Source organism: Nuphar pumila, chromosome 7, assembly GCF_984573655.1.
Source record: "Nuphar pumila chromosome 7, dmNupPumi1.hap1.1, whole genome shotgun sequence".
In the NCBI taxonomy this organism is placed as follows: Eukaryota; Viridiplantae; Streptophyta; class Magnoliopsida; order Nymphaeales; family Nymphaeaceae; genus Nuphar; species Nuphar pumila.
The window spans coordinates 94,804,534-94,876,622 of record NC_143255.1 but is presented as its reverse complement, the minus strand read 5'-3'; the positions used below and the strand labels follow the sequence as shown (position 1 = coordinate 94,876,622).

The 72,089-nt window shown below is 37.6% G+C and overlaps 2 protein-coding genes across 2 annotated transcripts; both read left to right on the top strand.

The window, feature by feature from the left end:
• Positions 1-54,893: 54,893 nt before the first annotated feature.
• LOC149832525 (uncharacterized) lies at positions 54,894-56,212 on the top strand. The gene is made up of 2 exons (XM_090012494.1): positions 54,894-55,198; positions 56,021-56,212. Exons 1-2 carry the CDS (start codon positions 54,977-54,979, stop codon positions 56,105-56,107), a joined length of 309 nt encoding a protein of 102 aa, XP_089868620.1. The 5' UTR covers positions 54,894-54,976; the 3' UTR covers positions 56,108-56,212.
• A 4,087-nt stretch (positions 56,213-60,299) lies between these two features.
• On the top strand, positions 60,300-63,746 carry LOC149832524 (putative cytokinin riboside 5'-monophosphate phosphoribohydrolase LOGL10). Its single transcript, XM_090012493.1, has 7 exons — positions 60,300-60,626; positions 60,754-60,851; positions 60,950-60,980; positions 61,069-61,168; positions 61,316-61,386; positions 61,487-61,630; positions 63,377-63,746. Exons 1-7 carry the CDS (start codon positions 60,507-60,509, stop codon positions 63,464-63,466), a joined length of 654 nt encoding a protein of 217 aa, XP_089868619.1. The 5' UTR covers positions 60,300-60,506; the 3' UTR covers positions 63,467-63,746.
• Positions 63,747-72,089: the final 8,343 nt, after the last annotated feature.

Genomic DNA, 72,089 nt, shown 5'->3' with positions numbered 1-72,089 from the left:
TATCATCAGTAGACTAAAAAAACTTTCAGTCGACTGCTGCTAAATTTTCTGAAAACACACGTTCTATCCGGTTGACTGATAAAACCTTCAGTCGACTGCTGCTAAAGTTTTCAGAAAACAAATATTTTGTCTGATCGACTGATAAAACCTTCAGTTGACTGTTTCTAAAGTTTCTGAAAACACACACTCTGTCCGGTCGACTGATAAAACCTTCAGTCGACTAATTCAGAAAATTAACGTTTTTGCTTTGGAAAATTGGCGTGAAAAAGTTGGTCGACTGGTGAGTCTGTTGGTCGACTAATAAACATGAAAAATTAAGTAAAGAGTTTTCTAAAATGATTTTCATGAAGGGTTCTTTTAGAAAAGTTTTTCTAAAGACTTTTTAGGTGAAATGCAATCCAAATATGCACTCTAAGTAAGGCTCTTATAAGAATCTAAGACATTTAATGAATTTTACATTTCCACACTAGTCTTCAAAGATTCTTTATCGAATTCTTCAATTTTGGTCATCTTTCTTCATTGCCTTAGATGAAATGCAGTTGATTCACTTGTTCATCATCAAAACCTTGTACTCGAAGTATCATATACAACTTCATTGTCGTAACAAGAATTTCTCTCAAGAAAATGTAAAAAAGATTTCAAAAAAAAGAATGCTAGCTTAAACCATCTTTCTGAAAAATCTTGTAAAGGAACCTTCTTTTCAAAAAAATTTTAAAACCTGAAGGACCTATTTTGAAATTAGTCTAACGGTCTTTCGTTATAAAACCCAGCCGCAAGGGTCCTCGATTCTTCATCGCTTTCACCTCTCCACCCTTTTGCTCTCTGATCCGTCTTCACCTCCCCATTTGCGTTGGATCGCCTCTTCACCTCTCCATCTGAGTTTCTCCATTGCCTTCTCTCCCTCTGGTTCTCTTCTCTTAGACCACTTCTTCACCCCAGCACCCTTCTCCTTCTCGAACGATCGCCTTCACCCTTTTGCGCATCCGATCTTCTTTCCTTTGCTCTTCTTCTTCTTCTTCTTATTTCCTCTGGTTCTCCCCAATTGACAGAAGGAGTATCACCCTACAGCATCATATCGAAGCAGTACTCCTTCCTTCCCAATCGAAACTCGGCCACAATAAGTACTCTTTCTCTCTGCTATTTCTGCTTTTCCCTTGATTTTTCTTGTTCTTGCCCAAATTAGAGCACCCATGTAGCATCAATTTTTGCATATAGCAAATATCAATCTACGTAAATATGCAATATCAAAAGGAACGACCGTGTTCCCACATTTTTTCTGTTTTGCGATTTATGCTTGTTTTGTTTATGCTATCGGATTCAATAATCCTATGTAGTTTATCTGAATCCCAATCTGATTCTCAACTTTGTGTCTATATCTTGATTTCCCTTTTAAATTTAGATTTCTTGTTTGTATGGTGCTCTCTCCTTTCGATGTCAGATTTCTTGTTTTTATGTGATTTTTCATCTGATTGTCTGTTTGTATCTGATCTCTTGCTCGGATGGCAGCCGATTATCTTCTTGATTGTATTTTAATCATGTTGTTTACCACCATCGCTTTATTCCATTCATCCTTGTCCATTGTCTTAATTCAGCACCGATGTTCTTATTTATTTTCTTCAACGTATCGTCCATTAGATCAAATTCGGATCATTTGCATTTTGGGTTGTAACCCACCATTAGCATCTGCATTTCGTTGATATCCTCTACATCCATAACGTCGAACCTATAAAGCATTAAGCATAAGCTTTCGTCTATGCCCTCTATTCCCTCATTAGCACATAGCGTTGGCACATTTTATACCTGATTCCTCAATTGTTTTGGATATTTCACTTGTTTTTAACATTTGATCTCCATTTAATGTTATTTCAACACTTCTTTCATCTTCCGACTCATTTTGTTTTTGTTGGGTTTCATATATTGCTTTTCTTTTGCATCTATCAAATGTCATCTATCTTTTAGTTCACAGGATAAGGAATCAATTGATTTCAAATAGAAGTCCCTCCCAGTATGGCATCGTTTGTAATATCAGCGGCAATGGTGAGATTATGCATAATGGTTTAAGCCTCTCTGCAAGAAATATTGACCCAGACATATCTGCATAATTCACGATTGCTTTATCCTTCTCAAGCAAATGAATCCCCCCTCACCTATGTCCAGTTATACTAAGGTAGTTAATGGCTCTAATGATCAAAGAATGTGTGATAATGAAAATCTGTGTATTAGACTTGCACCACAGAAACATAGATGCATCCCCTGTGTCTTCATCATGTTAATCCTCCCGGTGTCCTCACTCATGTCCCCAGATTCAGGTATGTGTTCGTTGTGCATCCCTACTCTCCTTGTAACAAATGCTATACAACCTTGCATTTCAATTTTGGACCAAGAATTGGATTAAGCAAACATGGTCTTGCTTCTTATCTTTTGAGGAGTTGATGGAATAGAATGAGCATAAGTATTTCACTTTTGGGTATTATAGAATGTCCAAACTGCATCTGGTATGCTTTCAACCTGAGACACAATGAAGATGTCAAAAAATTTGTGTTTAGTGATATGTTAAATGCTTAGGTTTATCTAAGGCACTGCACCTTGACGAACAGTATGAGACATTTATACAATGAATAATTATGTGAAAGAAATGTGAGATGTTGTTGACAATTGAGTTCTTCTGCCTGTGTCGTTACTCTTGAGTGATAATTTTCCATTTTTCTATTAGGCTTGTTGGAGGTTCATCACCCATAGTCATTAAAAGGAAATTGGAAATAATCCAAACTTTAGATCAGTTTGGTAGGAGGTTTATTTTTTTGGGGGGGGGAGAAAGATATCCACTAGTTTGGAGCAAAATAATGCTAATTTGACAATGACAAGAGAAATAAAAAAAATGGATTCTATAATTCATCGGACTTGTATCAGCAACCCTCAATGTATTGCTGCTATGGTAGCCAAGAGATATTGATTCTATATGTTGTATAACTGTATCATTATGTTCTCCATTTCAATTGTTGTTCTTGTTCTTTTATGAACGAGATGGGTTTTTGTGTTTTCCTACACCTGGTTTTCGTCTTTTGATATTCTGTAGGGAAATATGGCTGAAGGATCTTCCCCATTCAACATAGCTGTCTGGTTTGATTTGTGCAAGTGCCTCACATTTGTTTCTTTACTTTCTTTTTTTTTACTCCTTCATTTTGAATGAAATGTGAAACCAGATTTGCGAAAGCTTAAATATATGGTCTTGTTACTGTTATGTAACTTTATAAAATTGATGTGAATGAAATTGCCCTTAGTAAAAAGATGGACACACACAACGTGCAGCTGGGTTATATCTATTTTTCTTTTTAGTTTCAAGGTTGTGTATTGTAGTTTTATTTGTACAATGGACTAATGGAGTATGTCAAGAACTGATGTTATGAACCTTAGCAGTCAGTAAATTACTAGTTGTTTAATTGGTCTTTTTTTCCTAGTTTACTACACATTGATTTTACACCACTTGCAGTATCACATCACCAGCCACCCCCTATCGCTAAACATTGCATCTTCAGTACATCTCCCACTTACTGTACACAAATCCATCATCCCCGTAGCTTCACTTACCATAACACCATTCCCATTTACCTTCCTGCACTTCCTTCACCAACACCTACAACCCCTTTTCTGCCACTGCTACAACACGCCTATTAATTCCCCCAACATCTCCACCTCATTTAGCATATTACCACCATACTTGTACACCTTGTACAATATCTCCACCAAACTCCCACCTGCTACAGTCCCATTTGCAGCAACACCACTGCACTTACAGCCATATACACGTTGTCACCATTACCTGTTACACACCATTTACTCCTTGTAACAGATTAATACCTACACTACAACATATCATCTGCTTCACCCTTTCTAGTCCCACCTCCTTCACAAAAGCATATGCTTTCCACTCCACCACCAGTATGCTATCTCCACCTCAACTCCCAACCATCTGCTACTTCTGTGGCTGCACCTCTGTAGCCTCTACCTACAACATTCACCTTCATCCACACGCTATTCACCATTTCCAGCTTCACTCACCATCCCGGCTACATCGTCGCTGTCAACACTCTTCAACACAACCCTCACTTGCACATCCATACACCACTGCATTTTCCATGTTGCAGCAAACCCTTCACTCACAGCCACGTCACTTATAGCAGATGTTGTGTCCACTTGCTTGTTACGTAGCACCCTTTACCCTGTTGCATTACCCACCTGTACACTACCTGCATCTGCTGAAGTCTCCTTCACAGCACCTCTTGCAACGTCCTTTATCAACCAACTTACCTGTTACACCATACCAACCTCCAGCTGCCACCTTCCACTTCTTAACCTCACCATCTCACAACACTTTCCCATTTCACATACCCTTTTACACAATGTTGCACTTATCACCCACTACACCACCTTGCAGCACTCATAGCAGTGTATGATCCACCTGCTGCCATTCACAACACTCCAATATACAACAACACTTAACTTTTCCACCCAGCAGTGACTTGCTACTTACCCATATGTCCTAACACCTTATCCACATGCTTTCTATACCCCTACATCCAGCATTCTTGCATTGTATATACCCATACATGCATTCTTCTTTCAGCATAAGATAGGTATTTCATCTTTGCATTTTTTCATATAGATATATGTCCTTGATTACAGTGTAATAGTGCTTCATTTCCACACCTTGTATATCTGTAGATGCATTCTCTCATCAACCTGATACATTGAAATTTCATTAGCTTAAACCATAGGCATGAGCATTCCATCATTTGCATCTTAAATTCAATATGATATTTCTTTCTATATTGTGCTAAACTTAGTTTTTACAGGGGATATGTGGAAAATGTTACTTTCCTTCTTAGATCTGGGATTTTAATTTCAATTTCAAGATTGTAATAGCTAGATATTAATGAGAATTTTACTTTTCAACATAGAATAGAATGTATGAGCATATAAATTCTCATAATTTCCTATTTCATCACATTTTTTACTTTTATTTCAAAATCCACAATGGTGAAACACGAATAGCATGCACACCTTTCTAATAAAAGGTAAATAATTCTAAGTAAATGATTCACACTTATGGCCAAGTCAAAATGTGAACAATACTTAGAATTTTTATCTTTTATGGAATAACACTTGGTCTTCACTTGGATCTCTTTTGAAAATCATCATATTTTTCTGAAATTTTCTTCCTTTATCAGAATTTGATGTGTGAATTAACTTAAAATATATTCATGGTCATAGTCAGGATATATTAAAGGTTAATTCCATTTTAAATCCTATAAAGGCACTAAATTTATTTTATTCTTTATTAGAGTTCAAATATAGATTATATTATAATACATCTGTAACCATAGTCATGAATGTATCATAATACTAATCTTATTTCAATTCTCCTAAAGAATAAAATATGCTTCTAAATTCCAATTTTCAAATCCTTTTTCAAAGCATTCATCATTTAGGATAGAATTACATCCTTTTTCCAATTATTTCAAATTATCTTCAAAAATCCAAGTGATTTTGAAATAAATTTTCAAAAATACAGTTTTCATTTCTAAATTCATTTTCACTTTTCATTTGTAAATTTAGATTTATCCTTTTTATTCTCAATTCTAAATCCTCATTTCTGAATTTCATATTTTTCCAAATTTCATTCTTTATTTCTACTTCCATTTTCAAAATCCATCTCAAATTCTTAATTTTAATTCAATTTCGAATTAAAGCTTTGAAATTCCTTTCCAAATCAAATTTGGAAATTTACCTTGAAATTCAATCCTATTTTCAAAATTCCATTCTGATTCCAAATTTCAAGTTTGAATTCAAGTTTTATTCTCCATTTCCATTTTAAAACTCTAAAATCTCCAAGTCCTTTTCTAAATTTTGAATTCACTTTGAAATTCAAAATCAAAGTTTTGAGATTAACTCTGAATCTCAAATTTGATTTTCTCTAATTCAGTCCTAATTTCAAAACTTATTTCAAAATTACTTGGAAAATTCCCAAAAATTCTAAAGAACTTTCTAAAAAAGCATGCATCTTTGCATTTTCATTGCACGAGCATGATTCAATGTGCATTTAGGATTTTAGAATAATTACTTAGACAAATTTAGGCAAAGCAAAAGGCATTTATTCAATCCTTGGTTCAATTACCTCTGATAAAGGTGCCAGGAATAGTTGAACCTTGTACCGATAAGCGAATCTCGTCTCTTCATATTTTTCTGTAATATTTTAAAATGGAGGCGAGTAAATTTTCAAAATCTTTTTCAAATAAAGGTCAAGTGAGACTTTGCAAAAGAGTTTCTTTTCTTTCTTTCTTTCTCTTCTCTCTTCTTTCTTTTCTTTTTTCCCCCTTCAAAAAGGGAAAAATAGCAGAAAGGAAAAAGGAAAAGGAAAAATTTTGCAATGATCACAGGAGTTGGCGACCGAGATGGGACTCGTCTTCGTCTGGTGGAATTAAATGCCTTTGCTTTGCTTTGATTTTTTCTAAATCTTTATTCTACAAATGTCAGCTTCATTTTCATGCAAACCTTTGGAGCCTAGACTCTGTCTCAGCTGACATAATGCATATAGGATTTAAGTATGGTTTGGTAGGACCATATTAAGGAGAATTTCTTCATGATCACTTAGACTTAGGTCTGAAATGCAACACTCCTTAATCTAGGGATTGAATGTAAACATTGTATGCAAGTGTATGCTTCTTTATGGTTTTCAAAACTCTATTTCTTTAGGACTTGCATTAGAGCCATCTGATTTCTTGCATGGTTGAGCATAATTTCAAAAACATCCCTACCTATATTGTCCCGGTCTTCATGTTACTGGGTTGTCTCACTGAACCATAGTTCGAGAGAGAGCCTCGCAACTGGACCACTTATTTGGGTAGTCGACCAGACAAAATGTATATTTTCAGAAACATTTAGCAACAGTCGACTGAAAGGTTTTTCAGTCTACTGATGATATTATCAGTCGACTAACTTTTTCTTTAGTCGACTAAGTTTCAAAACTTCAGATTTTCAAACGGCTATGATAAAAACATTAGTCGACCGATGATAACTGTCAGTCTGCTAATATTTGATTTCAGTTGACTAACAATTGTTTCAGTCGACTAATTTTATAATTTTTTCTGTAATTTTTAAAAGGTGTGTCTTTTCATTTTTCAAACAAATTGACCATTCAAAAGTGACTGTTTTGACACCCTTTCATACCCTCAATGTATGAAATCTTTCAACTATAAATATGAGTGCATTCCACACACAAAAACATCAAATCCAATCAAATTACATTGAATTACAAAGATCAAAATCTTTGCTTTTCACTCCTACCCATTCAATTATTCGTTTTTTCACTCACTTGATATTTTTACTCTAAATTTTCAATCAAATTATTTTGAGAGCTAGTGAATTCGTGAGTTGAGTAATTCAACAACCTCAAAAGCCAATTGCATTCCATTTGCAATCATAAGAAGGGCTCGTAGGTTGATTATAAGTATGTTTACTTATATTTTTCTGTAAAAGGAAAAGACTCCTTGGTTTAAAGGAGTTGTTTGCTTTCAGTAGGGTTGTTACCAAAAGTGGGATCGAATTTAATCTGTATGTTCTTGTGGTTACACAAGGTTGATAGTGGAAATCTCAAGCGGGTTTTGCTTGGGGACTGGATGTAGGTCTGGAAGACCGAACCAGGATAAACTCTTGTATTCTTTGTGTGATTGCTTTGCGAATTTTAAAATCCTTCAAAATTGTAAAGACGATATTTAAAAGCACTATTTGTCCCCCCTCTAGTGCTCATTGTCTCGATCCTATAGCACTTTCATTTGGTATTAGAGCAATATATTGCAAATATTGCTTTCCATATCTAAAATAGAACCAAAGAATATCAATGAGGCTTGTGATGATAAATTTTGGCTTTTTGCCATATCTGAAGAACTAGGCATTTGCTTATTATTAAACTTATAATTTTTTGAAATTTTTGTTTTACTTGAAATTTTTTAAGACTCACATTTTTCTTGAACTTTGTTTACTGCTACTGCTTTGATAAAACAACATTACTTTTTATGAACTTTGATAATTTCTGGGTTGTAATATTTTGAACCTAAATTTGCATTTTGCTTATGCTATGACTGCACTTACTCATTTTGATTATGACAAAGGGGGAGAAAAAGACAAACATGAAAATTGCATCATGTGAAAGCATTGAAAAAGTTTTAGACATGCATGAAGTAATGATGGAAATGCAAAACAATCAATATATGATATATATGCTTTGATTGTGCTAACTTCTTATGTTTTGCAGCATATTGATAGGGGGAGTAAAATCTCCATCTATGAATTTAAATGCTCCATCTTTGACTAGTTTGTCACCATCAAAAAGGGGGAGATTGTTACAACAATGAAGTCGTACATGATATTTCAAGTACAAGGTTTTGATAATGAACAAGTGAATCAACTGCATTTCAGCTAAGGCAATGAAGAAATATGACAAGAATTAAAGAATTCGATAAAGAATCTTTGAAGACTAGTGTGAAAATGTAAAATTCATTAAATGTCTTAGATTCTTGTAAAAGCCTTACTTAGAGTTCATATTTTGATTGCATTTCACCTAAAAAGTCTTTATAAAAACTTTTCTAAAAGAACTCTTCATGAAAATCATTTTAGAAAACTCTTTACTTAATTTTTCGTGTTTATTAGTCGACCAACAGACTTACCAGTCGACCAACTTTTTCGCGCCAATTTTCCAAAGCAAAAACGTTAATTTTTTTAATTAGTCGACTGAAGGTTTTATCAGTCGACCTGACAGAATGTGTGTTTTCAGAAACTTTAGCAGCAGTCGACTGAAGGTTTTATCAGTCGATCGGACAGAATGTCTATTTTCTGGAAAATTTAGCAGCAGACGACTAAAGGTTTTATCAGTCGACCAGACAAAATGTGTGTTTTCAGAAAATTTAGCAGTAGTCGACTGAAAGATTTTTCAGTCTACTAATGATATTATCAGTCGACTAAGTTTTTCTTTAGTCGACTAAGTTTCAAAACTTCATATTTTTAAACGGCTATGATAAACACATTAGTCGACCAACGATAACTGTCAACCTGCTAATATTTGATTTCAGTTGACTAACTATTGTTCTAGTCGACTAATTTTGTCATTTTTCTATAACTTTTAAAATGCGTGTCTTTTCATTTTTCAAACGTTTTGATTGTTCAAAATAGACTGTTTTGACACCCTTTCATACCCTCAACGTATGGAATCATTGAACTATAAATATGAGTGCATTTCACACTCAAAAACATCGAATCCAATCAAATTATATTGAATTACAAAGATCAAAATCTTTGCTTTTCACTTCTACTCATTCAAGTATTCATTTTCATACTCACTTGATATTTTCACTCCAGATTTTGAGTCAAATTCTTTTGAGAGATAGTGAATTTGTGAGTTGAGTAATTCAATAATCTCAAAATCCAATTGCATTCCATTTGCATTCATAAGAAGGGCTCGTATGTTGATTGTAAGTTGATTATTTTATTTTTCTGTAAAAGGAAAGGACTCCTTGGTTTAAAGGAGTTGTTTGCTTTTGATAGGTTTGTTATTGAAGTGGGACCGGATTTGGTTTGTATGTTCTTGTGTTTACACAAGGTTGATAGTGGAAATCTCAAGCGGGTTTTGCTTGGGGACTGGATGTAGGTCTAGAAGACCGAACCAGGATAAATTCTTGTATTCTTTGTGTGATTGCTTTGCGAATTTTAAAATCCTTCAAAATTCTAAAGATGATATTTAAAAGCACTATTCATCTCCCCTCTAGTGCTCATTGTCTCGATCCTATAGCACTTTCATTTGGTATCAGAGCAATATATTGCAAATATTGCTTTCCATATCTAAAATAGAACCAAAGAATATCAATGAGGCTTGTGATGATAAATTTTGGCTTTTGGCCATGTCTGAAGAACTAGGCATTTGCTTATTATTAAACTTATAATTTTTTGAAATTTTTGTTTTACTTGAAATTTTTTAAGACTAACATTTTTCTTGAACTTTGTTTACTGCTATTGCTTTGATAAAACAACATTACTTTTTATGAACTTTGATAATTTCTGGGTTGTAATATTTTGAACCTGAATTTGTATTTTGCTTATGCTATGACTGCACTAACTCATTTTGATTATGACAAAGGGGGAGAAAAAGACAAACATGAAAATTGCATCATGTGAAAGCATTGAAAAAGTTTTAGACATGCATGAAGTAATGATGGAAATGCAAAACAATCAATATGTGATATATATGCTTTGATTATGCTAACTTCTTATGTTTTGCAGCATATTGATAGGGGGAGTAAAATCTCCATCTATGCATCTAAATGCTCCATCTTTGACTAGTTTGTCATCATCAAAAAGGGGGAGATTGTTACAACAATGAAGTCGTACAAGATATTTCAAGTACAAGGTTTTGATAATGAACAAGTGAATCAACTGCATTTCAGCTAAGGCAATGAAGAAATATGACAAGAATTAAAGAATTCGATAAAGAATCTTCGAAGACTAGTGTGGAAATGTAAAATTCATTAAATGTCTTAGATTCTTGTAAAAGCCTTACTTAGAGTTCATATTTTGATTGCATTTCACCTAAAAAGTCTTTAGAAGAACTTTTCTAAAAGAACCTTTCATAAAAATCATTTTAGAAAACTCTTTACTTAATTTTTCATATTTATTAGTCGACCAATAGACTCACCAGCCGACCAACTTTTTCACCCCAATTTTTCAAAGCAAAAACATTAATTTTCTGAATTAGTCGACTGAAGGTTTTATCAGTCGACCAGACAGAATGTGTGTTTTCATAAACTTTAGCAGCAATCGACTGAAGGTTTTATCCGTCGACCAGACGAAATGTTTGTTTTCTGGAAACTTTAGCAGCAGTCGGCTGAAGGTTTTATCAGTCGACCGGACAGAACATGTGTTTTCAGAAAATTTAGCAGTAGTCGACTGGAAGATTTTTCAGTCTACTGATGATATTATCAGTCGACTAACTTTTTTTTTAGTCCACTAAGCTTCAAAACTTCAGATTTTTAAATGGCTATGATAAACACATTAGTCAACCGACGATAACTGTCAGTCTGTTAATATTTGATTTCAGTTGACTAACTATTGTTCCAGTTGACTAATTTTGTCATTTTTCTATAACTTTTAAAAGGCGTGTCTTTTCATTTTTCAAACATTTTGATCATTCAAAATGAATTATTTTGACACCCTTTCATACCCTCAACGTATGGAATCATTCAACTATAAATATGAGTGCATTCCACACTCAAAACATCGAATCCAATCGAATTATATTGAATTACAAAGATCAAAATCTTTGTTTTTCAATCCTACTTATTCAAGTATTCGTTTTCTTACTCACTTGATATTTTCACTCCAGATTTTCAGTCAAATTCTTTTGAGAGATAGTGAATTCATGAGTTGAGTATTTCAACAACCTTAAAAGCCAATTGCATTCCATTTGCATTCATAAGAAGGGATCGTAGGTTGATTGTAAGTTGATTATTTTATTTTTCTGTAAAAGGAAATGACTCCTTGGTTTAAAGGAGTTGTTTGCTTTCAGTAGGGTTGTTACTGAAAGTGAGACCAGATTTGGTTTGTATGATCTTGTAGTTACACAAGGTTGATAGTGGAAATCTCAAGCAGGTTTTGCTTGGGAACTGGATGTAGGTCTAGAAGACTGAACCAGGATAAATTCTTATGTTCTTTGTGTGATTGGTTTGCAAATCTCAAAATTCTTCAAAATTCCAAAGACGTTATTTACAAGCACTATTCACCCCCCCCCCTCTAGTGCTTGTTGCATCGATCCTATAGCACTTTCAATTCTAAAAAATTGTGAGAGAGATACACGGGAAAACCCGAGGGTTTCAAAAGATGGGATCCAGATGAGGTTTTTGAGAGGCTTTTGTAAAATATTTATTTTATAATATTTATGATTTTCTGAAATGTGGTTTTTGGGAAAAATACTTGGTTAATCTCAAGAAATGGGTTTCAGAAATGGGTCTGGATCCACGATTTTGAGAAAATATTCGAATTTTAGACCTCGAATTATGATGAATTCATATAAGATATCTGAGAAAATATAAAGAATTGATTTTTTTGATTTTTTGAAAAGTGGAAGAGCCGGCTTCAGAATTGGATCCAGATATCCGATTCGGATATGAAATTGGGTCAGATGTGGAAATTGAATCTAGATTCCAGTAAATCCGAGAAATAAATGAAATTTTGATTAGATATTGACCCAATTTATTCAAAGAAAGGGACTAGGGGCAAAAAGGGAATTTCTAAATTTTTTGGAAATTTTGGGGTGTTCACACTATGTCAAAATGCAAAACAATAAAACTAGTAGAAACACGACCTACACTCGATCTTAGGTGCTGGTCTAAGCACAACTTCTATGCCAAGGCTGACAAAAACCAGAAGCTACAAAGAAAATGAAGAACACAGTGACTACCATGGGTTTTAGCTAGAAGTAGGGAAAGAAGACAAACCTTGTGTGAGGCTGTCTCACGAATGGAGGGGTTGATGGTGAGCAGATTAAGCCAAAGAAATTGTGCCCAGCGGTCTTCAATGATGTTGCTACTATGCTCTAATGTTGCAACTTGCTACTATAGCATGGTTGAAGTGCATCGAGCGATGGAATGGGAACCGAGTCGAGATCGGGTGGAGAAGAGGACCGGGGAGGTAGAGCCGATCTTCCTTAGAGGAGCAAATGACACGCCATCCAAGAATGGTGCCTTCCACCTCTGCTACACCTACAAAAGACAACAAGGAAGCATCATCCAACAGCAAGGAGGAGAAGAAATGGAAGAAGAAGAAGAAAAATGGTGGGGAGAGAGGAGATAAAATGGAAAATGCAAGGAAACCAAGCAAAAACCAAAAGGAATAAGAAGATGGAATAGGTTGGCTGAAGAGGGCGGCATGAAGGAATGAGAATCAGAACATTATGTGCAAATTCCTAGGCAAAAATGATTGCCTAGGTTTTTGTGCTGATTTTTATAGTTAAAGCTACTTTTTGGAAATTCCAAAAAGGAAATTAAAATAAAAAATATTGTTAGGCGCCTATTTGAGAGAGGAGTTTTTTGCAATTACTTTTTGAAATGGGTTTGGATCATATTTGGGTTGGATTATGGTGTTTATGCATTGATCCAAGGCCCAAAATGGCCATTTAGATCAGATCTTGACCCAATTTGCCTCGAGGTTCAAACCAATGCACTAAAAATGCAATAACTTTCTCGATTTAACTCTGATTCAAGCAAAATTTGGACCATAGCTCATTTGTGCTCAAATGCATCTAAGTGTGGGTTCTAAACCTATAAATGATGCTTTAATGCATGAATAATTGATTAGAATGATGCATGTTTCATGCTTCATCACACACACACACACACACACACATATATATATATATATATATATATGATGTCATTCAATCACAAGAACTATGATGCATGCACTGATAACTTAATATTTTCATGTGCAAAACCATCACATTATATTTACACTCATCATAAGGATATTTAGAATGATGAAATCACATTCATCAACACGATACATTCATTTGAAGCATGGTTTTATGATACAATTTCACATAGAAGGCATAATCAAATTGAAAATAACTTCATGCAAGCATGGATACAATCACATCAAACATGGCAATACAATCATTCATTCATACCACAACAATGTCAAACATGTACCTATAACAAACACACTCCAATATCCCACTAACTACTACCATGACTAGCATGAAATCCGAACTCCAAAAATAAGGGCACTTCTATTTTCATATATTCAAATCATGCTCAGCATGATCTTCAAACTCCAGCAAAGCAGTCTTAGATATCCACAACTAAGTGAGTATGTGAACAGAAAAGTGTTGCATCCAAGAAATTAAATAACATGTGATACGCCTACATCACTTACTCACCATGGGTATTTACCCCAATTGCATGCTTTTGCCTTTGTATTTTTCTTTTTTTTTTTGGCATGGCATTTTTAGCCACATGCGATGCTTAGCACTAAGCATCGTGCAATTAACTCAGCTACACACCTGCAAAGCACAAATATATAAATAGAGGATTGGCCTATGGTGCCTTTTTTATGGGTGTGCCATCAGCTGAAATGTTGGCTCACGATACAATGCAGTGAGGCAAGCGGTGGATTACCATAGTCGTACACTCTATGTGTGGTTGATTGTCGCAACTCGCATGAAGCGTCAGAAGTTTGTTGGAACTCTAAAGGCAATTTCTCGTCTCAGCTTAGCGACCCTAGGTCAGGTGAGGCCACCCGCTGAGTTTAAGATATCAATAAGCGGAGGAAAAGAAACTTACAAGGATTCCCCTAGTAACGGCGAGCGAACCGGGAATAGCCTAGCTTGAGAATCAGTAGACCGAATTGTAGTCTGTAGAAGCATCTTCACTGATGGACTGGACCCAAGTCCCATGGAAGGGGGTGCCGGAGAGGGTGAGAGCCCAGTCGTATCCGAACCCTATCGCACCATGAGGCGCTATCAACGAGTTGGGTTGTTTGGGGGTCCTTGGGTCATCGGCACACGACAACGTCGGTGCTCGGGGGTTGACGGTGGCGGCACACGATGACGAGAGATGGAGTGAGGGAAGGAGGAGGTGAAGGAGAGGGCGGCGGGCGACGATCGACGGGCGATGGGCGATGGCCGACGGGCAATAGGCGGTGGGCAACAGGCGGCAGACTACGGACGATAGGCGAAGGGCGATAGGCGACAGAATGAAACAGAAAGGGAAAAGAAAGGGGTTCTGATTAGGGTTTTACGAGAAATTTAGTGATAAAAAAATTATGTCACAAACGCCATCATAAATTTGTGATGGGGTAGCAACGAAAAAATGGTGTCACTCATCTGTTGTGAAGTTACGGTGGAGTGTGAGACAAAATTTGTTCGTTGCAAATTTGTGATAGCGTTTACGACAAAAAATTTTTGTTGCAAATTCTGCAACTATTTCCAATTTTAGGGATGGATAGTTTTCTCTCGCTAATCCATCGCAACGTTGTGACGGATTATTTCTGTCATGAATTTTTGTCGCTAAATATCATTTTTCTTGTAGTTTTTTTGCTTGAAGGAAAACAATCAAATTGTCTAGTTTAACCATCCGATCAGAGATTTTGCCTAGGATTGTCGAGGCACAGAAGCTTGATGTTCAGTACGTGAAGCTTTTAGCCCAAACAGAGCACAAAGGTACATCTTTTCAAATTGCGAATGATGATAGCATCCGTATGAAGGATCGACTTTGTGTATCAGATAACTCTAAGTTGAAGAAGGAGATTCTCGATGAAGCTCATATGTTGAAGTACACCATTCATCTAGGTGGTACGAGGATGTTAAAAGATCTGCTATGAAAGTATTGGTAGAACGGAATTAAACGAGAAGTAGCAGCATACCTCTCAAGGTGCTTGACTTGTCAGCAAATCAAGATTGAGTACCAGCATCCTGAAGGTTCTATGCAGAGGATTGAGATTCTTCAGTGAAAATGGGAAGATGTCACTATAGATTTCATGGTAGGATTACCGCGAACCAGATCAAAGCACGATGTGATTTGGGTAAATGTGGACAGACTCACCAAGTCTGCTCATTTCTTGCCCATCTAGATCATTCAATCTCTTGAAAGCTTAGCCGATTTGTATATCCGAGAGATAGTTAAGTTACATGGCATACTGATGTCCATTATTTTGGACTGTGATCCCAGATTCACGTTGTGACTGTGGGGACAGTTGCAATCAACTTTGGGAACAAGGTTAAAGTTTAGTACTGTCTTTCACTCTCAGACTGATGATCAGTTAGAAAGGATGATCGAGACGTTAGAAGATATGTTGTGAGGTTGTATGCTCGACTGGCAAGGCGAGTGGGATTCACACTTGTGTTTAGTCGAATTTGCCTACAATAACGGCTATCACGCTAGTATCGGGGTGGCTCCATACAAAGCCTTGTACAGGAGACCTTGCCGAACACTGTTATATTGGGATAATATCAGCGATAGATCCAGCGAATCGCCGTTTATTCTTCAACACTATACTCAACAAGTGCAGAAGAATTGAGAGTGTTTGAAGGCAGTGCAAGATAGATAGAAGAGTTGTGCCGATAAGAGACGACGAGAGATTCATTTTGATGTTAGTGATATGGTCTTTGTGAGAGTTTCACCGACCAAGAGCATTTTTCATTTCAGAAAGAAGGGAAAGTTGAGTCCCAGATACGTCGAACCATTCAAGATTCTTGAGAGAATCGGAGAAGCAGCTTATGAGATTGAGCTACCTCAGCAATACGCCCAGATTCATAATTTTTTTCATATGTCGATGTTAAGGAAGTACATTCCTGATTCATCACACATTATCCGGTATAAAGACGTAGAAGTTCAAGAAGATTTATCAATAGTCGAGATGTTTGTCAAGATCGTTGATCGTCGAGATCAAGTTTTGCATACCAAGACCATTTTGTTGGTTAAAGTGCGTTGGCAACACCATGACATCGAAGAATGCACATGGGAGGCTGAAGCGAGCATGAAGGAGAAATATCCTGATTTCTTTGATGATTGATGTTTGTGATTTCACAGACGAAATCTTTTTTAAGGAGGGTAGGATGTAAGACCCACAATTTTTTTGAGAAAATTCAATGCATGACAGGAATTTTTAGAGAAATGTTTTTATATATGTATGAGGATCTTTGCACACACACACACACACACACACACACACATATATATATATATATATATATATATATATATATATATGTGTGTGTGTGTGTGTGTGTGTGTGTGTGTGTGTGTGTGTGTGTGTGAAACCTTAATACATATTAAAACAAATACATATGTGTGCATATTATAATGCATTTTTCATCAAAACCCTAAGTTTTATTTAAATTGCATAAGATCAATCGAATTACACATCGAAGAAGTTAATTGTTTTAAAACCCTTTTATTTCACGAAATTTGAATGTGGCTCTAAAAGAATTATGGGTTTTATCGGAAATGGAAATTGAGCAATTCAAATATATATATATATATATATATATATATATATATATATATATATATATATATATATATATATATATATATATATATATATATATAATTTCAATTTCCTTCATTGGCGGGCTTGGACTTGATCGGAGGCTCAAAACCTGCCATGGCTCGACCTCACTAGGCGTCTCCCATGTGAGGGAGCCTAGCTGGTCGAGTTGACCAAGCTGGGCAGTAGCAAGGTGGTAATAAAAGATAAGAATCTAAAGGAGGCGTGTGGATTGGCCAAGTGGGCGGCAGCCCATGAAATCTATGTAATTTCCAGAAGTGCAATCATGAAGGAGGTGTGCTCCTATTGGGTGCATGGGGTAGCTGCCCCATGGCACTTTTCAAAAATCAAAAAGAGAATTTGAAAAGAAGAAGATGAATAGAGCATTTGGGTGGACATGCAAGAGTATTTCACTCTTGCCCTTGCCTAGATGGGTGTGAAACACACCATGGCTATAGGATCAACCAAATCGATCCTAGCTATCAGTTTGGCATGCAAGCATATAAAAACTTTTAGAAAAAAAGAGAGAGCCAAAGAGAGACGTTTTTGGAGCTCTCTCTCTCTCTTTCTCTTCTCTTCTCTCCTCTACTCTCTCTACCAAATTTTTGGTTTATGCTAGTGTGGGTGTGTGATTGTTGTGGAGTTCCATTTCAAGCTTGAGAAGACATCATCTCCTCCTCCTCCAATCCAAAAGCAAGGTAAGATTTCCTCTCTTTTTTACCATTTTTAGTGGTTGATGTGTATTCGATTCAACATGAAGCCCAAAACCCTACTTGGTGCATGCAAGGGTTTTCGGTGGATTAGGGTCTGCATGTGATAGAATGTGCTTTCTCCACAATTTTTTAGCACCCACATACTTATTCATTTATGCAAATGCATTCTTCACTCACGGTTTCTTGTTTCTTGTTGAAAATGGGTTCATCGTTATTTTTTTTTGAAATGCTTAGAACCTGGAACTCCCTTCTTTTATTTCGTGAATACAAGGGGTTCTAGGTGAATCCATGATGGAGGACTGTGTTATTCTTGCATACGGTGAGATGTCATTCTTTTTCGTTGTTTCTTTATTTTATTTTTTTTGTTGTTTTTCTTTTCGACTTGCTCGCTTGGAGGCATAGATGACCGGACTGGGCTCACTAGCAGCCCAACCCAATCACCATCCTCTTCTTTTCCCTTCCCCTTTTCTCTGTCCATGGTCGAGCTACAACAGCACCCCAGCCCGAGCCCTGTTGTAGCCCTTTTGTTTTCGGCCTGACTGGTCTGAACCACCCTGGTTCAGACCTGTCAGGGTCACCCTGGACCGAGCAGAGGCTCCCTTCCTTGCAGCCCTGCCGTGGCTGGCAACGGGTGTTGTCTGCACCTGGGATGCTGGTTGTCGGCTGCAGGCCTTCCAGCGCAGGTTCGCAAGCCTGCATAGCGCCTTCTTTTTTTTTCTGGTGTGGCAGCACCATACCGTGTCTGGACACCACTGTCTAGACCCGTGCTCAGGGCCCAAGCATTCCCAACAAAGGTCTGAACAGGTTGGTTCAGATCTAGGTTGCATGTGTGCTGCGGCCAACACCCAGTTTGGGTTAGGTCGTGGCTGCCTCGTGTGGCCGTGCCACACCGGGTCTGGACAATCCTGTCCAGACCATGTGTGCTGTCAGTATACTCCAGCACAGGTCTGCACCAGATTGTCCAAACCTGGGCCGTTTGCCTTGGCTGTGACCTGTACCCTATCGGGTTAGGTCATGATTGCCGCACACTAGCCCCAAACAGGGTGCAGTGTGATGGTTGTATTTTTTGGGGGCACTGTGGCATACCCTGCTGTTGCGTAAGGGCAGTGGGAGAGTGGACAGAAAGTGACAGCTTGCTGCTCACCTAGGTCGCTTTGAATGCAAGGACCACGACTCTTGCATGGTCGTAGTCGGTTGTTGCATCATCTCCCGCAGTCGCCTCATAGGTGGTAGTTGTCTTTAGCGTTGTTTTTCCTCAACCAACGTGGCCACGTCAAGTGATCCTTTGGGCATCAAAGCCTAGCATGTTGATTAAATCATAAGATCCTTGTTCGAATTGTGCAAAAATAAAGCATGCAAATATATTTTTGCAATGTTATTATTACCGCACATCACTTGCACATCATGTCACGTGCATGGGAATCCTTCGTTAAATTTTGTATGAATGATGGCACGATACGTTGCAATTATGCGAAATGCCTTGCGCTTAATGGTACCTAATGCGATGCATAAAGGCATGTGATGTGACTCATGGACTATAAATGCTTATCTTATCACAATTGCAAATAACTTATAAAAATGTGTATTTTGCTTATGTATCATTAGTTGTTAAACCATGACACCTCTCACTTGAACATATTTGCACATTGCAATATGGATTGAATGTGATATACATAAATGTTACCATTTACATTTGATAATTGTGCAAGAATATGTAGAATATGATGCATGCCTTCACACTCGCAATTTGGCACACCATGACATTATAGTGGACTATCTGTTGCTTACATCGAGTGTCATGTTTGGGTATTGTACGTTGTCATGTTATAGACTGTGTACACTTTGGGTACTACACTGATGTATGCCGCACACTATGCACTTGATGTATCTCGACAAAGGGTTGGGAAGTTAGCACCATATAGGGTATTGGGACAAATTGTCAGTTGAGGTTATGCGACTCCATATGAGTCATGTTGAGTGATGGTCCTATGTTTGTGAGAGAGCTCACGTGATGTGATATCCTAAGAATAAAATGGTGTTGTATCACCTTCACAAGCGATGTGCACTTTCTTTAGCCGTGTGAAGCTCGAGCACGTAAATGGGCAGGCAAAGACTTCATTTGTGTGACCCTGCGGGGACCACGAGGCATGTGTGCCAAAACACCTCGGAAGGAGGTGTGTTGTCAAACCAGCTTAAGAAAGATAAACCACCTGGTTACCTATTCACAAGATGGTTCACCTTGGAGATGGTGGATGGTACAAACCTCGAGTGACAGGTTGTTACTACGATACGTTAATAGGAGCAAAGGCATCCTTTTGGCCTCCAGTCACTCAAAGTTAGGGAGGTCAAGGTTACCTTTTGAGATACATCCACTACTGCAGTAGTGAGGATTGCAATCCATTACCTATGCGTGGTTTCTCTCAGCCTTCGGCTGCCCGCATGAGGTTACTCGGTCTGTAGCTTTCTCTGTTACCACATTAGAAATAGAATAACAGACGTCGGGTGCATGTCTCACAGAATGTGAGGTTTCTTTGCCTACCCGAAGGAGTAAACAAGAAGAACATAATCACTAACCAATCACATGCTGACTTATCTTGATTAGTTGTTTTGTTTCGTACATTAGAGTTGTACAATGTGTTTCCTTCCTTTACTTCCTCGTTGTACGTATTGTAGTCATCATTTTACCTTGGTTGTATGTTTCTAACTATCTTATTATGTTGCATATAGCTTTGTATTGCTACTTTTGCTAGTTCTCACACTTGTTGTATATTACACATATATATGCTCGCACGCACATTTACTTTAGTTACATATTATTAATTGTTCTATCATGTTAATCGTAGTTCTGTTGTTTACTTTTGATTCATGTCATAATTGCTATCATGCTTCATGCTTTCCTAAAAATGATACATTGTGATTGGTTTATCTCACCACCTCGTAAGAGGTCTGACCCCGTTTTATGGGGTGCAGGTGATAATTAGCTTTAGCTGCAATGCGACGACTGCACGACAGGAGGCTTGGGACCCACACTTGGACTCGTGGTCTTGGCTTTTGGTTTTGGGGGGATTTTTCTCTAACTTTTTGGGAGACTTGTATTTACGATGTATTCATAGTCTCATTTTGTAAAGGACTTTTATATAGTAACTTTTGGTAATTGATATCTATTTCCTCTGTAACTTGTCCAAACTTGCAACCTTTGTTTTCCATTGCTTATTCAAAACCTTTTAAAAAAAATATAACTCTAAAAATCTAGGGTTTTTCCTTGGTTGGGGTTTGGGGCATTATAGTCTGGCATAGATATTTTAAGACGATTGCGATACTTTTCATATGAACTGACAGATGCCTGTAGTGTGATGCTCTTCCTTGGATTTGGGAAGGATCATAATTGAACAAAGAAATCTATATTTTGGGAACTACCATATTGGCCGACCTTATTGATATGACATAATTTGGATGTGATGCATGTAGAGAATTTTTTTTTTGAAAATATGTTCAATACGATAATGAATGTCAAAAGGAAAATGAAGGATAATCCGAAGGCCCGTATGGATTTAAAAGTAATATGTAAAAGATCAGAATTAGAACTCCAAGAGTATAATGGCAAAATACTAAAACCAAAGGCATGGTACGTGCTTGGACCAGATCAAGTAAAGCAGGTATGTAAGTGATTGAGACAGTTGAGATTTCCAGATGAATACGTCTCTAACATTGTTTGGGCTGTGAAGATAGATGAGAGACAATTATATGGGTTGAGGAGTCATGATTGTCATATTATCATGCAACAGTTGATTCTCCTAGCATTACATGATATGTTAGACAAACCTATATGGGGGGTATTATCTGAGTTGAGTCGATTTTTTAGAACATTGTATGTATCGAAAGTTGTAGTAACTGAGGTAAAAATTTTTGAGGATTATGTCGTCACTACTATTTGTCAGCTAGAGAAGATATTTCTGCCAATATTTTTTTATGTTATGGAACATGTGATCATACACTTGCCATATGAACTTAGGATTGGTGGTTTTGTGCAATATCGATGGATGTACCCATTTGAAAGGTATATTTTTATTTATAGTTTTCTCTCTAATGTTATTGAAAATTTATTATATTACGAGATGTATATTGTTGACAGATGCATGTTTGACCTAAAAAAAAGGTTCAGAATAAAGCAAGAGTGGAGGGTTCAATTTGTGAGGCGTACACTTTAGAAGAGATTTCAAATTTCTCATATATGTACTTTGAGCCTCACATTCCAACACGTTATACTTGTAATGATGATGGAGAACAAGTTATTGTGGCTGACAAACTATCGATATTTAAACTACTTAGGAATGTCTTTTGCAGTTGTCGGTCAAGACTCTTGGAAGATCGAGAGCAAGACGCAGCATAAATCTATATCATTTTTAATTGCTCAGAGATCGACCCCTACATCGAGTAAGTATACATAATATGTTACACTAAGTTCTCTACGTACATGGTTTGGTAATATAATTATTTGTTAAGTACATACAACTTGATCTGGAGTTGTGAAGAGAACTTCCATATCTCACTGATTCAGAAGTACAAAAAGAACGTGAAAATAAGTTTGGGCATGGTTGAAAGAGTTGGTAAGAACGATGGTATGCATTCTTTCCGTGTAAACAACAATATGTTACTTAATTGGTCGTGTTTACAGTCATTGCTTATGCTTGTAGGTCCGCCATGGTGATGTTAATGAACAAGAAATATGTGATTTACAAAATGGTCTACCAAAGTTGTGCAATGTTACAACGGGTACATCGTAAATGATTATCGATTCCATACAAAAGAATACAGTGTAAACAAGTCAATGATGAATAGTGACAGGTGTGTCAAGGGTAGCAGTTACGGTGAAAATGAACTTGACTACTACGGTGTTATTGAAGAAATAATGGAGTTGAAGAAATAATTAGCGACCAAGAAATTACGTCGGACGCTATCCATCGCTAAGTCGTCGCCAATCCCTCGCTAAACAGTTCAACGACGGATTTGCATTGAATAGAGTCCGTCGCTAATCCACAGAATTCTTGTGGTGGAACATGTACGTTATTTGGTGTAAAATTAAACTATGATTAAAGATTTAGAGCCCACAATCAAAGTCTTCAATTATTTATAAATATTTCTTACTGAGTCTACTTAGATTTATAATTTATATTTTTATAAGAGAAAAATCAAAGTCACGGACAATCTCTAGCAAACAAATAAAAAATCTACGTAGTTGGGCTGAGTTGATGCAACTTGCACTTATTATTTTTAGTTAGATAGTCTATTCATATCAACTTGATCGTGTATTAAACTCGCACACGCATACAGAGGGTCCACTCCGCATACAGTCCTATTTAAATATCATCAAGTCCAAGCTTTATTTCATCAACTTCATCCCACAAATGCATTTCGGATTGAGTGCTTCCACTATAAAAATATGTCTTAGTTAATCATGAAATTTTGACGTATTGTTGATCGTTGAAATTTGAAACCCATATTAAATCTACATATATGACATGATCGGACAATCTAAAACTAGTTTTTAACAAAACAAACCATATAATCATATCTATGGGTCTTGATTCACATCATAACAAAAATCATACAAATGTGAAGAAATGGGCTGTTTCTATTAAAGAGTACGTAATAGTCGATGGTAGCCAATATTCTTCCATATATGTTTATTTATATGAAAAAATATTGGCTATACGCTAGAATATGGTACTCTCTATCGTTGAAGCTCATAGGTGTGAGTTTAATTTGGCCAGTTCAATATGAATTTATTCAACATAGCCCATTTACTAGGAAATACACTTTTGAATTGTGTGCTTTCGATATAAAAATATGATTTTCTTAATCTTGAAAATTTGAGGCATAGAAGACCATTGAATTTTGTATCCCTTGAAAAAGTTGCTTTATACCACTAAAGACGACCTAAATTCGTCACTAATCCGATGCTAATCCATCGCTAAACAGCTTAGTGATGGATTAGCGTCGGATTAGAGACGAATATCTTCCATCGTGAATTTTTCGACGCTAAGTAGTGACAGAACTTATCCATCGTTACTTTCGTCACTAATTTGAGACGGATTAGTGACAGACATAATCCATCGTGAGTCCTTTGCTATTTTAAATTAGCGATGGATAATATCCATCGCTAATCCGTCATTAAATTTAAAAATAAAAAATAAAAAAAAAATGCTCTTTATCGGTGCGTTCTCCGACAGGGAGCAATTTTTTTTTCACAGAACCGGCGCGTTCCGACGTCGGGACGCTCTTCCGCAGCCAGCCCGTCACGACGAGAGAACGGGCAGCCGTAGGCTGCCTCTCGCGGTGGCCGATTGGGAGGGAGAACGACTCCCCCTGGAAGGAGACCGACAAGCTCTGTGTCGACGGCCAAAGGACCTCCGGCGCCTGCTTCACGGAATAAACCATCAGTGAAGGAGTGGACGTGCGGGAGGGGGTAAAGGAGCGGCGTCGATCGGCCGACTGCGACCTTTTTGGGGTCATAGTGGAGACGGGATCCGACGAGGGAGAGGCGGGATGGGCGGTGGAGACTTGCGAGGGACACTGCTAGGAGGAGGACGACGTAGGGGAGAGGTAGCGAGAGTTGATCTCGCGAGCCTTTGGTCGTCCGGAGGCCGACGCCATTGTCACGCTCGGAGGGCGCGAGAGGCTGTTGGGCGGCCTCTCGCGGCGGCCAATCGGGAGGGAGAACGACTCCCCCTGGAAGGAGACCGACAAGCTTCGTGTCGACGGCCAGAGGACCTCCGGCGCCCACTTCACGAAATAAATCGTCGATGAAGGAGTGGACGCGCGGGAAGGGGTAGAGGAGCGGCGTTGATCGACCGACTGCGACCTTTTTGGGGTCATAGTGGAGACGGGATCCGACGAGGGAGAGGCGGGACAAGCGGTGGAGACTGGCGAGGGGCACCGCTAGGAGGAGGAGGACGACGCAGGAGAGAGGTAGCGAGAGTTGATCTCGCGAGCCTTTGGTCATCCGGAGGCCGACGCCATTGTCACGCTCAGAGGGCGCGAGAGGCTGCTGCACGTCGTCAGAGGAAGGGCAGGGCTCCTGGCATCCTGAGAAGCGCCTCAGGTGGGGACAGTTTAAATTGAACGGGGGGGAGAACGGAGGGAGGGAAAATTTCACGCCTCAGGTGGGACGGTTTAAATCGAAAATTAGCGAGGGAATTTTTCCATCGCTAATTAACGACGGATTAACAACGAAAAATTTCCTCGCTAATTCCGTTGCTAATTAGCATTTTTTTAGTGTTTTGTCGATGGAAAAATGTTGTCGCTAATCCATCGCTAATTAGCGATGGATTTAGCAAGGGAGGTATTTTTGTCGCTAATTTTGCAAATATTTCGAATGTTAGCGACAAATAGTTTTCTCTCGCTAATCCATCGTAAATTTGTGACAAAAAAAATCCGTCGCAAATTTTCGTCGCTAATTAGCATTTTTCTTGTAGTGTATAACATGGACAATGTAGAACATGTTTTTGACTATGGAAATCATATAAATCATATCAGCAGCACTTGATTCACAAGAAAACTAAGTAAATGTGGAGGAATATATATATATATATATATATATATATATATATATATAGAGAGAGAGAGAGAGAGAGAGAGAGAGAGAGAGAGAGCGAAATTATTTACTACTAATGAAGGTAAGAAATTAATGAGATAAAAATCATAGGTGCAAGTTGTATCGACTCAATCTAACTATATAGATGTGTTCAGCAGGGATTGTTTGCTAAGTATCACGCCTTGGATAATGTTTTTCTGATGTAAAAATGTGGCCTTTTGAGTTATGAAATTTTGACACATTGTGGGCTGTTGATTTAATTTTGAACCCCTATAAAAAATTAATCAATTAACATAATCACATAATTTAAAAAAAAATCTACTAAACAAACCATGTAGATCACATATGTAACATTTGAACTACAAAAAATTGAAAATTTGTGAAGAAAAGAGTGATTTTTACTCATTAGTTCCTTACCTTCATTAATAGCTAATATTTACCCATATATATGTGTATGTTACTATTGAAGGCATGAAATTATTGAGTTTAAATCACCTTTGTTTTTTTTTACTTTTGTAGATTGGACCTTATAGATGCGATCTATAAGATTTATTTAGTTAAAAAAGAGTTTTGAATAATGTATTATAACATGTAAGTAGGTTTTTAAGGGTTTTAAACTTAGCCGTCTATAATACACAAAAAATTCATGATTCAAAATATCATACTTTTAGATGGAAATAACATGATCCATGGTTTGATCGTATCAACTCAATCTGACCAAATAGATATGTTGAGGAAGGTTTGTTTGCTAAGGATTAGGCCTTGGATTGTTTTATTTCAATCCAAAAATGACTTTTTGAGCTATAAAATTTTAGCGCATTGTAGCATGTTCATTTTTTAACTCCTTAAAAAACCAACTTATGTATCACAAACATACGATTTAAAATTCAATTTTCACTAAACAAACATTGTAGATCACATCTATAAGATTTAATTTACAAAAAAACTAAAATGTATGATTTTTAACTCAATAGTTACATATAATTTGGTAATTTCAAAGGCATCAAGTATTAACCCATATATATATATATATATATATATATATATATATATATATATATATATATATATATATATATATATATATATATATAGTGAGGATCGTGCTCTGTTTTTTTTGTTAGGACCCTCCATAAATCATAGTTTTGGGTATTTTTTGTTAGAATTGAACGGTTAGATGTGTTTATCATTGTTTATTCAATAACAAATATTTTTTTATTAAGCATTTATATGCCTATATGTGTATTTTAAAGAGGTAAAAAAATCAACGGTTGATATTGTACTAAAATTTGAAGATAAAATATTTATATTTTAATATCAAATAAATATTAAAAAAAACTTGCTTATTAATAAATAAGTAATGATAAACACATCTAATGGTTCAGATCTAACATACACCACGACTATAATTTTTGGAGGGTCCTAACCTAACCTAATAAAAAAAAGCACAACACAAACCTAATTTTCATATATATATATATATATATATATATATATATATATATATATATATATATATATATATATATATATATATACGAGTTACTAGAATATGAGAACTAAAAATATGAGCTTTTTCAACACTTTTTTTCCAAATCCAACCATGTTCATGTGCTTGGCGTGGTGAATTTTCTAGGAATCAACCATTGGATCTTGTATTTTCGATGAAAAATGTGTTTTTTAAATGCTTGAATATTTATGATGATTATGAGCCAATTGATTTTAAAGCTTTAAAAAAATCTCATTTATGCATCAAAATCGGCTGATTCAAGAGCAGGTTCTTATAAAATCAAGCACTTATGTTATATCTATATGGTTGGATTCAAGAGAAAATAACAAAAAAACCATGAAAATTGCTGTTCACACATTAGTTCTTATATTCTGGTGACTTTATATATATATAGAGAGAGAGAGAGTAATGGGTACGTGCTAAATGAAATATGCTAAATGAGTTTTTCAAGTTTTTTCATTTTATTTTTAAATGTTGATTGTACAGATGTGATCTATGTACTTGATTTGATAGTGATTAGCTCTTGAAGTGTTTGATTCCCACGTATGGGTGGGTTTTTATAATGTTCGAAAAAATCAATGGTCCAAAATCTTTGTAAATTTTCAAGGCTCCAAATATCATTTTTTCATCAAAAACACATGATTCAGGTGTGGATTCCTCGTAAATCGATGATGGGCAACACATTTATTGGGTCAAAACTGTAAGAAAATACCCGAAGAGCAGAAAAACCCATTTAGCACGCACCATTACTCTCTCTCTCTCTCTCTCTATATATATATATATATATATATATATTGTTATGTATTTTGGACTATGGTTAATATCTGTGGTACTTTATAAAGACATCCTGCCGCATACATCAAAGTGGAGAGGCATCTTCTTTGAACAGGTGAGGTTGCTGTCTTTTTTACCGCAGCACTCTGCCTGTTGGACCAACTTTAAAGACACGCTTGTGCATATGGTCCTGCAGGTGGTTGCTAATGGTTGCAAAGGATTAATTTCAGTTCTTTTGGGAAGCTTCTTGGACCAATCACAATTTAGCCATACGCATTGCAAAAACTAGGAAACTCGGTGCCCCAGCAGCTCCCAAGCAGTTTGACACGTGCTGAACTCTAACAGTTGTGGGCCCTACAAAACCAGCTCCAATTCAAATGACAGCTAGTTATCCTTAAGAAGATGAGTGCGGATCGCGTGCAATCACATGGCACAAAATTTATGCATTAATCACCTGATTGCCCTCCATCAGGCCTTAGGCTCCACAATTGACAGGCCTGTCCCCAAAATAGAGGGTGATTAGGTGCTTAATGCACAAATATTTGTGCAGTCATATTGCACCTGATCTTTTCACTAAGGAGATAAGTGCCGTATTAGAGTGGTAGACTTGGAGAGAGAGAGACCCACAAGTCAAGCCTGCAGTCACTCGAGCGCTGGGGATTTTTATTAAGAGGAAACAAGGAGAAGTGGTATCCATATAGTGAACTTTAGAATGCCCAAAGGTCAAGCCTGCCAAGATATGCTGCCACCTTAGGGAACGAAAAGGGTCAAGCGAGGACCAGCAAGATTTAATGAATTTTTGTTGTTTATTCTTAAATCTAACCGTACATATATATGGTTAGTTTTATAAGGACCAGCACTTGAATTATCCAATTAAGATGCATAAACAAGATTTTTCAATGTTTTAAAATCAACAGTTCATAATGTTTATAAATATTCAAACATCTAAAAATTGCAAATTTTTCAGTTGATTCCTAAAAAATCCATTATGTCCAATGCATTGATTTTGAAAAAAAAAGTGTTGAAAATGTCCATTTCACATGATAGTTCTCATATTCTAGTGTTAAGAATATTATTATGAGGATTTTGTTAGCAAGGGAAAATCTCATAATAACTTTTTAATATCAATAAAGTATGTTCACAAAAATAAAAAACATGTTAAAATGATATATTTAGAGAATATTTTTTTCTATCAAGATTTTTCTGTTTCTAAAATATCTTACTTGAGGAGCCATTAGGTATAGCCATTTTTTTTTTTGAAAGACAAGCTGGGCTTAGCCCGACCCCTACCAGTTACACACGATACCATTGGGTTTTGAACCTGCAACATCTCAACACAAGGTGACGTATACCATTGGGTTTTGTTTCGATTTTTAGCCGATGTGAATCGGCCGATTCGCAAGGATACAGATAGCATAATACCCCCCCCCCCCCCCCCCCCAAAAAAAAAAAAAAAAGTAACCATTTTTACTCACTGCCAAAGTGGCCTGCCGGCAAGTTATGAATGCCACCGAGTTCCCAGAATGCCACTCAAAACTTCCGACCAGCATTGCTCTGTACAAGGTCGAAACTGGGTGTACTTTCCCGGTGAAGCAAGCCAAGAAGGCGACCTCAAGGGTTTTACCAATCAAAGGGCTGCCAAGGTGCAGTTAGTGATAGAGGGAGGGTTTCCCCTTACCTTAGCTTGAAAAATACACTTGTTTGTGTACTCGGCTTGTAAAAAACTTGAACAACGAAATAAGTCGAGTGTTGTCTCACTTCACGCATATAGGCTCATTGAGTAGTAATAAATATGTTTTAAATATACTAACGGGGTCTCTTCTTGTTTGGTAGGAGCAGCTAGTGCACGTCACCTTGTGGTGGGACGGTGCAAGTTCAAAACCCAATGATACAGTTGTATAACTGGTAGGAGTCTGGCTAGCCCCAGCTTGCCTTTGAAAAAAAAAGTGTTTTAAATATGTTTTACATTAGATAGCTTAGTGCAGAAAAAAAAGGTGAAGGTTTTAACTTGCAAGCAATAAACTTAGAAAGCGATGCTTATCGCTTTCAACTTTGAAGCCGTATTTTCTTGTATGAGAGCCAGCTCTTTTGTGTCGTCTGCCAGTCTTCACAAATTTCATTATCAAGATTTTTTAGGTGAAATAAACCCTTGTAATAAATTAAAGGCTTTATTTTGGAGAAAATATCTAAAAAACTCAACTTTATAAAATTTGAAAATAAAAATTACACATTTTAATATTGTGATAAAATCATGATAGTTTAAATTAAACGATTTTTTTTAATTAGAATGATGTTGTTTTGGGGATGGTATTAGACTTGGAAAATTACAATATTTTTAAAATAACACTCATATTAGTGACTTGTTTGGGTTGCCAACTAGATGAATCCTAGCCGAATTTATTTACATTAAGAGTCTAGCTCGCCTTTGATGTGTGAGTATCGCGTCCAGATCGTGGACCGGGTGTGTTAGGGCATAGCTTAGGATGGACCAGGTCCAAGTCCAGGTTGAGATGGTTAGAGCCAGACCCATTTAATTGAGATAAACCTTCTGTTTTAAATGGTTAGCATGTAGTTTTCTCATATCTTAATCAATTCTCGAGTCGCCTACAAGGATTCCACTCATGACTCATCTGGTAGTGGCCATTTGTCAATGCCTTTATTCTTTTTTATTATCAGGAACCCTTGCTAAAGTGAGGAAAACCTCAAATGGAGCCTTACGTGGCCCACCTTTGAAAGCTACGGGCGCACCCGTGCACCAGTAGAGTTTGATCTGGTACCTTCATCTCAGCACCCTCACAACCACTCCACTGACCAGGTGGGCCACTTGTGAATGTCACCAAAAACTAAATAGATGTCATGAGTTAGAAGCCCAATATGCAGTCAATGATGGGGGTTTTATCTTGGCCTACCAAAAAATTTAAATTTTGGGTCTCGTGCTGGCCTCTGGTTTGCTTTTCATAAACATATGATTCAGGCTACGGTTTGTTTACTAAATATAATTAAAATTCTGAACTAATTATCTAATCAGACCTAATTAAGATTGGTGAATAAGTCGAACAAGCCAAGCTTGGGTTTCGCTCGCTTAGGGTACATCCCTGCTCGGGCTTGGCTCGTGAGTTAGTCACGAGCTCTCAGAATGGTGCAGCCAGTCGGGAAAGAAATGGAGCCAACCTAAACAAGCATGGGAGAAAGGTGAGGATTGAGCATTTTCCTGGGTCATTTGCTTGAGCGAAGGAGGGAAATGTCTTATGAAAGTGACTTCAATTAAAATTGGGGATGGTATACTCATTAGTATCATTTAATGATACTATACACAGGTTAAGAAGTATTGGAAAAAGAATCTTTACAGATGTATCTCTTCTTGAGAAAGCCCTCTTAGTTCAGTTCCGTAGAATACAGGTCACAAAAACCCGATGTCGTAGATTCAAATCCTGCATAGCGTGATTTCACCTTGTACCGAATCACATTAACTTGAATTTGAATTGCAAACATCAATCAAATTTGACCTCCTGAGGATCAAGGACAGGAGGTCAATGACAAGAAAAAAGAGATCTTATAATCACGAGCTAACTCATTTTCTATAAAAATTGATTTTAAGTATTTTTAAAGCCTGATAATATAAAAATATGTATAGTATATATATAAAACATATATAATATGCATTACTTATATAATATATATTTTATAATTTATAAATGTATAATATGTAAAAATGTATCCGAGCAGAGCCAAGCTTGCCATGTTCATGCTGGTCTCATTTATCAAAACAAGCTGGCTCTCATAATTGAGCTTAGCCAAGCCAAAATGCAAGCTGCTAGTCTCGTCTCCAATCACCTACTTGTGAATCCAGACCTTATTATCAACAAGTTGGGTCAGGTCCGAAACCCCTTTGTCATACTTGACCACAGCCATTTAACAATCCCATGTGTGGGGCCCACAAGTAATATTTGGAATTCCTACAAATGTTTGCAACTTTTGGCATAAATGGTTCTGGGCCTCACATAGGACAGTGGATCGGGCGGATCGAGACACACAGATGACTGACCACAAAAGTGGGTGGGGCCTTATTTTTTGTGACCTGACCCAGCCTTGTGGAAAATGGACATGGGCAAGGCTGCTGCGGCTCGGCTTGTCTTTAATTTCCCCTTAAAAGTGAGGCAGGTGGGTGGCATGTGGCTTGATTGGCCCATCTAGGCCGAACTTGGGTCAGCCATGATTTTGGACCCCGGCCCGGCCTAACCAATTGAGGACGAGAGCTAATGCAGTCAATAACGCCCTCAGATTTCAATTCCTTTTTTTAACAAATGAAAAATTAAAAACTTTTCTTTTATATTTAAAATTGTTAGTGGATGCATATTTTAACTTGGGGTAAAGGAAAATGATTGGCTCATTGACAGCGCCGCAACATCACATCCACTCTGTTGTACAACTCTGATAAACCTGTACCCCATAAAATGGAGTCAAACTTACGAAAGCCCGACAAGAATATACCCCAAATTGATAAGAATCACACAATATCAAAACATATATCCATGCAATATGATATCCATGATATACATCACTCATGGTGTACATACATGATATATTTTATTCAGAAAAATACAAAAAAATTATAAACAATAAGACTAAGTAGGAGTGTTGTTCACCTAATAAGTTAACATATTCATTTGTAGGCGTGATATATCATCCACCTAATATATTCAATCATAATCCCATGACATAGTCCCTAATTGATCCAGGCATGATTCGCTTATCTAAGATCAACATGTAGTCATAATATAACAATTGGAGCACAACCAAATAAATAGATTCTCAAATGACTATAACGAGCTCATCAAAATCCATCATAGCTTACAGAGATTTATCGTAGCTTAAAATAAGTTTCCTGTCATTTGAAACGTATATCCTCACAAGCTCATCCTACCTGAGCAATCTGATGTTGGGTCTGTGCATCTTCACAAAACCACCTTAGCAAAACTGATCTGGTTTTGGTCATGTACATCCTCACAGGGGTCGTCTTCATCGAACTACCTAGTTGTGGGATGGTACCTCCTCATAGGGATCATCTTAGACAGCTATATGGTCTCGGACATGTATAATCTCACATGGTCCTCCTCTTGGGAACAGTTCCTCAATAGGTTACCCAATCTTAAGAATTCATATTTCTATATATGCACAAATACAACTGACCATTTACAGGGTCAATGGCTACCAATATGGGCACAAGCATGTATCAAGTTAATGACCAAATCGCAAGTCAATTACTAAATCGCAAGGTTATCGGGCACCACACAAATAAATTCAATTGACCATACAAAAGGTCATGAGTCACCTATTCGGGCTCAAACAATCAATTAATCAAATATCATTAGAACTATTGCATAATTCATTTCTATATTTCAATCATAATATCATTCATCAATTTGTGCATGTATCATTCGACATGCAACACATCATATATCATATCATATGTCATGTATCATGTGTATCGACATCATATCATAGCTACATGTAACATCGCATAAACATCCATATGTTCATAAATTGAACCTTGAAGCATGAAGTTTCATGCATGTGTACATGAACATTACTCATAATATGAGACAACTAAACCTCGAGCATACATAATTCGTGTTATGTAAATAAGAGTCATAATGCATGTTCAGTTTTATATATATATATATATATATGTGTGTGTGTGTGTGTGTGTGTGTGTGTGTGTGTGTGTGTGTGTGTGTGTGTGCTATTATAATTGTCTAGGCTCAAAACATTACAAACCTATAACCAGAGTTAAAGAAGATATAATTCCAACTTAGGAGTCGACTCACCAAGTTTCGAGGACGACTCTGGTGCAGAAAGGTTGATTCCCAAAGCACAAGAGTTGACTGTATCTAAAAGAGTCAACTCAATAAATCAATGGTAGACTAATAGTTAAAAGAGTCGACTCAACATAAAGAAAGGTCAACTTTTAGTCAGAAGAGTCAACTCAATAAGAAGAAGGGTTGACTCTTCTTAAGAAGAATCGACTCAAACCATCATATGGATCAAACTAATATTTGGAAAGAGTCGACCATCAGCGAAAAGGGTCGACCTTTGCGGGTCTCCACATCTAATACCATACAACAAGCTGCAGAGGTCGACCCTCGTGGGTCAATGAAAACCGACACTCTGTAGGGTCAACCCTTCTGGTGTAACACCCCAATTTTTAAATCCTAAAAATAATGTTTTTTTTAAATGCATTTAAATCTCTTTATAAAATTGCAACAAAAAAATCAATTGGGATTAAAACTTGGCGTGTTACTTCTCGTATCCATTCACATTTGTACATGCATTTAATTCAAAAATTAAACACTTATAAATTGAATCAACATCCATACATGTCCAAATTAAATATAAATGTCCATTAATAAATTAAATTAAATCATCAGAATCTTAGAGCATCTAGAAGTTGCTCTCAATTCAAAACTTCAGAGTTTTGAGAAAGGTATGGCTCGGTCCTCGTCGTAACCTCCAGCCATCGTATATGAGATCACTCACTTTCTGAAAACATTAAAATTCATAGTGTTAGACAAAGCTTGTCTCAGTAGGGGGAACTATACAAAACATATAAAATGGAACACGAAAGCAGGAATTACATCAATTTTTTATGCATTTAACAAAATTAAATACAGACAAATTTAACATGTATTGCAAATAATCCAAGTAAGCATACAATTACGGAATTTAACATTTATATGTCATTCATTCAAACTTAAATAACTCAGATTGCATGAGCATAATTAAAAATGCATGACTAGTTAAAAATGCATGCACTTACCAATGTGGAAGTCGATTTCATGATGAACCAATTCTTATATTTAATTAAATATTCTTTCTGAGATGGTGCATGCCATGCCTATCTAATGTGTAATCATTTAAGTTACAGCTTTTCATAAACCTGTGGGTATAAACATAGGGAGAAGTCCTGGGTCAGAGCCACGGTGTAAGTTGTGTTTTCAATCAAAGGGTGGCCTTTATCCTGGTCGGGCACCATTCGCTAGTGTTGGGTGAGGGACGTAAAGAGTGAGAGAATTTCCCCCACTACCATCCTGATACATCAGACTTTACTCATAAGATTTTATATCATGCATGCTACAATCTAATGTGGAGGGTTCTTCTATCTTCGTGGTTAAGGAGGAGCAACCTTCTATACTCAAATTGATACCCACGAAGCCAGACTAGTACTACTTACCTTCTCTTAGTGAGTATCAATCATTTAATATTATGTATTTACTTTTTAATTATTTGTTTTATATGCAACATCTATTTAATGGTCTCATTCAATAAATTTGGCCACTTCAGGGCCTAAGGATGCATTTTCAAAACCTTTAGTTCGAGATCATAGCATGTGTTTTATTCTTTTCAAAATCATGCATGAATGCATAAACAAGGAAATAAAATTTCTTTAAACGGTAGATGCATCCATTCATTCACATTATTTATATCATGTACATGACAGTCATATACAAGGAATTGCAGCATGTTCAATAATGCATAACATTCGCATCAATACACATAATGGACACTTCGGTCCATTCATTCGATATAGGCCACAAGGGCACGCTTGTGCCTTAACATTTTTATTAGTTTGTGTCTTGTAAGTGGACACTTTAATTCTCTGCAGAAAACTCATGTTTTTAATAGTCCACAACCACTGATCATTCATTCAAAACAACTTACATACATGCATATAGTTCGCAATAGACAGTTAACTTGGTACCAAACCGATTCTAAACTCTCAAAAACCCAATTCTATCTGACTGTTATAGAGACTACAAATTTTTTTTTCATTCGATGTCAAAACTGAATTTTTTACAATTGGTAAAAATTTTCGTCAGCTTTCCAATGCCGCAAACCGTTCATAAAATTTTATCTGAATGAGGAAGTTACAAACGTTTTGGGGTAGACCTATACTTTTTTTTTAGACTATCGCAGAACAATGCTCAATCCACAAATAGAGCTCAAAATTTTACAGTAAATGTAAAATTTTGTTAGCTTTCTAATGTAATAAACTTCTTGTTAAAACTTCTCCGAACGAAGGAGATACGAGTGATTTACCAGTCAGGTGTCAGGCTGAAAATACGTATTAACGGGTATATGCATTCAGGTGGGGCCAAAACAGGCCACCCGAATTCATATTTTTGAATTTTTTTCACATGAATACTTTTCAAGATTCATAAAAACTATATCTAAAATATTTCTAACTACTTACCATAAACAAGTCATGTTTTTGCAGTCGTTAGGCTGAAAAATGGACCCGTCTTTCTGAAGCCTATTCTTTATAAATAGATTCGGTAATTTTTATAAAAAAACAAGTAAATCAAGTAATTTTTCTATAAATAAAAATCAAAAAATCATGTTATAATTCCAAAATATTTATATCCTCAATCTCTATAAAATTTTAACTTAAATTTGCATAAAACAATTAAATATAACATGATTTTTCTAAAAATTACAGAATTAATTTTTAAGAAACTCTATAGCATGAAATACGAATTTTTGCATGATAGACATAACGAAAAACAGCAAATTTTTTACAGAACATCCACATGAACCTAATTTACTATTTCTAATTAGAATTTTCAAGAAAACAAACAAGTAATATGTGAAATTTTAAAAATTATGAATTTTATTTTTGAGAAACCGATAACATGTATAATTGATTCCTTTTGATTTTTAATTCAAAAATTCAGCTACTTTTGGGGATGAATAAAATTCTTCTAAGGAGAATTCAAAATCAACCCCTTGTCCTTATGTCAAATATAAACTTTTACAGATTTTTTCTTTTTATACAACTTATCAAAAATTTGATTTAAGCCCTTATTCCCGAATTTGGAAAAAAACAATTTTTAGAGGGGTTTTCTTTCGAAAACCCCTTTCAAATGCATATTTCGACAACCGTAATCCAATCCCACATGTGGGAGGCTTCTGTCCTCACAAAAATTTAGAGGAATTTGTGCCCACAAATTTCATTTTATGTGTAGAGTAGAGAACCCCCTACCTTTTTGGTGAAAATCGATTCCTACATGTGTAGATCGCTCCTCTAGCAAGAACCAGCCATTCAACATGAACAACGGCCTCACCCATGACCTCCTTACGCTCCTCACACGAATGTGAATGCCTCTCTTGCTAATTCAAGGGTGAAAACACTAAGGTTTTGGTGTGAAAAAAGGAAAAGAAAATAGAGATTTTGAGAGAAAGGAAAATTAAGACTTAGAAAAAAAACCAAGGGAAAGCAAATAGGGGGGACATGTGCCCCTCCTCTATTTTTATAGTGTTTAAGGTTGGGTCAGGGGCTGGAGTAAATCTCAGTCATTGATCTTAGATCTAGGCTAGTTTCCTTTTTTTCAAAAATCTACATTTTCCTTTTAATTCTCTTCTTTTTCTTTTTTAATATGGTTAGCTTAGGTTATGTAATATATATATATATATATATATATATATATATATATATATATATATATATATATATATATTTGTATGTATATCCATAAGGGTTGGGGTTGACCCCTTTTCCAAATTTGAAATAGCAACTTGCTTGCTTGACAAGCAAGTTGACTAGTCCTTATATATATATTCCTTTCTTTCTTTCTTTCTTTTTCTTCCTTTGGTCCAGCCACCCTCTTCCTAAACTTCTCTAGGGTGACACCTCTCCTTATGGGGCCATGTTTTGAAAAAAAAAGGAAATTTTTAATACAAATCTTGTTATTTAGTAAATTTTTAACTTAACTTGATTTTAAAGTTTTATTTTTTTCTTATATTTTAAAGTTTAAATTGGATGCCACATAGGATGAGACGGCCCACCTATAGACTTCTACAAAATTATAAAATTTGATTTAGTTACAAATTTCATTCTATTAGATGAATTCTAAATTAATTTATATTAAATTTAAATTCAATTCTTTACAAATTCAAATATGAAATTAAATGAAATGACACTAAATACAATTTGAATTAGGCTTAAATGTAAATGAATTTTCATTTATAAAATTTTGAATTTCCATGTATTTAAATTATTTATTTTAAATATTCTTTAAGAAGTTAATTTGAATTCTTCTGAAATAATTTTTGAAAAATTGAAACTCAATAGAGTCAATGAGGCCCTTGGGCATGTAGGGGTATTTTTCTGATACTTAATTTTTTTTTTAAATCCTACAAACCCTATAACATAGTGACTACCTAAGTTTCAAAATTTTTTATTTATCATAAATTATGAAAATTCATAAAAATTCCTCAAAAATTGTAGGTATTATATCAAGAACAAGGATCGACCCATAAAGGGTTCAATAGCAAAAAAAATCAGTAAAGGTCGACCCTCCAGAAAGTTAGGGTCAACCCTTACTTGTCAAGCCTAAAAATCTAACCATTTGAAGTGGGCAGGGGTCAACCCTACGAAAAAGGTTTGACCCATACAAGGTCATCCTTAAAACAACACTCAAGAGGACTCCCCCAGACATGGGTCGACTTTCAAAGTCTAATACATAAATAAAGCATCTGAGAGTCGACTCACCCACACATGGGTAGACTCTCACAGTTAATCCATACATAGAAACACAAGGGTCCAATTGGCCACCCAAGAGTGACTCTCCAAAAGAGTGGGTCGACTCTCGGGTCTGGTCCATGCACACAGAACTGACAGGGGTCGACTCTTGTTTGTTCAGAATCAACAACTGAGTGTAAAAACGGTAGAGGGTCGATTTCTGCAATGCAAGGGTTAACTCTCTAGTTCATTTACATGGAAAAACTCAATTTATAACATGCATGAATCCATAAAAATTACAAGAATAAACTATGTTTAAGCACAGAAATCATATGCAATTTATATATATATATATATATATATATCGGTGTCGTACCTCAAAACTTGTCAAAGATGGCGGTTGAACGCGGTGGAGGCTGCGAGTGTGCAACATAACCAACAAGGTAGCGATTTAGCAGATGGGCAGAGGTGGCGTGGTGGTGTCGGGTGACAGTTGGACTGATGGTGTATCTCGGTAGTGTCGGATTTTAGCTAGGTGACACCACCAATTGGTGGTGGATGGGTTGGCTAAGGGAATAAAAAGGGGAGAGTAAGAGAGGATCTTATATGAGAGATGAATGAGGATAAAGTGTAGAGGGTCATCCAATACTTATCTTATAAATAGTGTATATCGATAGTTAATGTGTACCAATTCATGTGCAGTGCAAGGTTCGAGCCACAAGAAGTAATACAGAAAATTAAGCAGTCACTAGTTCAACATCTTCCAGGACCAGTCGCTCAATGAAAAGAGTACCTGAAAGAGATGTTGGAAAAATTGTTGTCCTCATTCATGGTATACAATCGTTTATCATAGCTAATGTGTTCCATAGTTAATTTTTTGTTATAGTCATGTGTACTAACTTTCTGAAATTATTTGTAAGCTTCAAATCGCTTTGCGACTACGAAGGAGCAGGACGCGAGGCGGCTATGGCAGAACGTGTCTACCAGTTGATTTGCAGACATGTTGCATAATATGAAGACTGCAACAATAAAAGCATCTGGTGGGATAGATGATCTACTGCAGTGGAAGGGCCATGACCCTCCTACTATCAGGTCAGATTATTGGGATGCAATGTGCGACAAATAGGCAGGCCATGAATTTCGAAACCACTCAGCAAAGGCTATACAAAACCGAGCGAAGATGCCTGATGCCCATCTATACACAGGTGGATCTAGGACTTTTGAGAGCTACTAGAAGAAAATGGTAATTCATCAATATATATATTGTCAAATTTATAAGTATTGTTGCATACTTTTTAATTAATTTTTTTATCATTTAACCTCACAAGAAGCAAAAAAAAAATGTATTGTGCCTTACAAGGATGTGTTTGTTGAAACACATAAACGTAAGAGCACGGGAGAGTTCGTATCAGAGAAGGCGAGAGCGACAACGGTATGTATTTACTGTATTAATAAATATTATAATAGACAACTTACCATGAACATTGTAATTCTTAATTATTAATTCATACTATAATTATTATTTTGTAGGAGTCATACGAGCAACAAATGGTAGAGTGATATGGCGATGACTCCACTCAGCATCCGCCTTTTGATCCTGCAGCATGGGTGACTGTAACTGGTGAACTAAAAAAGAGTCGTGTGTTCGGGTTTGGGAGTAATATGAACACCACACCAGTCGTTGCCTCCTCCAGCCAGAGCTCTCAGAGTTCTCCCGCCAGCATCAACTCTCAATGTCCGATTGACCCTGCTAATTTTTGGGATGGTGTCTGCCAGCTTGTTAAGGATGTAGTGCATGACTATTTACATGAAGAAATTTCTGACATTGTCTATAATGAGTTGTGCATCTTTTTTCGGGACAGGGGAACTTCGTTTGCAGGTGCATGTCAGGTATGAAAGTTTCATGTCATTTGTTTCATGTCGTTAGATTTCAAGCTAGTATATGCACGATTTCATCACATATGAGCATCATTTCGTCACTATGAAAGTTTTTTTTACTGGCTTATAACACATATATACATGATTGAATCACTATGAAAGTTTTTTGACAACCTTAGAACACATATTAGCATGATTTCATCATTATAAGTTTTTTTACTACCTTAGAACACATATATGCATGCTTAAATCACTATAAAAGTTTTTTGACAACCTTAAAACACATATATGCATGATTGAATCACTATGAGAGTTTTTTGACAACATTAGAGCACATATAAGCATAATTTCATCACTATAAAAGTTTTTTTACTACTTTATAACACATATATACATGATTGAATCACTATGAACGGTTTTTTACAACATTAGAACACATATAAGCATGATTTCATCACTATGAAAGCTTTTTGACAACCTTAGAACACATATATGCATGCTTGAATTACTATGAAAGTTTTTTGACAACCTTAGAACACATATATGTTTGATTGAAGCACTATGAGAGTTTTTTGACAACATTAGAACACATATAAGCATGATTTCATCACTATGAAAGTTTTTTTACAACATTAGAACACATATAAGCATGATTCCATCACTATGAAAGTTTTTTGACTGCCTTATAACATATATATGCATGATTGAATCACTATGAAAGTTTTTTGACAACCTTAGAACACATATATATGCATGATTTCATTACTATGAAAGTTTTTTGACAACCTTAGAACACATATATAAGTATGATTTCATCACTATGAAATTGTTTGACTGCCTTATAACACATATATGCATTATTGAATCACTATGAAAGTTTTTTGACAACCTTAGAACACATATCTGCATGATTAAATCACTATGATTTTTTTTTTACTCCTTATAACACATATATGCATGATTGTGATACATAACACATTTATTTGACAGCCTTATAACATATATATGCATGCTTGAATCACTATGATATTTTTTTGACAACCTTAGAATACATATCTGCATCATTGAATCACTATGAATTTTTTTTATTAGTCTTAGAACACATATCTGAATTCAGTTAATGTCCTTCACTTTATTGCTAGCTAGTCTATGTGTAATTCATTTATGTTACTTTGATTGCCTTAGATTAGGTGCATTACATATAATTTAGTTCATTATATTTTGTTTATCAATACTAACCTTTCTGTTATTTTGTAGCATGTTGGAGATAATCAGCGTAGAGGAGTTGATGGAGGCATGGATGAAAGGGCATATCGAGACAATAAAGAGGATGATGATCAGAATCTTGTTGATGATTAGATTCATGTGTTGCATTTGTTGCACCTCCTTGTTGTTTCAAAAGAAACTCTTTGTATATGTTCACTTGTAAATAATTAGAACTTGACGAGGATTAGAGTGGATCGATAAATTTTTTCACTTTGTATCTTGTGTTAAATTTGTTTCAGCTACTTTGGATTTGTATTTTGTATGTGTACTTTATTTTTTATACACAGGATATATAAATTCTATAATGAGAAAATTTTCTTCGATATTTATATTTCAAATAATTTTTTAAATTTTTTTTATGGATTAGCGATGGATAATATCCGTTGATAATTAGTATCGACCTCTAATTTAGCGACGGATTAGGGACGGATATTTATCTGTTGCGAAATTGAATCCGCCGATGTTTCGCGATGGATTATAATCCATTGCAAATTCGTCGCTACATTAGCGACGGATGTGTATCTATCACAAAACTAAATTTCTGTGGATTAGTGACGGCCTCACGATGAATCATGGCATTTGCTAATCCATTGCAAATTAGCGACGAAAGTTGCGACATATATGTTTTGTCGCTAATTAGCGACTAGAAAGTTGCGATGAAAGTTATCTGTCACTAGTCCATCGCTAAACTGTTCAGCGACGGATTTGTGATGGATTAGCCATGAATTACGACTGTCACTAATCCATAGATTTTTTGTAGTGGATGAGTTCTTGCCAAGCCAAGGTGGGAAGGCAGTAGAGGTAGGACAAGTAAAGGAAGTCATTGATGCCAAGTAAAAGAAAGCGGGTTTAGAGGATTGAGGATGGAGAAAAGGTGGTAGAGAGATGTTGGTGGCCACCATCACCACCACTAGCAACAAGGTTCAGCTCTCTCTCTCTCTGAGCTCGAGACGAGCTCAGCTCGGCTCGATACTCGACACAAGCAGAGCCTGTACACTAGTTTACATGAGTAAGACGAGCTTGAACATACCAAGCTCTGCTTGAGCTTGGCTCCTGTGAATTCCTACACCCCATGGTAAAATTGTTGGCCCACGTGGCTTTATTATGATGAGCCTGACATCTTTCCACTAGATATGCCTTTTGGTATGAAAATCCATCTCTTCATGTTGGGATCTATGGGGAAAATTTTTCCTACAAGAATGGACATGGGTGGTATTTTTTCAATTATGTGCACTTTCTCAAAAAGCACCAGTTGATCCATAAAATCATGTTTTATTTTAATATTTGTTAAGCATATCACCTTGTATTTTTAATAACGACCAATCATATCAATGTGTGATGGACTTATTATTGTTTTTCTTTTTTTACAATGAGTGGTGTCCTGTCTTACATGTCCCACCTCTGAAAGTTACGGACACACCCCACCAAAGGCTGTGGAAGTTGACCGCTTCCATCTTTCGTATACAACATCTTTTATGTCACGTCTATCTCGTCACCCTTTGTGCCTATCGTGTGGACACAAGAGCTTGCAATATGGACCATCTCTGTACCTCACGTTTTGTGATAACTCAAAAACAACTCAACTCATCAAAGCCCTAGGCTGGTCTATGAGCAGGGCATGTAAATGAACTGAGCTTCTTGTGACTTGGGTCAGTTAGGCTTGCACAAAGCTCGTTCTAGTTTGTTAAACAGTCTTGATGAACCGCACCATGATCACCTAGTTTAGCAAAAAACAGAGTCAAACAGGAACATAGGGTGTTCGGCTCAATTGAGCTCATGTAAGCTTACACACGAGCAGGGATCCAGGGTGCGGCTAAGTGCCATGGCCAATGGCATGACAGCATTTCATGTGGGGCCTGCACTCTCTAACTGTGAGCCCCATGCAATGCTGTCATGTGATTGGTTGTGGCACTTAGCCATGTCACTTAATCGTTCCTCTGATCTCAACTCCACACACACACACACACACACACATATATATATATATATATATATATATATATATATATATATACAGGAAAATGGGTCCATGCTAAATAGGGTTTTTGGGCTTCTCCCGTGCTTTTTATGTGGTTCTGGCCCCATAAATGTGTTGGGCATGGTTGATTTACTAAGAATCCACACCTGAATTATGTGTTTTCTATGAAAAAATGATGTTTGGAACCTCGAAAATTTACAAATATTTTGAACTGTTGATTTTTAGAACTTAGAAATAAATTTAAAAAAAACAACTTAAAAAATAAATGACCCACAATGTAAAAAATGTCATAGCTCGAATAATTGTATTTCTAAATTGAAAAAAACATGCCCCAAGATGTGTTCCCAAGCAAACCAAGTTGAAGCCAACAGATTGGATACTTAAGTCACCATTACTGAATAATCTCTCATGTGTGTACAAATTCACACAATAATACTAGCTGGTTACCCATATAGTTAGTGGGGTCATGTGTCAAGCTGAAGACCCAGGATCAAATCCCACTGGAACATGGCAGCTGTTGTTGCTTTAACACGGTTGGGGCACGTAAGGCTGGGTGGTTTTTTCTTCAAACAGGAGTTTTACCTCACAAGGAGGCAGGCCCATTAAGTGACCTAGTTCTTGGTGAGGATTTCTTAATAATAATAATAATAATAATAATAATAATAATAATAATAATAATAATAATAATAATAATAATAATAATAATTTAGGTGCCCATTCATATGGCTTGTCTCAAGATAAGGGAGTTTTAACACTAAAATTTTTATTATGACAAAAATAAAATGAATAGCTACAAAATAATATGTACATCTGTAAAATGATTTTTTTTATTAAAATCTAATTAAAACATTAAATTAAACAAATAATTTTCTGCACCACTTGTGGTTGAGAAAGAACAAAAGATTAATGACACATCTTATCTAAGCATCCCTCGGGTGAAATTTTGAGACTTCTGAGACTAGGAAGAGAAAAAAATAAAAGTTATTTTAAATTTGGGTTAATATTTTGGTGCTATTGAAGGCAGGGAACTATTGATCTGAAAATCATATTTTTAAGATTTTTTAACTCAACTTGACCACATAGATTATGTTCAACATAGTTTTTTGGGTAAAGATCAAGCTTTGGATTGTGTTATTTCAATTAAAAAATATGATTTTTTGAGTCATGAAATTTTTGTAAATTGCAGGCCATTTATTTTTTAAGCCCTTAAAAACATGCTTTTCTGTCACAATCACTTTATTCAAAACTCATTTTCTACTAAACAAATCTTCTAGGTTACATCCATAAGGTTTGATCTAAAAAAAATCTAAAAATATATAAAAAGAAAGTGACTTATACTCAATAGTGTTGTACCTTCAATAACAACAAATGTTAAGATTTATATTTGATACAACTGATTGTACCTAGAATTTTGTTTGAATCTCACAATGAGAGTTGTTTTGACACAATCTAACCTCATAGATGTGTTCAACATGATTGATTTAGTAGGAATTGTCTTTTAGATCATATTTTTTGACAAAGAAACATGTTTTTATTAGTCAAACAAAATCAATGCCTTCATAGCCATTGATTTTTATATTGCCAAAAAAACTTATGTACAATGCATGTAATATCTAGCATTTTTTTAGTTAGTAATTTTTGCAAAAATAACATGATAGATGGATTTTTCGAGCAATTGATGTGTCTAATTACGTTTTTATGGATTTTTTGAGAACGGTCTTTATTTAGTCAAAATCAAAATTGAAAAGAGTTCGGAGCATGTCCGACAAGTTTTAAAAGCAGTTTTTGTCAATTATTATTATTTTGGAGGTATTTTTACTCTGAAGGACATAGTCATCCAACTTAGAGTTGACCAAATCAGTCAACTGCATAGGAGACATATCTGAAATTGTTGGATTTGTTGAGAATGACATTTATGTAGTTTCATTTTTTAAAAAGGCTAGGCATGAGCTAAATAAGTTAATTTGGCCAAGATTTTATTTTGAGGGTATTATGGTTTTTTTGGTTGAGGCAACAACTATAGTTGTCGCCCAGCTAAGCCAACCCCAACAAGTCAAACCTGCTAGGGTCAACTAAAACCATGCCAAGTGGTTGGGTTCTCTTTTTGGTTAACTTATTTGGTTAGGCCAACTAGTGGACTAACTAGGAGCCCACACCCTAGCTGGTTGGAACTCAACCAAATCTTGATTCTTTTTTTATCCAGTTTGCTTAAGTCCATACTAATGATATGTGGGACCCTATATGAACCCCTATAAATTCACACATTTTTCTTTTCTCTCTTGTTGAACTCTTACTCTCTCCTCTACACATTGCCACCTTTATCCTCCACTTGGTGGATAACACACCTGCTCCACTAATGTCTTGTGATCGAGCTGCATCATTGTAGAGCCTTGTTGCAATTGGTACAATAGTGTGAAGGCATCCCAGTCTGTGGGAGGGAATCGGTTTGGAGTGGACAACTCCTAAGCTCGAGTGTTGCAGTTGGAGACAACACGAGCTCATGACATGTGTAGGAAGTGTTTATGTTGTGCACTTTTGTGGTCCTATTTCTGTCGGATATAGCGTTGCAAGGTAGATGCTCAATTTTTTCATTTTGTAGGTAGTGATCTTGCTAAGACTACATGTAATTGTGTTCTGATGTTTGTGAAAATCATGCTTAGAATGCTCTAATGTGTTGAAAAAAATAGATTGTTGATAATGTATATGGTTGTAGATGTGCGTAATCGATTTGAAACACCCCTAGATATGTTAGGGTTGGGTTTCATTCGAGTTGGAGGCTTCAAACCCCAAGATTTCAGAGTTTCAAAATTGTAGAACCAAACTGAAATGGCTTAGGGGTAGATTCTGGTATATTTTTCAAGTTCTGGTTGACCCGAGGGTCGACTTCTGCAGAACAAGGGTAGACTCCTCCTTGTTGTATATTGTTTGGTATGGATGAGCAGCAAGAGAGTTGACTCTTGAGATCCAAGAGTTGACTCATGTTGTTTGCTAGGTTGACTCTTAAATGCAAGAGTCAACCCTTGCATTGTAAGAGTCGACCCTTGCATTGCAAGAGTCAACTCCTTTACTTCATGAGTCGACTCCTGCAACACAAGTGACAACTCCCGAAATAGGAAAGGCGACTCTTGTGCGCAATTTATGCATATTAAGGTCAAGAGTCGACTCCTATGTGGGTTATATAAAGATCATAGTGGATTTTGATGCGATTTTTGGATTGTTTAGCTTGGGATTTGGTGGAACTAGCCCACAACAGTAGTGCATAGGTTGGTTGGACCTGTGTTTGATGTGCTTCTGATTTGTACTCATGTTTTTAAGAAAATTTTAACTAAGCCATGTGCTTTTCTTTTGTCTTTGCTCAAGATAGGTTTTAAGGACAAAAATATATTTTTGTTATTGTTGTAAAACGTGTATATGCAAATCAATATTAGTTACTACTTTAAAGGGGGTTCACAAACTGATCTTTTTGTACATGTCTTATGAACTAAAAATCCTATAGTTCTTTCTTGTAAAAAGTGTTTAAAAATTTGATTTGGTGTACATGTTAAATGAGCCAGAATTTTTATAGTTCTTTCTTGTATCTAAAGTGATTAAAAACCTGACTTTTATACATGTTAGATGAACTAGAATTTCTATAGCTAATTCAAAATTCTAGTTTTCGTACCTTTGAACATAAATTTTGTTTTAGCATGTTGGTTATTTTTAAGTGTATTTTTTTAAAAAATAGACTATTAGTTTTGAGGAAATATCATGCTTTAAAGATGGTATTTTGCAGAAACTGTATGTGCAACATATTTTATGTGAAGAATTCATGATTTAACATGTTTATTGAATTTACATGCTTTTAATTATGTTGATGTTTTGCTTTTTGGGCAAAAAGTGATGTCAAAAATGATAAGTAGTGTTTTGTGAATGAAGAATGTTTTGGGTTTAAACATGTATATGTCTAGCTTGTGTAGCCCAATTTTGGATTCATGACTATGATTTCTGAAAATTTGTTCTATAATTGAGAATTTTTATGAACCATATATGTTGTGATTGTTCATTTTTACCTCTAACATGTTAGAATGAAGTTGATGGGGTAGAACCATCGTTTGGTGGAGTATTGTAGGTCATATTAATGTTTTGGAGGAGTTACTCAACTCTATAAAGTACATAAATTAACCACTGCTAAACAAGAGTCGACACCTACTGTTTTCTAAAATTGGGAAGACTCGAGGGTCGACTCCTCTTTCTAGTTAGGGTCAACCCTTGCTTTTAAAAAGAGTTTTGAAGAGTCGACTCCTTTCAAAAGAGTCAACCCCTATTTTCAGATGGGCTGACTCTTTTTATAAGAGTCGACTCTTGCCCCTTGCAGAGTTGACCCTTGCAGACTGAGAGTTAACCCCTCTGTGAGTCGACTCCTGAATTTGAAGAGTCGACGCTTGAGAGTTGTCTGACCTAAGAGTCAACTCCTAAATCATGAGATTTGACTCTTGTATATGATTTATCTTTTGTTTGGCCTAAGGGTGGACTCATGTACTCAGGAGAGTCGACTCTTATGTATCAAATTGTGGATTATAATTCTTTTGAGCTTGGGTAAAGGCTATTAAGCCTGAGATTCGAGTGAATCACCCCGAGAACAAGTTGGGTGACCTGTGTGTGTGATATGTATTTGGTGGTTCAATGAGAACCCAATTTGTGCAGAGATGCATAAGTTTGCAAGTATGCCTACATGGGATGATGCAGATGAATGTGATTCATGTTCTTTTTTTCAGTATGTTTGATGAAAGGTTTCTATTACGTCAATGCAATTACGACATTGCATGATTTAAGTATGCATGGTCTTGTTTGGCTCATATTTGCAAGTATGGCAGTGTAAGATTGTGTTGTTGACATAGGCACAATATTGGTCATCCATTATAGATGGGCAATACAAAGATGAATTTATGGCATGATGTCGATTGAAGTATGAGTGTGACCTCATGCATGCAATGAGAATTATGCATAAATAGCATATGTTGTTTAATTAATAAAATTATGTAGTTTGTTGGGCAAAAGCCCAAGGTACTACTAAAGTGGGTACCTAGATAATTTGCATTAATCCACATAAATAAAAAATAAAGTAAAACAAGTTACACTACGATATGTGGTAATACCATAAAAGATGGGTTAACCTGTCACCTTGAGTGACTTTATACTTGTCTAGTTCGCATGTTTGTACCAACCCGTTGTGATGTTGAGTTGACAACAAACTTGTTCTCAGCTGATGGTGGTGTGTTGTTGTTGTGGGTCTCATTTTGGTCACTGAGGGTGAACCAATCTCCAACTACGATGGCTTAGAGGATAGGACTCTTGAGAGTGTGAGGTTCATGTTATGTACGCTAGCGGTAGTGCACTATAACTTTGTTCAGAGAAAATGTCCTGTTGAAGGATTCTGGACCTTGGTGTTGGTGTAACCGTGTATTCTTGGGGTTAATAAAATAAATAAAATATTAGTATTTAAAACTATACACTCATATAAACTGATTTGCCTATAGCAGCCCGAGGCGATAGTGTTCTCATAAAAATAATTAATTAATATCAAAATAAAGTTAATTATATTTTCATGATGTAGAAAGCAAATGATGAACTTAAATGGAGAAAATAATTAAGATATGTGTATGCATTTATGATTTAGCATGTCTTGGTCTGTGTTACCTATTATTGGTGTTTCCTCTTGAGTTGAGGATATGTTGAATTAAATAGAGATAAGAGTATGACTTGTAGTTGTATTATGAACTTTTGATAGGTCAGTTTACTTGTAAACTTAGTCATGTTCGCTATTGCAAGACAGAAGATCGAGTTACTTAATAAGAGTGTGGTTGGTCTCACCCTTGCTTACTTTCTCTTTTTTAGGTATCCATAGGTGATGGATACGTGAATCAAGTATTTCTGTAGCTTCTATTCCTTAAACCTTAACTTTTGGGACTTTCACTTGTGATAAATTTTGATATCTTGTAAGATGAAAAAGATTAGTTGTTTTTAAAGTTTTGGTCAAGTTCAGTGTTTTATATTATTAAATTAATTTTCATAAATCATGTTTCTTTTTGTGTGTAAATCTTTTAAATCAAAGAAACCTTCTCCATGAGTCAGAGATTCTAGCTATCCAAAAGTTGATTCCCACTAAACAATACATGTAGATCACATATATGGTATAAGATGTGAGGGAAAAACTAAACAAACAAGGGCGTTCAGCCCCATTTCCTATGTCAATTGCACCTAAAAATAATCGACTGTAGCAAATCTTAACCCAAAAAAAGAACTACCCTGTTTTTGGAAACTAGGGATGGAGAGAGTCCCGGCTTAACACGATGCTTCTCACAGTCTGAGGGGACCCTCCCAATATCATCCTTCGCGTTCATGGACGAGGATAGTTGAAGGGGCGAATTCTTCAGGATCTGCTGGTAAAGCGGTGATGGTTCAACATGGCGATTCCACGCGGCTGGAGATCCCTATGGAACGCCATGGTGAAATGATGGCTCCCTTTCGTGGACCCTTCTCGTAGGATTCTCTTGAGGAGCCGCCTCGCCTACCTTAACCTCACATAGTCACACTGAGTACTAGTTCGCGTTCTAGCACTACAAGAAAATAGGTTGTTAGCGACGGACGTTAGCGACGGAAAGATTCCGTCGCTAGTTAGCGACGGATTGGCGAGCGACAAATATTCGTCGCTATTATCACTGAATCTTAAGAAAGTAGCGACGGAAGATAGTCCGTCGCCTAGTCCGTCGCTAATTAGCGACGGATGTTGCGACAGATTGTTTTGTCGGTACGATCGCACCATTTACCGACGACGTTAGCGACGGAAACTAGTCCGTCGCTAACTAGCGACGGATGTGGCGACAGAATATAATCCGTCGCTATTTTCGTGAATTTGATTTTACGTTGGCTTAGCGACGGAATTAATCCGTCGCTAAGCCGTCGCTAACTTTCGAATAACCCTAATCCCAACCAGGTTTTCCTTTTCTTCTTTCGCTGCTCCTGCGCCGGTCCCGCTCCCGCCGTTCGCCGGTCCCGCTCCCGCCGTTCGCCGGTCCCTCCGTTCGCCGGTCCCACCGTCCGCCGGTCCCACCGTCCGCTGGTCCCACCGTTCGCCGCCCGGAGAAAGGTAACGCCCTCCCCTTCCCGTTTCCGGCAAGGGGTTAACCCCCTGCGTGCCGTTTCCGGCAGGGGGTTAACCCCCTCCCGGTTCACACAGGGGGTTAACCCCCTCCCGGTTCACACAGGGGGTTAACCCCCTGCCGTTTCCGGCAGGGGGTTAACCCCCGTTTTCACACAGGGGGTTAACCCCCTACCGTTTCTGGCAGGGGGTTAACCCCCTCCCGGTTCACATAGGGGGTTAACCCCCTGCCGTTTCCGGCAGGGGGTTAACCCCCATTTTCATGCAGAGGGTTAACCCCCTGCCGTTTCTGGCAGGGGGTTAACCTCCTCCCGGTTCACACAGGGGGTTAACCCCCTGTCGTTTCTGGCAGGGGGTTAACCCCCGTTTTGACGTAAGGGGTTAACCCCCTGCCGTTTTCGGCAGGGGGTTAACCCCCTTCCGGTTCACGCAGGGGGTTAACCCCCTGCCATTTCCGGCAGGGGGTTAACCCCCTCCCGGTTCACAGGGGGTTAACCCCCTCCCGTTTCCGGCAGGGGGTTAACCCCCTTCCGGAAAACGGAGGGGGTTAACCCCCGCGTTTTTCGGCAGAGGGTTAACCCCCGCGTTTTCCGGAAGGGGGTTAACCCCCTGCATTTTTCGGCAGAGGACCCTTGCCCCTTGCCTTTCCGGTAGGGGGTCGACCCGGGCAGGGGGTCGACCCCCTGTCGGAACAGCAGGGGAGTCGACCCCTTGTCAGAACAGTTTTTTTTCCGTGGTGACTTCATTTTAAAAAATTGTTTTTTTGTGCAGATTTCTCAACGGAACCAACTCGTGCTCGGCCACCTGTGGTAAGTAAATGACAAAAACAATGCAAATCGGGTAAATACCCGTGGTGAGTAAGTGATGCAAACGTATCACATGTTATTTAATTTATTGAATGCAGCACTTTATTGTTCACACACTCACTTAGTTGTTGATATCTAGGACTGCTTTGTTGGAGTTCGGAGATCATGCTGAGCATGATTTTAATGTAGAAATATGGAAGTGTTCTTATTTTTGGAGTACGGAGTCCATGCTAAGCATGGTAGTAGTTAGTGAGATATTGAAGTGTGTTTGCTGCAGGTACATGTTTGCCATTTATTTGATATGAATGATTATGATGTATTGCAATATTTGATGTAATTGTATCCATGCTTGCATGTAGTTACTTTCAATTTGATTTTGACTTCCATGTTAAATTTTATAATAAAAGCATGCTTCAAATGATTGTATCATGTCATTAATAGTTTGCACATGAAAATATTAAGTTATCAATGCATGCATCAAAATTCTTGTTATTGTTTGACATAGTATATTGCATGATAAATTTGATATTTTCTTCATCGTCGCATTCTGATTGTTTTTTTCTTAATTCGTTAGGATACTATTCGTAACATCATACGACAGAATGACTGCAAACCGTGAATGGATGTACCGTAGGATAGTGGACAATGAGTTATCGCATGAATATATGGATGGTGTCGATAGTTTTATTGAATTTGCAACAGCGAGTGTCAGTACGGTAGATCCCACAGGTCGGATTAGGTGTCCCTGCAAGATTTGTAAGAATAATCGATTTGTAGAACCTCATGGCGTTAGACATCACCTATACAGGAAGGGTTTTGTGAGTGATTATCAGAACTGGGCGTTTCATGGAGAAGAATTTAGAAACGATTTTGATGCACGGGTGAATGTGGTGCACGATAATCCATATACGAATTTGATATTTGATGCTGCAGGAACAGAACTGGGTTCTGCTATGAGTTCTAGTGATGTAAGAACTGTCGTAGATGAAGAATCACCAAACGATGCAGCTAGTAGATTTTATGATTTACTTAAAGATGCTGATGAGCCACTTTGGAACGGTTGTGAGAGTCACACTATCTTGTCTGCAGTTCTTCAACTAATGAATTTGAAGTCCGAGTATAATTTGAGTCAATCATGTTTTGACCGTTTGTGCATGATTGTGAAGAGTATGTTGCCTAAAGATGAGAAATTGCCACAAAATTTCTATCGTGCGAAAGTTATGGTCAACGCTCTAGGTATGGGTTACAAAAAGATTGATGCTTGTCCAAATCACTGCATGTTGTATTTCAAGGAGCAGGAAAACGGCATATCATGCCCGTCATGTGGGCATCCTCGGTTCAAGCCAAAGACAAGAGGCAATGGTAGCACGAGATCAAAGGAAGTTTCATACAAGTCGCTCCGCTACTTTCCTATCACTCCTAGATTGCAGCGATTGTATATGTCTTCAAAGACAGCTAAACACATGAGATGGCATGCAAATAAAGTTCGACACGATGAAAACAAGATCACGCATCCTGTTGACGCTGAAGCTTGGAAGCACTTTGATCGTACTCATCAGAACTTCGCAATGGAAGTGCGAAATGTTAGACTCGGTCTATGTACAGATGGATTTAATCCATTTGGGGGTAGATCAACTCCATACTCATGCTGGCCAGTATTTGTAACTCCATACAACCTTCCACCAAGCTTGTGTATGAAACGTCCAAATCTTTTCTTGTCTCTGTTGATCCCTGGTCCGACCTCACCTGGCCAAAATCTTGATGTATATCTAAGGCCATTGATTGATGAATTAAAAGTACTGTGGGATGACGGTGTTACCACGTATGATGCCCACAAAAAACAAAATTTCAACATGAAGGCCGCTGTTCTATGGACAATCAGTGACTTCCCTGCATATGGTATGTTATCTGGTTGGAGCACACATGGGAGGTTGGCTTGTCCGTACTGCATGGAGGATTCCAAAGCTTTTAGATTGAGGCATGGAAGGAAGCCTTGCTGGTTTGATTGCCATCGTCGATTTCTACCCAGCGATCATCTGTTCCGACGTCAAAAGAATGCATTTACAGCAGGCACAACTGAAATGGAAGGTCCATCCTCAAGATTGTCTGGCATAGAGATTTTAAGAAGATTGCGATACTTTCCAAATGTATTAACAGATGCCCGCAGTCCTACACCCTTCCGTGGATTTGGGAAGGAACACAATTGGACGAAAAAATCTATTTTTTGGGAACTACCGTATTGGCCGACCCTATTGATACGACATAATTTGGATGTGATGCATGTAGAGAAAAATGTGTTTGATAATGTGTTCAATACAGTAATGAATATTAAAGGAAAAACGAAGGATAATCCGAAGGCCCGTATGGATTTAAAATTAATATGTAAAAGACCAGAATTGGAACTCAAAGAGTATAATGGCAAAGTACTGAAACCAAAGGCGAAGTACGTGCTCGGACCTGATCAAATAAAACATGTATGTCAATGGTTGAGACAACTGAGATTTCCAGATGGATATGTCTCTAACATTGCTCGGGCTGTGAAGATTGACGATGGACAGTTATATGGGTTGAAGAGCCATGATTGTCATATCTTTATGCAACGATTGATACCCCTAGCATTCCATGATATGTTAGACAAACCTATATGGGGGGTATTGTCTGAGTTGAGCGGATTTTTCAGAACATTGTGCGCATCGGAGGTCATTGTATCAGATGTAAAGAATCTCGAGGACTCTGTCATCACCACTGTTTGTCTGTTAGAAAAGATATTTACGCCAGCATTTTTCGATGTTATGGAACATTTGATCATACATCTGCCATATGAACTAAGGGTTGGTGGCCCTGTGCAATATCGATGGATGTACCCATTTGAAAGGTATATGTTTTTTATATTTGTCTCTTTAATGACAGATATTTAAAATTTAAAATGTATATTCTTGTCAGATGCATGTTCGACCTAAAAAAAAAGGTTCGTAATAAAGCAAGAGTAGAAGGCTCTATTTGTGATGCAAGGAAGGTGTGGCAGAAGGTGGCTGCCAATCGATTTGCAGACATGCTGCACACTATGAAGACTGCAGCAAAAAAAGCATCTGGCGTAGTAGATGATCCATTACTGTGGAAGGGCCATGGTCCTATTACTATCAGGAGAGATTACTGGGATGAAATGTGCGATATGTGGGCGGGAGATGCATTTAAAAATCGCTCTGCGAAGGCTTCACAAAATCGATCGAAGATGCCCGAAGCCCATCTACACACAGGTGGATCTAAGACATTTGGGAGCCACCTAAAGAAAATGGTAACTCATCAATATATAATATTAATTTTATAAGTATAGTTGCAAATTTGTGTACTAAATCTTTTGTCATTTAACTTCGCAGGAAGCAGAAAAAGGAGGCAGTGTACCATATAAGGATGTGTTTGTAGAAACACATAAACGGAAGACCACGGGAGTCTTCGTATCAGAGAAGGCGAGAACGACAACGGTATGTATTAATTCTATTAATAATCATTGCAATATATATGCAAGTCATCATAATGTTATCATTAATTATTAATGAATACTTTAAACATTATTTTGTAGGAGGCATATGAGCAACAAATGGTAGAGCGATATGGTGAAGACGCTACTCAGCATCCATCATTTGATCCTACAGCATGGGTGACTGCAGCAGGTGAACCCAAAAAAGGTCGCGTGTTCGGGTTTGGGAGTAATATGAACACTTCACCAGTTATTGGTTCTTCCAGTTACGGCTCACCAACTTCTTGCGCCGACATAAGCTCCAAGCAGCCGACTATTCTTTCCGGTGATGATGTACGCGAGATCATTAATGAATCACTGAATAACTACTTCCAATACACCGTCGCCCCCTTTCTCCGAAATGAGATCAAGGCCGCTGTTCAGGATAGGGGATCTTCGATTCCAGGTCCCTCTCAGGTATAATCACATATATAGTTTTTTTGACTATCTTAAAGCACATCTGAGCATGGTAGAATCACATATAGAGTTTTTCTAGATGCCTTAGAACACATATGAACATGCTATAATCACATATTCAATTTTTTTACTGCCTTAGCACACATATGAGCATGATAGAATCACATATATATATATTTAACTTTTTGTCTGTCTTAGAGCACATATGAGCATGATAGAATCACATATAAAGTTTTTTTGATTGCATTAGAACACATAAGCATGCTATAATCACATATTCAGTTTTTTTACTGCCTAAGAACACATATGAGCATATTATAATCACATATTCTGTTTTTTGACTGCCTTAGCACACATATGAACATGCTATAATAACATATAGAGTTTTTTAACTGCCTTAGAACACATATGAACATGTTATATATCATTTATGATAGAATCACATATAAAATTTTTGGCTTTGCCTGCCTTAGAGCACATATGAGCATGCTATATTCACATATTCAATTTTTTTACTGCCTTAGCACACATACGAGCATGATCGAATCACATATATAGTTTTTTGCTTGCCTTAAAGCACATCTGAGCATGGTAGAATCACATATAGAGTTTTTTTATATGCCTTAGAACACATATGAACATGCTATAATCACATATTCAATTTTTTGACTGCCTTAGCACACATATGAGCATGATAGAATCACATATAGAGTTTTTTTATTGCCTTAGATCACACATGAGCACATGATAGAATCACATATAGTGTGTAATTTATTTCATTATATTTTGTTTATCAATACTGACTGTTCTTTTCTTGTGTAGGCTGCTAGCGATAATCAGGGTAGTGGAGCTGAAGGGACAGATAAAGACAATGAACAAGAAGACGCACAAAATCTTGGCGATGATTAGAGGACTGTGTTGAAGAAGTTCTATTTTTTTTATTTTTCCTAATTGTAATTGTTGAATTGTAAATAATTAAACTTCTTAGTTTTAAGGTGGAACGATTAATTATTATAGATACTTGTTATATGAATTTTTTTGTGTGGTTTGTTTTTTATTTACAGGAAATATAAATTGTACAGGAAATATAAATTGTACAGTTCTCCGTAATTAATTTTTAAATAAATTTTTTTTTATTTTTTTTCGTTTTTGCGACGGATTAGCGACGGATGATTCCGTCGCTATTCATATTAATCTAGCGACGGCTTAGCGACGGAATTAAATCCGTCGCCACGCCGTGGTCGCCGTTTAGTACCGGCGGATTGGCGACGGAATATAGCGCTCGTTATTCCGTCGCAATTAGCGACGGACTTGGCGACGGAATAATTCCGTCGCCAGTTAGCGTCGAAATATTCGCGACGTAAGCATACTGTCGCCGCGTTGTCGCTAATCCGTCGCTAACATGGTTAGCGACGGATTAGCGACGGATTAGCGACGAAAGGTGGTCGTCGCTAATCTACTGCTCTGTTGTAGTGTAGGGACCGTTCAAGATTTGATTCAAACAGTATGGACGATATGTATCGAGTTGTTCATGGAGGGCCATGGCGGGTGGCTGGTCGGACGCTGGTGGCTTCCCAATGGTGACCAAGAATGGAGTTGTCCCTCTGTGGATCCGGCTGCCGGGGTTATTTGCGGAGTGTTGGACTCGCGATGTTTTTTATGGCATTGCAACGTACCTCCACTCCAAGGCCACTTGATAGAAATACATGCATATACACGTGCAATGGACAGATGTGTTCGCAGGGATCTGTGTGGCGATCTCTCTTGATTTCTGCCCCAAATCGCATATTGAGATTGTGATTGTGATTGTGAGACGACACATTTAAGCAAGAAATCGTATATGAACATGAAATACGATTTTGTAATCAATGTGGATCGACAAATCATTCGTTGGCCAAGAAAGTTAAGTCAATGGCAGCGGAGTTCACCCCTTCCGAGGATGGTTGGCAGAAAGTAAAGTTGCATCGAAAGTCCAAGACGAACGCGATGAGCTCTCAGAAGACTAACTGGGGTAACAGATTCTCGGCTCTCAAGGATCTTGGCCTGCAACAAGGCCCTGTGATGGGTTGAATCAGTCTACAATGGAGGGGAAAGATCCTGGGATCGATATCGACAAACTGTCGACTACGAAGCAAGCGAGGGTCGTCCCAGCCAAGGTGCCCTAGCTCTGCTTCGACCTCCCTGGGGAATTCTAGAAACCAAAAGACACAAGAAGGGATTTTGCAGCGAAAGAAGTCGTCGGGGCCACAGGAGGCAAGGACGATCCCTCCTTTGGAAGCCGTCACAGCAGATGGTCGCAGGACTCTAGACCAGACTTCAGAATCAGGAAGACACCGGCAACCTAAGGCTTCACCAACGACGGATTCCGGCCTGGCTCTGGCAATCGGTCGAGCAGAACAGTTACAGTACAGCAGGCACCGGAGACGGTTACTCCATGCTCGATGAGGGAGACGCCTAATTGCCCACGATCTCAGGGCTCGTTCCTCATTTCTCAGGCAGACGTTCCTGCCACAGACGTCTTCACTCCAACGGAGATCCCACATCGTCGGAATGCGCTGGTGAATTCTCCGTTATAAGTGTTAGATATGAACAAAGTCAGAGTCACCAGCAGTGGTCGGTCTTGGATGATCCGACTGGTTCCCACTTTTGTAATTATGTATAATGTGTTTTTTCATTCAATAAACTGTTAGGGGTCTGCCTAACCGCAGCTTTCTATTTCAAAAAAAAAAAAAATCTTAACCCCAAATGTTAATCCTATGGTTAAGGTGGCCTCCACAATTTTCGGCTAGATAGTATGGTACTATCAAGAGTGGCCAGCATTTTCTTTAACGTGAGATTAAAGAATGGGTAGAAGGTACACATTAAAGAAATACGTTGGTCCAATTTCACCGGAGCGAACGGAGAACGGTGGTGTCTCACATGTGCGTGTGTGGCGGGTGTGGTGGCGCGTGCGCACGCGTTCTACTGTTGGTCGTAGTCGTACCGTTTGTCGGGTCGCTCTCGTGCGCTGAGCGATCGGTTTGGATGAGGGAGTGAAGGCCGTCCGGACAGGTGCATCAGAACAGCTTGATTGGACAAGTCGGCGAGGTTTGTCAGGCTCGGCTCGGAAAAAAAAGGTTCGAATGATTGCACCCACTGCTAGGCTCCTTTGACCCCGGCGTGGCCATAACTAAGCCGTTGAATAAGTAATCCTGGTTCTCATTTTAAAAATAAAAATCTTTTTGTTGGTATTGTGAATCTTCCAAGATGCTTTTTTTTTCCTTCAATAGATTAATGAACAGGTAGAGATCTTGCCTAACCCTAGCATTATCAGGTAGAAAAAGGAGGGTGGAGATATTATTATTGTAAAATACGACCCTGTTTGATATGAGTATGACAGATCTGTAACAAATATCGTGAGATTTATAAAAAAAATCTTGCGATAATATTGCAAGAAATTGCCTGAAAGTTTAAAACGGTAATTTTTGGTGAGATTTTCAAACGGTGACAAATATCGCGATATTTACTGTTTTAGCATATATTAATTATGAGACTTTTATTTTTAAATATGTTTTATTTATATTTTTTATAAAAATTATTTTCAATATTTTTTAATTTATTTTTTGTTGCCGAAATTTGGCCAAAAAATGCAAGATTTATCAAAATTTTCAAAATCTCTCAAATTTTTTACCCCTGAGATTTTGCCGTTTTTAACTTTTGTCACTATGCTCCCATGTCACTAGCTATGGTCTTGGGATAAGATTGTTCATTTTTTTTTTTAAAGGCAAGCTAGGGTAGTTAGGCAGACTCTTACCACTTATACAAGTATATCATTGGGTTTTGAACCTGCAAGTCTCAACACAAGGTGACGTGCACTAGCTGCTCCAACCATACAAGCCAAGCCCCGGTTGGTAAGATTGGTCATTTTTTGGGTCCGAGGGTTAGCTTTCAAAAAATTTCTGAACCAGCCTAGATGGAATATTTTATTAGTACCAGGTGGGTCTAGGCCAAGAACCACCTGTATGCTTCTCTTAAATGGGGTCCACTATATCGTTAAAATATGATATACTATTGTTTAATTTATTATCTTATTTTTTTATTTATACAAAGAATTTTTGTAATGTATTTTTTTATTTTCTTTGATTAATAAATATATTAATGAAAAGTTTTTTTTTCTCCTTATTAGATGATAAGTCTTTTGTTGTGGACATGTGGCCACGACCACCCTGCCTTACGTGGCCCACCTCTGAGTCACTGAGTAGAACGTCTTCTATTCATTCATTTTGAGGTTCACGTGACTATAATGGATTCGTTTATCATGGCCAATGTCACAAACATCAGCATCAGAATTTTTTCTTAGGGAGGGAAATATTGAGATAAATAAAATTATCTTGTAAAAATATAAGAAAAATATCAGGATATATAAACTTCAAATACTTTCAAAAAATAAATAGATAATACAAAACAATAAACGCTTAAGATAAATGTTAATTTTGCAATAAAATCATAATATTTAAAATTGGTGTATTTTGAAAACAAAGTGAACTTTCAAGAATGTATAGGTTTCTAACCGACGAGTATCAATTTTTTCATTATTTATTTATGCTTTTAATCTCTTCGAAAATTGCATATTTGCACGTGCGGCACACAAGAGAGAGAGAGAGAGATGAATTGACCAAGGATTGGGGAAGGAGGTGCAACGGTCCACATTAAAGGCGAAAAAAAGACATGTCAAAAAGGCAAAGGAACAACCATCTATGCAAGGACAAAAACACAGTCAGCCACATCAAATTTCTCTCTGTTTATCTATCAAAGGAAAAATAAATAAATAAATCCCTGCTAAAAGAGAGAGAGAGAGTTGTGACTTGTGAGCCAAGCTATAAAGTCTAATGCAGTCCGCTGCATTTCCCCTTGTAGCAAAAACAAGAAAAGCTATAAAAAAACAGTGAAAAGTACATCAGAACGAGACATCCCCAGATCCAAAAATTACTAAAAGATTACATATAAAATAAGGGAAAGAGATGGAAAACAAAGGAAGGGGGAAAGAAAAGGGAAGGCAGAGTTGCAAGTGCAGACTAGTAGGAACAAGGTTACTGAATGTCTGAGAGTGTTGGGGATCAGGGTTGAATTCCAAGGAGAATTTGGTGTGAGAAACTTTTTTTTTATTACTTTCCTACACCTTGCCAACCACGATCTCTTCCTTGACCCCTCCATTCCCCTTCCTCCTTTGCTTATTCCTTTATTTAACAACCCCTCCCCCCGCCCCTCCTCTCCTTTTGTGCTCCCCTTCTTCTCTCTAGCCCGCTTAGAGAGAGAGAGAGAGAGAGAGATGGACTCTCAACACCAACTAGTGAAATCCAAGTTCAAAAGGATATGTGTTTTTTGTGGTAGCAGTCCAGGAAAGAAAGCAAGCTATCAGATTGCAGCCATTCAACTAGGGAAAGAATTGGTAAGCCCCTCTTGCTCTCCCCTCTGTGATGATTGGTTGCCATCTTCTTTTTCATTGTGGGTCTGTGATTGTGGTGAAATGAGGTGCCCTTATGATACTAACCTAGCTCAACCTGCTGGGCTTGAAGGTGGAGAGGAGTATTGATCTTGTCTATGGAGGTGGAAGTGTTGGCTTGATGGGTCTTGTCTCTCAAGCCGTTTATGATGGTGGTCGTCATGTGCTAGGGTAACTCTCTCTCTCTCTCTCTCTCTCTCTCTCTCAAAATACAGTGTTCTCTTCTTTTTTCCATTTAATATCCTTTTTATTTTTTGCATATATTGCAGAGTTATCCCAAAGACCCTCATGCCAAGAGAGGTAAACTCTCATCCCTATTATTGAACCACCCATATCTTTTTGCTTTTCCTAAATGAAGGTCCCCTTACTCTTGCTTTTGTTCTTCAAGATTACTGGGGTCACAATAGGAGAAGTGAGACCCGTATCAGATATGCACCAAAGAAAAGCAGAAATGGCTCGTCAAGCTGACGCCTTCATTGCACTACCCGGTACTTTTCTTATCTCTGTTCTTTTCAGTAACAATAGTAATATTGTTGTTGTTGTTCTTCTCGTTATTAGTTAGTATTATATTAATGAAGATGATGATCAAAATTGAAGCCTTCTCTTGTTTTTTTGTTTGTGAAATGGTGAATAAGGTGGGTATGGAACACTGGAAGAACTTCTTGAAGTGATCACATGGGCTCAATTGGGCATCCATGATAAGCCGGTAATTTTCTTAATTAATCTACCCAGCTTAATGACCCTATGATTTTAAGCGTACCTTACTTTTCTCATAATTTCTTATCCAAACATTGTTTTATTTGAAGGCGGGTCTGCTAAACGTTGATGGATACTACAATTCGCTGCTCTCCTTCATAGACAAGGCCGTGGACGAAGGGTTCGTGACACCCGCTGCCCGTCACATTATTGTATCTGCCCCAACTGCCCATGAACTACTACTCAAACTAGAGGTTCTCTCTCTCTCTCTCTCTCTCTCTCTCTCTCTCTATATATATATATATATATATATATATATATATATATATATATATATATATATATATATATATATGAAAGCTGCCCGTCACCAAAAAAGGTCCAAAATCTACAACCAAGGAATGTCTGTCCTTCTCCAATACTTGAGAATCTCATATATTTGTTTTTTTATAATTCATTTAATAAAAAATATATTTTACATAAAGACTTTCCGACGTACAAATATTTTTCAAAACATGAAAAATCGACAGTTCATAATGTATTTAAAACTTTACAATACAAAGTATTGTGGGCTGCTGATTTTTAGTGCTTTAAAAATGCATCCAAATATTGAAAAATCATAATAAAAAACATGTTGATCATGATAAAAGTCCAGTATGTAAAGTCTGGTCGATGAAAAACATGATCATTAGAGAAGAAACACCATCGATTATCACCCTTCTTTGGTTGGACTGTCCCCATTCCCTATATACTGACATTTGCTAGGACCTAGGAGACGAGTAATACTCTAATTGAATAGAGGTATCATTTTAAATGCCCACATATGAAGACCATGTATGTCATCTATGCGTTTGTTATAATTTGACCATGCCTCATCAATGACGATATGGATCAGGTGCGATCACATTGCACACTTTAGTGTGCCCCTGCACCTGATTCAGTCTCCATCTTCTGTTAACAGCTGACAAGCTGTAATCCCGTGATGAAGGGCGGTCAGGTGCAGCAGCACACTCAAAGTGTAAAATGTGATTGCACCTGATCTGCCCTCCTCATCAAGAGGCTCCCAAGTGCCCATTAGCCAAAATTTCGTTAAAGGAGAATATAATTGGTACAGTCAACCTTATCCTACTGTCTACTTAAAATCGTAAGCTTTGTCAAAACAATTTGTTCCATGTATTCAGCATGGTTAGTTTAAGTATGGGGCATTACTTTGAAGTTTGAACCGAGTAGATTCTACATAAAAACTAAATCTTTTCAGTAGTGAACATTTGGTATACTGTAGTCTGTAGGGATTGAATGAAAGAACTGGATGGTTAGGGCACTATATAGCGTTGATCTCGGGTTCAAATCCCAGGGGTATATATATATATATATATATATATATATATATATATATATATATATATATATATATTGTTGTACCTCACACCACTGATTTTTGAAGCGCTTTTTTGGGGAAAAAATGCTTGCACTGATAAATACACTTTTTAGTAAATAATATGAGATTACATTTCTAGGGCTTGATTTAACAGAGAGATCAAGAAAATGTAAAAAAGCAGGTGGTTTCTGCTAGAGGGTATGGTAAGAACTGCTGCAGCGGATATTTTCTCCATCCCCAAACAGATGCCAATGTCATATTTTCGATCACCAAAAAAGGGCAATACTACTTTTATATGCTGTTTTTGGCCAGAATCTGACATGTGTACAGGTTTTTCTGGCGATACAAAAATTGATGGTTCTAAATGCACTGATTTTTTATTTAATAAAAAGACGTTTTTTCATGGAAAAAGCTTGATCCATGAGTTGATTCTTTACTAAATCAACTCACATTGTGAGGTGTTAGATTGAATGAAGGAGACTTCCATCATGAGATTTCAACTAGATTGTACCTATAATTAATCAACTGCATCAAATTTATATGAAAATTTATTAGCTACACGATTGCACGTTTCTTTCTTGTAGATGTGGATTGACTGATGTACTTTTTTGGGCTCATGTAGGAATACGTCCCAAGACATGATGAGGCCGCTTCGAGGCTTAGGTGGGAGATGGAGCTCGAGCACTCGGACAAGTCGGAGATCGCCCGCTGACCGGATAGTGCATCCAGCACCTCAGAGCGCCTGCCAGTCAATGACCCCATATGTATCCGTATAAAGATACTTTCCCCACGTATATTTGTAACCGTATAGACAAATATGAAAAAAAAGGGAAGAAAAACGCAGTAGTTTTTCTTAGCTGCGCGTCGCATGTATCATATCGATCCCCTTTGTAAATTAAATTTCCTGTAACTATGTAAAACGCTGACGTGGAAAACCCGGGGGTTGGGTGTGTGCTGCTTTCTAACTATAATTTTAGCTTTTTCACTTTTCCTATTATTTTCAATTTTCATGAAAAAATGGGAAAGTGTGACTTCCTCAGAGAAGGACCACTTTCAGTCTGCCACGTGGACGAAACATCTAGGCTCGGCAGCATAGCCTGTGGAAAAGTCGCTATGGCGTCGTACAGTTTACTGATCGCGACATCCTAACATGACACGTGTCCGTCGGTGGCATGTTGGACGGGCCAGATTGTGACCTTGTTGATAAGACCTTGAAGATGGGGATCTCTCGGGCTTTTTTGGGGGATGGGGGGTTAGGAGAATCAATGTCCTTTATGAGGAGGGGTTCCAAAATGGGTCGGTCCCTATGGGTGAGGGACCAGATCCGATATGGCAGGTCGAGTCAATGAGCTGGACCAAATCTAGGTCGTGCAAAATGCCCTAATGTGTTCTTTCTTCTCGAGTGGGCTTTTGATCCTCCCAAGCGCACCAGGTAAGCTCCATCAATGAAACCTATTTTACAAGAATTTGACATAACTATGGATTGGAGCCAAGTTGGATCTAGCCCCAATCATGGACAGATGATTTTCAATGGATCAAGATCTAGTTAAGCATCCAACCATCTAATTACTGCTTGGCCATTGCCACCATATCTATTTCAAGATCAAAATATATTATTTGGATCGGACTTTTTAAACATTACAATCCAGTGAAGTAAAATTAGATCCGAAAAGCATATAAAACAAGAATGCATGTGTCAAAATGGATCTCCTTAACCTAGTGCAATCCACATCTGCATCCATTGCCACACCCAATTAGCCGGTTTCACTAATGCCTACATCCGAACCATTTGCATCCATAGACAAACTCGAAAACCTGCCGTGGAACTCAAATCTCTGCAACAAATATGGTTCACCAAAATGTGTTCCCAATTTTCAAAAGAGGTCATTTTTTATGCAGGGGCACTGTTAGCATGCAGCTCCATTACTTTTTTTCTTGAGATGAACACCACACCCATCTCCAGAAATGCCATGATGGGTAGGGATGGCAGAGGATGGGGGGACAACAGGGCTCCGCCCGGCCTCGCCCCGTTTGGACTGGGGATGGAGGCGGGGATGGACTTATGCTTTTCTTCACCCCGCCCCATCCCTGTCCCAATCCCCTCCTAGCCTAGCCCAGCCCTGCCCCGTCCCCAATCCTTTAAGGGATGACTATAAACTAAGGAAAAACAGAGCCCCGCCCTGCCTTGCCCCCGTTTGACCCGGGGATGGAGGACATGAACCGAGGATGAAGGTGGGGGTGGAGGTTAAAATCCATCTCCGTGCAGGAATAGAGGAGGGGGTGGAGGTTCGAATTTTGAAACGGGGCAGGGGGTGGAGACCTTGTCCCCCGCCCCTTACCCGGTCTGCCATCCCTAATGATGGGTGGCTGTCAGGAGGTTTGCTACGCTGCATACAATATGCACACTTTTCAAAAATGCCTTATGTTGGCTCTCCCTAAGGTCCTGTATGCATCCCATGGTGGAAAAGGGGGGTCGCGGAGTACCACTGAAAATGAATCCATGGAAAGAGAGGGTCCATCATGTAAAATCGGGTCCGCTTACTACATGGAAAGACGTTCCCATGTTTGCGTTGGGCCTGCGGCAGAGAGCTGTTCCCATGTTTGCATTGCATGGTGGAGCATGTGGAAATTGCCGGGGAATCCGTGCGTTTTCGCGGAAGCTCTTCGTTTTTCGTGAAAAAGAAGCCTTTTCTGTGTGACCCACCGCATCATAAAGATATGGTACATGCAAACAGAGGAAGTTTCTTCTGTGCAGAAAACTCAACACCCACCAACATGTTTATGAGCTTCACCCTCATTTACAGCGGAAACAAAGTTTGACGGGGGATGATCGGACTTTGTTTCCGCTGTAACACTCTCCCGTGACACAAACACCGGAAGAAAGCGCCCCAGAAATGGCAGGGGCGCACAAGTGTTTCCGCAGAAGCTTCCCATTTTCCGTGCAATGCAAACGCACCCTGTGTGGAGCGATAAGGTAGGACTTAAAACAGTGGCATAAGAAGCATGTTGGTTGGTCAGAAGAGCATGGCCGGACTTTCTATTGAGGAGCAATTGCACGTTTCAGAAGTTGCTAATGGGCGATTCACATGTGATGTGTGCGAGGGAGAGAGAGAGAGGCTTTAAAAAAAATGCTACTGGTTTTGTCAGCTTACCACCACTGTTTTTCTTTTTCTTTTTTTTATGACAAGGAACCCTAGCCGAGAACCAGGTCACCTAATAGGCCTGCATCACTGCAAGTCTGGTCCGGAGCCACATTGGGGCCAGGATGGTCACGTGCCCACCCTGTCTCATCTTGTTGGCTGGCTAGTGCCCACACTGACTCTATGTATAGTCGGGTAAGGATGAACACTACACCTAGATCCAACCCACGCCGCTCTCCCTCCCACATCCCCGATCCAGACTCTGCCTATCACTGTTCTCTAGTCAAAGCTAAGGAATACTTCAAGAACTCTGTGCTAAGGAAGGGGTGGAGCAACTCCACCATCCATCACAATGAATATTCCTGGTTTTGCCTTATCTGCTGTTGAGAAGGTCAACACAGTGATGAGAGAATGCCATGGAAGAATATCTCATTTTTGTGTGCACCTAATCACAGCCTCATCTCTTTCTGCCGACAGCATCCAAAAGTTATAAAGAAACTAGCTATCAGCCCGATGCATCACTATCGTTCGATCCAGTGTGACAAATATCAGCAATATTTTGAAAATATCACAAAAAAAAAGTGGCATGCCTGTCGCCATCTTACTGTTTATACTAAAATATTGTGATTTTAACATGGTATTTGCCAACATATTGGCTACTCAATGGGGGAAAAAACGACACGCACATTTTTTTTTTTTGGTATTTCTTTTTGCAAATATATTCTTTTATTTTTATTCACTTTTCTGATATTTTGCCAATAAGATGTGAGATCAATAAAAACTTCAATTTCTTCCAAGAATTTGGCTGCGGTCATTTGGTTGCTTTATACTTTTGTCACTTCAATTTCTTTCAATTTTCTGTGCAAAGAAAGAATAACTACTTTAAGTCATATTTTTCTGCTATCTGGTATCAGATTCTTAAACCCATATAGTTAAACATTTAAACCTCTCATTAACACCACATGTGGCTCCTAAAAATATCAGTCAAATATCATGCTAACACCAATGCCGAAAACTATTTTTTTTTGGCTAAGCAAGACGCATGTGCATGCATGTGAACTAGGGATGTAAACGGTTCGGATTGGGATAGGATGTGGTAAATGCTATATTAGACTAATTGGATGTTGTCCAAACGGATTCGAATTCAGATTTAGACTCTGATGGTGAAAAGCTCATTATCAGATCCACTTTCTTGCATATGAACGGATTCAGATATCCACGAGTCCGTTTTTTTTTTTTGGATTTGGTAGCAAATAATCAAAATCATATCAGCATCCAATTATAATCGGATATGATTTTGGCTTACCAAACTCAATTAAGCGAAAATGGAATCCAGTCGGTTATCCGATAATGTGAACATGCCACATGCACGTACACTCGCGCACAAATGCGTGCATGCGCGCGCACACACACACACACACGAGAGAACGATAATACAGTTTATAATCTTTTCTCTGCAACAAAAGGAATCTTTTTACATGACTGGGCTATTCATTCATGTTGTCAAAAGTAGAACACTTTACATGTGATATGACTTTCAGATTCTGATCATCTCACATGACTCAAATTGTACAAATACGGTGGCCAAGAAATGATGAACTCTACATCTACCAAGTTCACTTTTTATCATTGGGCCTTAAGGCATTGGCCCATCCAATCACAAGCTACAACAAGACAGGCTTGACAGCCATGAATGGTCAAGCTTTGGCACTTTGATCTGAACCAGTCAGATGGATTAGGAGTCACTTCAGAACCACCAACAAGTTTCTCATCTCTCTTTTCTTACAACCCCTGACTTTCCACCACACATAGTTCAATTAATGCCATAACTAGTGGCTCCAAATTCTACACAGAACACTCTTTGGCCTTTGACCAAGCCCAGACCTCAATCAGTACCGTGTCCTTTGGCTTTTTGCACAATGAGAAGTCCTGAGAGGGGTGGTTGTGAATAGGGATACACAACGAGCTAGGCCCGGTTAAGCATGGCTCGAAGCTCAAGTGTGCTTTAAATAAGTCGAGCTTGAACATGGTTATAAGGCTTGGACAAGCAAACCAGTCGAGCTTGATCAGCCTACTAAGTTCGATAAAACTTGGTAGGCTTGATGAGCTCAATAGGCTTGATGAGCTCAATAGACTCGATAAGGCTCGGATACAAGTATATATATAATATATTTGCAATTTTATTCTATTCAACAAGTTATTGTTAGTGTAATGGGTAGGTCGTTGGGTTTTTATCAAAAAGCTCATAGTTTGAATCTCGTTTTTTACTTTTCCTGTTGTTAATATAGAGTACTTTTAGTATGTATATATTATTTCGGTGGATGAAAATATATGCTTTGGCTTAGTGATAGGTTACTTAGAAAACTTGAGAAAGGTTAGGGTTCAAAACCCACCTTCAACAATATTTTTAGAAAATAACTTTTTTTAGAATGCCTTGAAGCTCGACTCAGCTCAAGCTCGGAACCGAGCTGAGTTTGGACAAAGTCATTCAACCACGGCTCCAAGCTCAATCCGAGTTTGAATGGTTCAAGCTCAGCTAGTGTGCATCCCTAGTTGTGAAGGCATTGAGTTGAAGATGTTGTATCAAACCCTGCTCTGATGCTCGTTGTTAAGACTCGAGCTGAGGGGAGGTTGGTCCTGCGAATTTCATGCAACATTGGGTGTGAGGCACAACTCAAGAGAGAGGTGTGCACCACGAGAGATAAACGAGCAGCGTGAAAGGAGAGAGAGGGTCGTCGCTCCTAGCCGATAGCTACTTGAAAAACATGCTGTGGAGGGGAGTCATCAACAAGAGAGGGAGAATAAGAGGTCTCACTGGGTCGGTGATGGACAAAGAAGACGAGGTGAGGGAGAAATATGTTCCTTTGGAAAGACATAAACCAGAAACAAGAATGAAGTTTAGAGAAAGATCTCAATAAGCTTCATTTAAAAATATGTAGGCTATGTACACCTATTTATAGACTTTAGAAAGTGCAAGAAAGTAAAATACAAGGAGAGAGTCCTAGCCTAAATGGGACTCTAGGTTGATCGACCTCTACAACCCCTCCTTGGAGGGTCTCTCTCACAATCTCAGGCTAGATGAGACTCCAAGTTGGGCAGCTCTGCTGGATTCCTCTTGATCGGATCTTGGGGTGGTTCATAACAATCTACCCCTCTCAAACTCTCCTTGCCATCAAGGTGAGAACTTTGGGTACTAAACTGCTAGACGGTCCTCGTCTTCCCATGTCTACTCATCAACTTTATGTTCGGTCCACTACACTAACACATCATTGACCAGCAACCATCCTTTATTAATCTTTTTTTTCAAGAACCCTAGACAGTTGTGGAAAAGTATCACCCATATTGGGCAGGGTTGGATGTCCATTTGGTGGTTCCCCTTTATAGAACTTAAGGCATGAAATATGGAACACTGAGTGTACCTGGGCTTCTGATGAAAAGTCAAAGTGATAAGCCCATTGATCCAACCATCTTTAAAATGGGAAAATGGTCATAGAAGCGAGGTGGCAGCTTGTGTTGATGTACTCATCGAACTGTGCCTTGCCGGTGGAGCAAAAATTTGATGAGCACAAGGTCACCCACCTGAAACTACCGTGGATGATGCTTTTGGTAGTACATCTGCTTCATCATCTCCTAAGATGCAACCATGTTCTGTTGTAGCAGCCACATGAGATGGTCTCTCTGCAACAAGGATGCTTCTACTACGCATGCTCATCCCACTACAACAAAGCAGTGGATTAGCGACAACCTCATTCAGTCGCTAATCCATCGCTAACATGCTTAGCAACGGATTAGCGACGAATAGCTTACGTCATAAATTTTTGGACGCTAACTGGCGACAAAATAAATCTGTCGCCAGTTCCGTCGCTAATTGCTATGGAATAACAAATGACGGATTTCGTCGGTACTAAACGACGACCTCGGCGTAGCGACGTATTTACAACCATCGCTAAATTATATGTATAGCGATGGATATATCCATCGCTAATCCGTCACAAACAAGAAAAAAAATAAAAAAAATAATTTGAAAATTAAATATCGAGAAAACTACAATTTATATTTCCTGTACAATTTATATTTTCTGTAAATAAAAAACAAAGTACACATAAAATTTCATATAAAAGGAAACTAAAACAATTAATTGTTCCACTTTAAAATTAACAAGTTTAATTATTTATAATTCAACAATTACATTTTCGAAACAAAAAAAATAGAATAAATTCAATACATTAATCTAATCATCTCCAAGATTTTATGCGTCTTCTTATTTGTTTCCTTGATCTGTCCCTTCAGCTCTACTACGTTGATTATTGCTAGCAACCTACACAAGAAAAGAACAGTCAGTATTGATAAACAAAATATATTTAAATAAATTATACACTATATGTGATTCTATCATGTGCTCATATGTGTTCTAAGGCAGTAAAAAAACTCTATATGTGATTCTATCATGCTCATATGTGCTCTAAGGCAGACAAAAAACTCTATATGTGATTCTATCATGAATGATATGTGTTCTAAGGCAGTAAAAAAAACTCTATATGTGATTATATCATGCTCATATGTGTTCTAAGGCCGCCAGAAAAACTCTATATGTGATTCTACCATGCTCATATGTGCTCTAAGGTAGGCAAAAAAGCTATATATGTGATTCGATTATGCTCATATTTGTTCTAAGGCAGTCAAAAAACTGAATATGTGATTATAGCATGCTCATATGTGTTCTAAGGCAGTCAGAAAAACTCTATATGTGATTCTATCATGCTCATATATGCTCTAAGGCAAAGCAAAAAACTTTATATGTGATTCTATCATGAATGATATGTGTTCTAAGGCAATAAAAAAACTATATATGTGATTCTAGCATGCTCATATGTGTTTTAAGGCAGTCAAAAAACTAAATATGTGATTATAACAAGCTCATATGTGTTCTAAGGCAGCCAAAAAAACTTTATATGTGATTCTATCATGCTCATATGTGCTTTAAGGCAGGCAAAAAACTTTATATGTGATTATAGCATGCTCATACATGCTCTAAGGCAGGCAAAAAACTTCATATGTGATTCTACTATGCTCATATGTGCTCTAAGGCAGGCAAAAAGCTATATATGTGATTCGATCATGCTCATATGTGTTCTAAGGCAGTCAAAAAACTGAATATGTGATTATAGCATGCTCATATGTGTTCTAAGGCAGTCAGAAAAACTCTATATGTGATTCTACCATGCTCATATGTGCTCTAAGGCAGACAAAAAGCTGTATATGTGATTCTAGCATGCTCATATGTGTTCTACGACAGTCAAAAAACTGGATATGTGATTATAGCATGCTCATATGTGTTCTAAGGCAGTAAAAAAACTGAATATGTTAAGGCAATCAAAGTTACATGAAATCTAACGACATGCAATACATTGCATGAAACTTTCATACTTGAGAGGGAACTGCAATCAAGTTCCCTTGTTCAGCAAAAAAATGTTGAACTCAGCTCGGAGAACATCAACGACGATTTCATGGAAGTAGTCACGCATTGTGTCATTAACGATCTGGCTACATCATCACCGAAAATAATAGGATGCTGCTTGGAGCTTGTGTCGACGGAAGAAGTCTGTGAGCCGTAACTGGAAGAAGCAATAACAGGTGAAGTGTTCATATTACTCGCAAACCCGAACACACGACCCTTTTTGGGTTCACCTACTGCAATCACCCATGCTGCAGGATCAAATGATGAATGCTGAGTAGCATCATCGCCATATCGCTCTACCATATGTTGCTCATATACCTCCTATAAAATAATGTTTAAAGTATGCATTAATAATTAATAATAGCATTATGATAACTTGCATATTCCAATGATTATTAATAGAATAAATACATACCATTGTTGTTCTCGCCTTCTCTGATACGAAGTCTCCCGTGGTTTTTCGTTTATGTGTTTCAACAAACACATCCTTATATGGTACAATGCCTCTTTTTTCTGCTTCCTACGAAGTTAAATGATAAAAGATTTAGTTAATAAGTTTGCAACAATACTTATAAAATTAATATTATATATTGATGAGTTACCATTTTCTCCAAGTGGCTCCCAAATGTCTTAGATCCATCTGTGTGTAGATGGGCTTCGGGCATTTTTGCTCGATTTTGTGCAGCCTTTGCAGAGCGATTTTGAAATGCATCCCTTGCCTACTTATTGCACATTCC

Excerpts from the sequence above, each read along its gene's own strand:
- LOC149832524 (XM_090012493.1), top strand. The coding sequence starts at position 60,507 with ATGGACTCTCAACACCAACTAGTGAAATCCAAGTTCAAAAGGATATGT. Across the intron at positions 60,981-61,068 it reads AGACCCTCATGCCAAGAGAG|ATTACTGGGGTCACAATAGG; the intron begins GTAAACTCTCAT and ends TTGTTCTTCAAG. Across the intron at positions 61,169-61,315 it reads CGCCTTCATTGCACTACCCG|GTGGGTATGGAACACTGGAA; the intron begins GTACTTTTCTTA and ends ATGGTGAATAAG.
- LOC149832525 (XM_090012494.1), top strand. The coding sequence starts at position 54,977 with ATGAACACTTCACCAGTTATTGGTTCTTCCAGTTACGGCTCACCAACT. Across the intron at positions 55,199-56,020 it reads CGATTCCAGGTCCCTCTCAG|GCTGCTAGCGATAATCAGGG; the intron begins GTATAATCACAT and ends TTTCTTGTGTAG.